Below are 60,948 nucleotides of genomic sequence, written 5' to 3' on the forward strand. Positions count from 1 at the left end.
AGAGGCTGTTTCATTTTGTTTTAAAAAGGGTTGCTCAGAAGCATCAGATTTAAATAGGAAGGGGAAGTAATTACTCGAAATACTTTCTATTTACTTATTTATTTATTATTAAAAAAGGTAAGACAAAAAATGTATTAATTTTTAGTGTCATCTTTTTTTACATATATAACTCAATAAATGATTCAACTAAAAAGTTTGATTCATAAGACTTTTGGGGAATCAAACTAGAAATTTAGTTGTCCTCTAATAATCAGTTGAATTTCATAAATAATAGCTTTAACTAAGTAGAGTATTTTAAGAAAGGATTGCACCAAAGCAATTCTGAATACACTGAAAATCATGTATTGGGTATATTTGATCTGTTGATAAGAATGAAATTTAAATTATACTTAAACAATTTATTTCCTCTTTTCCCTGGTAGGAGGACTGTGCATTCTGTTGGAATTTGATACAATTTCCTATTTTCTATTTTTTTTCTAGGAGAAAATACTTTTTTTCTTATCTATCTGACTGTGCTATTCAAATCTGTTTTATTCCACATAAATAAAAATGTTGTGTCTTCTCTACCCAATAAGCTCTGGGCAGCAGGGTCCACTATGAATCTCTTCCAAATAAATCATCAGTTCCCTTTCTTAACACATCTCATAAATTTGCTAGATATTGTATCATAGTGTGAGACATTGGTTTAAGCAACTTTGGTTCACTTCATTTTTATTTTTGTCTGACTTTTCTGTTTCTCGTGAACTAAAACAGAATGTCTTACTAGACACAGAAACACTGATGATTTAGTAAACAAGCAAAGGAGAAAACCCAAATAAGTCTCCCCAGGATCCAAAAAAGTAATTAGGCTCTAACTCAGTAGGGTTTTGAATTCATCAGTAAGTTTTCTTAGTATCTTTAAGAACATGTTCCCTTAAGAAACCCCATAAATATTGCATCAAATTCATCCTTAAGTACTCTTTAGCAACTCTGGCTTCCCTTTCCTGTTGTTTTTCCTGGTTTTGTTAATGTAAAGTTTTCTTATGGTTTTAAAGGAATAAATTAGGAAATCCATAGAAATGTTTGAGCTTCACAGAAGATGGAGACTCTTTTAAGATGAAAGAAATTTTTTACTTATTTAGGGGAACTAAAGTCCTTCAGACAGTGATCCATCAAATCGCGCAGGGTGGTTCTCTTAAAAATCGTTCATAATGAAGATTTCTTTACCAGTATGTACCACATACCACAAGGGTGCTAATAAAATGTCCCCTGCCTAATGAACAGCTGTGATTATTGGTTAAGCTGATTGAAATGGAGAATTATGGCCAGCTGCAAAATACATTCAAGAGACACTGGCAGCTGCTATTCCACTTGCTATAAATATTTTTAATTAAGATTTGCCTCCTGGTTTTCAATTTGTGTAATAGCGGGGATTTTTAGTTGGTGACTTTAGGGGTAAAGGGATATCTTTCTCTTCATAAAGAGCTTTTTAACATTTCTATTAACAATGGCCATTAGCACTAATGACGGCATCTTCCTGCCTAATAGGAAAATGAGCTGCAGATGAAGCTCTCATTCTTTTATAGAACCAGATGAACCCAAGAATTTGTACAAAAAGTTTGAATTTTTAGATAAAAGGTAGGTCCCAGGAATTCTTTTAAACAGGAAAGATAGTGAATACAGTTGTCTTACAAGTATCTAAATGGGACTCCGGTGTTAGAAATAAAACATACACACAGACTCCTCCATATATTTTCTTACTGAAATTCTGAATTTGGGCTTATGGTATCTTCTCCCTCACTTGACAATTCCCTTTCATCTTATACCAGTTGCTTTCCAACATCCATACTTTCTGAGTTTAGCTCCTGGGTCACTTCTCTGCAGGCTCTCCTCATATATACTCAGGTCTTTTGTGGCTTCAACCATGATCTTTATATTAATGATGCAAAAATCTCATTCTTAAACCTTGCCTTCTCACCTGGGCACCAGACTCCTTGACCTTGACTTCCTTAGGCATTTAAAACTCATTAGTTTCCCCACATCTGCTTTTTCTCCTAACACAGTTAATGGCGCCTCTATTCGCCTCATCACTAAAGCCAAAAGCCTTGGAGTCAGTCAACTGAGACTTCTCTTTTCCCCTCACATACTGGACTAAATCTTACCAGTCTCCAAGCCCCAATGATTTTACTTCCTAAATGTTTCTTAGATCTGTTACCTCCACCTTCATCTCTATTGCCACAACGCTTTATCTGGGCTACAAACATTCTTGCCTAGCATTTTATAATAATCTCCTCACTGATACCTCTGTTTCTAGATTCATCCCTTCAAATTTCTTATCTACATACAATGAAATCTGACAATTCCACTCCCTGGCTTAAAATTTTTCAATGGCTTCCTACCATCTCCAGGATAAAGTTTGAAGTATTCAGCATGGATACAAGGCCCTCCTTGGACAGGCCCCAACTTGTTTCTCCACATAGTTTAGTACTGAATTTGGGCGGTTTCTCACATATTGTCCTGTGAAAACACAGGTGTGTTTTTGTTTTTGTTTTTGTACAATTTTTTTCTTAAATTTTCTATTGATGCATTATCATTGTACATAACAGTGGGATTTGCTACATGTTTGTATATGCACATAATATAATAATATAATTTGGCCAATATCATTCCTTATTATTTCCCCTTTCCTTTTCCTCTTCCCTCCTCCTGGACTCTTTACTGATCTCCCTTCAATTTTTAAAAGAAATTTTTTAATTTGTTATACATGACAGTAGAATGTATTTTGACACATCATACATTACTCTACATCATATACAACCAGACAAAAGCATAGCTTTAACATGAGAATCTGGAGAAGACTCCCACAGATGCACTTGCATACTTTCCAGGTATAGGATAAGGTTTTTCCTTCTCTAAGATTCCGTGACTCCTAATTATGTAAATCCAGTAAAACATTTGTCAAAATATATTCATTTTTACATGTTTTTATCTCTGATTTGGACCATTCTTTGATTAAGAAACATATTTATTCTTGTTTCCCACAGTGACTAGCACAGGGACATTTAAATGTTTCATGACATAAAAGGAAAGGATTTCAAATGATAAAATTAGTTCAGTGTCTTTGGAAGTCTTAACAACATTAAGTGGATAATTGTGGAAATTAGAATTTTAAAAAGCATCCATTAGTTTTATTTTAATAAGATGAATCTTTGTGAGTGAAAGCAGGAGGAGATCTTGTGTGTCTTTTATTTACAGATGCTATTCAGCCAAAGCCATTTATTCTCCTGCAAAAATAATGACATGCTAGAAGCATTCCTTTTCGGTTTAATTAATTTCCCTCCAGTGTCCTAAGGCATGCACTTCAAATATCTTCATAAGATGAAAAGCTGTTATGATGTGACATTAATACACCTATTGTTACAATATAAATAACCTTTCAAATACATTTATTTATAAAGAAACTTTGAGCCTTTTACAGGTGAGAAACCAGGACTTAGAGATAAATCTAAGGATATGGATAAGACATTTATATAAGTACATTAATAAGTTTTATAACATGGTTGCTTATAAATGTTGCCTGAGCACTATAGGAAAAAAAAAACTTCGCAGAAAATAACCTCCATGTGGTTTAACTTGCTCTGTATTCAAGATGCAGCCCAAACTACTAATTCTGCCAATAATGTAGATCCATCTAGCATAGAACCTCTCTTGCCACATATAGGCAGAGTAACTAGGTTTATAAAATTTACCAGTCTACATTTTCACTTCTAATGTTGCTTTGTTTTGTGGACAGTGCATGCCAGTCAATTACGAGTTAAAACTTCAGAGGAAGACCCTCTGTTGACCATCTCATTTTTTGGAAGGCAAAAGTATTAATCTGTTGATAACGAAGTGCTTAGTTCCATTCTTGGGGTCAGCAGAAGTACAAAATAGTCATCTTGAGACTTGATGAAATCTATTTCTTGTTTTGGCTGTGATCTTCCCTGCTTGAAATTTTAATTTTAATAAATAATTCAAGGGCTTAAGTTGAATTCCCATACCAAGGATACCCCACTTGAACACAATAAACAAAACTAACAAGTAAACAAAAGAAAACTCAGGTAATTAGTGATCTGTTTGTAATACAAATAATATTGTACTACAAATATAAACTAAAAATTTCAAAAAGACCTGGGAGTTCAGAAGTGAGTATTCAGAGACAGTGGGGACTTAAGCTCTAAAAAATAGTTCTTATATTTGGCCCCTCAGATATGTAATGTGATAAAGAGACACAGAGATAAAGGGAATTCCTTTTGCCTCTTTCCATAGCATGTACTCAGTCAATTTAAGAAGTGTTTATCAAGTACCTACTATGTACCAAACACACTGTGCTTGGCACTGGGCAAAAATGTTCCTTGACTTCATGGAGCTCCAAGGAATCCAAGGAGTCTGGTAGGATTATGTACAATCTATCAAAAGTATTACTGATGACCTCTTCCCCATCACTGTGGTTCAAATATGGCTTGTCGCTTCTGAAACTCATATTGACACTTGATTGCTACTGTGGTGGTATTGGAAGTGCAGCCTTTGAGAAGTTAAGAGGGATTAATGCTTTTCCCCCAGATTCTCACTCTCTCTGGACAGGATTAGTTACTGTTAGAGCAGGTTTATTATAAAAAACAAAGCTGAGCTTTATGGGTTGTTTCTTCTACATGCCCCCGCTTGTTCTTGTTCTTCCACTTATCTGCCATGTTAAGATGTGCATGTGGCCCTCATCAGATGCCAAAAGATGCCAGAAGCACGCTTTGGAACTTCACGGCCTCCCAAACCTGTGAGCCAAATAAACTTTTTATCAATTTCCCATCCTTGAGTATTTTGTTATAGAAACAGAAAATGAACTAAGATACCTGATATAACTTAAACATGAAGAAAGAAACTTTATATCAACTAAAAATGAAACAAACAAACTTTCAGGGAAAGCTTCTTCCTTGGTAATTATAACAGTTAACAGTTACTGGAAAATTTAATTGTATACAATCTAGTCTTCTGCAATAATTGGCATTATTACTCTTTTTTTACAAATGAAGCACTATGGTTTGAATATGGTTTGTTACCCTTGTGCAGGCATTTAATCCCAAATATGCTAATGGAATTGAGAGAATGAAAACTGAACCCAACTATGGTGTTCAGAGTAGGGGCTTTGGAGGATGTGATTAGGTTTCAATGAGGTCATTAGATGGAGACCCCATGATTGAATCCTGTGGCTTTATAAGAAGAGGGGGCAGAGTTCAGATGTACCCTCGCTGTGTCTTGTGCCACCTTTGAACTCTGACAGTCAAAAAAAAAAAAAAAAACATCATCAGAATTGAACCCAAGCAAGTACTATGCCCTTGAATCTCTAAAACTGTGAGTTAAATTAAGCTCTTTTGCTTATAAAGTTAGCCTGCCTCAGGTATTTCACTATAGTCATGAAACACAAACTAACACTTGAGTAAACTGAACATTCTTGAAGTTCAGTAAATTGTCCAATATTGCACAGCCAATAAGAATTAAAGCCAGTTAGTCTGACTTTAGAGGCTTGAGGGGTGACATTTTCAAAACACTTGGTTTAATAAGGCACGAAGAACCTCATATATTCTGAAAATGTTTAAGTATGAGAAATGTCTACTTTAGATTAGGAAAATCCCTCATGACACACAGCTTGAGGCAGGTTTACATTTTTAAAAATATGTATTTTCAGTCTGCCTCTGTCTCTCTGAATGAATCACAGCACCTCATCATTGAATTCAGAGTGATCATAACTCTGGATTTTTCAAAATTAAGTGTATATTCATCTTGGTTAATACAGTTGGTCCTGGAAGCTTTATACCTAGAAGATAAAATTCTATGAAATATTTCAGATGATTTTATACCACTGGAACCAAGGAATAACATGTTCTGATCAATTTTGGGGTTGCTGCTAAGTTCACCAAGGCCATCTTGAGGTTTCTGTATATGACCTTTCTATATATAATCAGTATTATTATTATTATTGTTAGGGTTATATTCATCTCTGACAACCAAAGATCCAGTAAATATTTAAAATAAGGCTGAGGCAGCTTCTCTAAAATGTCATCAAAGAACTAAGTTCATTCCCTTTCTGCTCTGTCAACCTCAGTGATGCCTTTCTTTCCTCTTGGTTTCATGATGGCTGCTGTATTTCCAGCCATCAAGGGCTTGTTCCAAGCAGGAAGAATAAGAAATGCAGAGCACCAAGAAGTTCTCTTACTGCCCCAGGAATTCGAACTACACCTCACTGGCAAGAATTGCATTGTATAGTTACCCTTACCTAGAAAAGAGCCTGAGAATTGAGTATTTTCATTTTCTAATCTCAATAGGGGAGGAAAACAGAAATAGGTCTTGAAAAAGCCAGATTGCAGCACTGACTGGAGGTCACTTGTGTTTTTACCACTTGTGGAAACTATGGAAACTGTAGGGATATTTGCACATATCTGTATTTTACTCATTCCCTTATTTTGGTAATGAAAGGTTTAAGGAGAATAATTTGGGGTTCTTGCTAATGTACTTGGTTACATCAGGGAGAAAATGAGAGGGTATCACTCTCTGAGCTGGCACCTTTGAAGCATGTGACAGTTCACTATGAATCAGAAGAACATACCATCCAGCCTGGTGCGCGCGCGCGCGCACGCACACACACACACACACACACACACACACAAATCTTCAAACTGCTCTTGCAGAAAAAGACCTGGAACATGATATTGGAGGTTTGACTACGATTGCAGCATCTTATTGCTGGAAGGGACTTTAGAGTTTATCTCTTCTAAGCCCTCTCAACTTTATATGAGAAAACTAGTGCATGGGAAAGTAAGTCATTTATACCCAGGACACCCAGAGGAGAATCACTTTGGTGGCCTTTTCTTTACCATCTGGAAGAAGTTAGGAACTCTCCTCTAGTGTGTTCCCATAGCTCTATGCGCTTGCCATAACACCCAACTGCAAATATTGAACACCTGCCTTTCAGTTTTGTTTAGTATCTGCCTTCTCCTCTACACGGCAAGCTCAAATGCAGGTAGGAACCATGTCTCATTAAGTGCACTATTTCTGGAGCCTAGTATAATTTGGGAAATAAGCTAACCACTTGTTATGTTTTTATGGAATGAATAAATGAATGGCTAGATGGTTCAAAAGACGCTAAACAACACCTAATAGACACTATTGTTCCCCAAATCACAGTGTCCCAAAGCCACTGTTATTCAAGTCATAAACAGAAATTAGGTCAAGAGTCAATACTGTATTAGATTAGGGAAGATTCTCTCACCTGTGCCACTCCTGACCCCTTCATCACCCCTTCTCCCAGAACTTAGAAGCATTTAATCCCATCTTGTCTGTGAATCAATTAGTGAAAGGAAATAGAGACATTTCCAGTTAAGTGTTCCACGATTTGAGAAGACATTGTTTTCTAAGCAGCGATGCAAACCCAGACCTTTTGGGTGGGAACTGAATCAGGCTTGTGTCTTTAAGTGGAGGATAGAAGAGATTATAGTGGTGTCTGTCCTGGTAAATCCTAAGGAATCTTCATGGAGCTTCCTGGGGTGATATGGAAAGTATAACTGGTTTCCACATTCTCCCTCTCCATGCCTGTTTCCACCTGGGGTTCGGTGAGAAAAACACTTTACTCTTGGAGTCTGCTGTTATCTTCTTGGGGGTGGGGGATCTTCATGCCGAGGTTCCAGATCCACTTTTCCAATTTCATTGCAGAGATGCTGTTTGGAATTGGAGGCTGGAGAACACCCTCAGAGAGCTCAGTGGGCCCTTCAGAAAGGCTTGTGAGGAAGGGCACATCTCTCAGGCATTTGCTACCCAAGGTAAGAAAGCATTAGAGAAAGAGGAATCACATGCTGTCACTATTTCTAAGTCTGTTTATAAATCCTGCATTCACTGCAGGATGAGATACCACGAAGTAGGACTGTTGGTGATTTTGAACCACTCTACAGCTATTTCAGGGCCTCTTTATAGCAGGTAAGTTTCTGCACAGCGGTTAAAGAAGAAAACGTTTGAATCCTCCTAAAGGCTAGAGTTTCCACCACCTACAGAGATTATCTTATAAATTGGATATTATCAGTTTGTTTCCTGTTAAATCACAGTCTAAATAAATGGCTCCTGGTGTTAAGCTGCTTGTCCTGACCATATCATGACATTACCATTCATTTCAAAACACTGACAAGTCTCAATCACTACATGTCCTCATTTTGCCAAAGCTTATGCTGTGAAAGTTACAATAATCTCATTGGTTTTTTTTTTTTTTCAAATTCTATACCAATAATACTTTGATTCAGTCCACATATATGTGATAAATATAAAAAAATGACAAAACGACTAATTTGTGTGATTTTTTTCCCTCTCTACCCTACATTAATTTTCATTGAATTTTTCAAAATTTTTATTGGGTTTGCTTTAGCCCAAGATGTATCAATTATTTTTTTAATATCATAGGATTTTTCAATGAGTTTTCCAGAACCGATATTACAAGATTAGTTCTTTTGACATTATGTCTTTAGGTTTTAAAATAAATTAAATCTTCTCTTCCTTTCCTTTATCTACCTCTTTCTCCTAATTAATTTCAACCATCCGATTATTTTTAAACTAATATCATTAAGTATATTAAATGGTCACTCTTAATAAATTATAATTAATTATTAGCTGTTGTCCATTAATGCTGGACGAATATGAAATTTGTTTAAGAAGAAAACAGAACTTGAAAAATTAACATTTAAGTGAAAATACATTAAAATTGAATCCTAGCAGGAGAAATCTTCACTTTTCCCAGATTTTGCCTGGAAGCAAATAACCTCTATATGGGAAGAACTACATTTAGTTAATTTCAGTTACCTCCAGGCACTGTTGCGTGTGTGTGTGTGTGTGTGTGTGTGTATACATTTTATTAAGCATGTACTATGGGCAGCATAATATTTGAGAAAATGAAGAAAGTGAGGCAAAATTTACCAGATCATTGCTCATTGCTCTATACAACTTCTTGGTGTTTATCCTAAAGAATGAAAGTCAGCATACTATAGCTATACATGCATACCCACATTTGTAGCAGTGCAATTTATAATAGCCAAGATATGGAACCAGGCTAGGTGTCCCCTAACAAATAAAGGATAAAGAAAATGTGGCATATACACAATAGAGTTGTTTATTTATCCATAAAGAAGAACAAAATTTGTGGGAAAGTGATGAAACTTGAGAGTATTACGTTATGTGAAATATGCCAAGCTCAGAAAGTCATATGTTTCTTCTCGTATGTGAAAACTAAAAGGAAAACAAAAGGAGAAAGGATATTTTTTATAAAAAATTTTTTGTTTCTTGACATTTGGTAGTCTTATTAAGGAAGCTGACCCCTGTGCTGATATGTTGGAGTGTGGGTCCTATGTTTTCTCCTAGTAGTTGCAGAATTTCTGGTCTAATTACTAGGTCCTTGATCCTCTTTGAGTTAATTTTTATGCACAGTGAGAGATAGGGCTCTAGTTTCATTCTCCTGCATATCTAGTTTTCTCAGGAACATTTGTTAAAAAGGCTGTCTTTTCTCCAATGTATGTTTTTGTCAAGAATCAGATAACTGTATCTATTTAGGTTTGTTTCTGTGTCTTCTATTCTATTCCTTGGTCTTCGTGTCTTTTTTTTTGCAAATACCATATTGTTTGTGTTCCTATAGCTGATTGTAATTTGACACTGGGTATCATGATGCTTCTGGCATTTCTCAGACTTGGTTATTCTGGGTTTTTTATTCTTTCAAATAAATTTTAGGACTATTTTTCCTAGTTCTGTGAAGAATTTCATTGGTATTTTGGTAGGTAGCCATTTTTTTTATAAAATCATTTGTTAATTTGTTTTAAGAAAGCAATACTAGCCAGGTGCATGCCTGTAATCCCATTGACTTGGGAGGCTGAGGCAGGAGGATTGCAAGTTCAAGGCCAGCCTCAGCAACTAAACAAGGCCCTAAAAACTTACAGAAACCCTGTCTCAAAATAAAATAAAGTAAAATAAGAATGGCAGGCTTTGTAGCTCAGTGGTAAAGCACCCTGGGTTCAATCTCCAGTAGAAAGGAAGAAAGAAAGGAAGGAAGGAAGGAAGGAAGGAAGAGAAAGAAATTAATTCAATACAATTTTTTATAAAAGTCTTTCTTAATTTGTCCTAAAAAATCAATACAACTATGCCTATCCTCTTTCTTTCTGTGAAAAGATGATTAAAATTAGACTTTAACATGAAAGAAACAAACTTGAAGAATAGTATCTTCAGGCTTCAAGATTAGTCTTGTTTCATGGTCATTATTGAAACTTATTACTTTAAATGTCTCCTCATTGGCTACTCATAGCATCACTTGGATAGTTCAGCATAATTTTGAAGAGAAAGTAAAGAATAGTACAAAAGGGCTGGGTTATGGCTCAATGGTGCAGCGCTTGCCTACCATGTGTGAGGTACTGGGTTCAATTCTCAGCACCACTTACAAATAAATAAAGTCTACTGACAACTAAAAAAATATTTTAAAAAATAATAGTACAAAAGTTTATCAAGTTTTATAATCTTAGTTTGCTTATCTTATTCAAGTTAAAGATATGATGATATGATGGTTATATATGATTAGAATTGAATCTTACAAGGAATGGAGTCATAATTGCTCTCAGCAGCATTTTTGGAGGAAGGGATTAAAAGGAGCACTCATCAATAAAGGTCTGTATAATTGAAAAAAATGTAAAAAGGGCATAGATGTTGGGAAAAAAAGAAATTATTGCTAATTTAAAAGAACATGGAAGATCTTCCATAGATTTGTAAGATCTACCAGAATCATGCTATGCATGAAAGAAGAATGACTTCTGTTTGTTTTTGTTTTTTTAGGAGACAAGGTCTTGCTACATTGCCTAGGTTGGCTCCAAATTTCAGGGCTCAAACCAAGCTCCTGCTTCAGCCTCCAGTTTGTACCATTGGGCCCCCAAGAAGAGTGTTTTTTTTTTCCACTTGAAATTGTCTTGTGAAAAAATACCCTTTCTTGAGAATAAGATGAGCAACTGAAGTCTTCCAGATATTTAGGAGTATATAATATCCAGTTCCTTGTTTCTCTTTCCTAACTCAAACTCGTTTTCTGTGGGCACAGCAATGGCTGTCTCAGGATTTGTGTTCCTAGATGGCACTGGCCAGCTCAGTGCCCATTCCTCCAGTATTAGCATCTTTGCTTCTCCTAAAGCTGATAGGGTAAGGAGGAAAGCCTATCTTGTCAGATCAGCTACATTATTAGCAAAGCTAGACCATAAAGTACAAAAAGGAAAAGTCCAGACGGCACTGTGACTTGTGAATATGTACTTATACCCAGAAACTGCTAATTAGGTTGCAGAAAATTAAACTGTATTACAAGCTCAAGAGGAACATTTTCTTTCTTTTTTTTCCCCTTGTCTACCCATTTGCTGCTGATGAGTCAGGGAAGGACCCCTAGAAAGACTATAATTACCACTAGCAGAATAATCTTTTTGTCATTATATTTGTCTTTCCCAGTCTACCCCGTTTGGCACAATATACTCCATGCCTAGAACTGTGCCAGATGATTCAGAGTAGGAAATCAATTTATTCAACATATATTTACTAAGCATGAATGAGAGAGTGAAAAAGGGAGGAAAGTGCTCTATTTCAACATGACTCTTATGAATCTAAAATACACATTCTCCAAAATGGAATTGTCTCCTTCTGTTGTACCAAGTTGTTATCTTTTTTTTCTCATTTTCCTTCTCTGAAAGAGTGCTCTATTTCATTTAGCCAAGAAAGGGGGAAATCAAGAGAAGCATGACCCTATTTTAAATATTGACAGTTTTCTCAAATATCTGTCATCATGTAACAAACATCCCAGAACACAATGGCTTAACAATAACAAATACTTATTAATAGCCTGTTCTCACAATCTGGGCTGGGCAGTTCTTTTACTCCATGTGGTATGTACAGCAGTTAAAATGTCTAAAACTTAAGATTTCTTCTTCACTTAGGTCAGAACCTCAGCTATGATGCTTCTATCTCTTCTTTCACATGATTTGCTTGGGCTTCCTCAAAGTGAGGTAGTCTTGAGGTCATTGAACTGCTCACACTGCAGCTATCTTCCAAGAGAGCAGAAGGAGAAGCTGCTAGACCTCCTAAAGGTTTGACCTGGAATTATCAGAGTTGTATCTACTCCATTCTCTTGGTCTAAACAAGTCACAAGGACCAGCCAGATTCAAGGGCATGGAAGAGTAGAAAGAAAAATGTTTGAGGGAAGACATCAATGATGGCTCTCGTTAGAGATTATGTACCACAATCATGTGGTATGTAATCAATCATAGACCACAATGAGGTGCCCACCTGTATTCACTGGGAATGCTGTGACTATGTTCCAGTATGTACCAGGCAGGGGAGAAGAAAGCAGCATGTGACATAGGCTGATATTGCACCTTCTCTACTTTTGATGCTTCTGACATATTGATATTACCTCATCACTTTGGTGTGGCTCCTGCTCCCGAAAAGCTACTACTGCCAAACCCCACCCATCTGTTCTATATGGCTGATTCTCATTATAACAATTCTTCAAGTTCATTCAACACCTGTCTTCAGCAAAACCAAATGAGATTCATGGAGACTTCTTCATTAATCATCCCAGGATCACTGTTAAGAGCTGGGAGAAGGCAGAGGTGTATTCCCATTTTAGAAACAAATAAGGTGCAATAAAGTAAAGTTCTAGGAAAGCTGACCGTGATCACACGGCTGGTCAGGTAGGATGAAGGGAAGATGTGTATATGTGTGCACACACGCACGCAAGCAAGAAGAAGAGAGACCACATGTGTATGAGAGGGATAAAAGGAAAAAAGGAAAGAATATCATCAAAGGTTATTTTTTCATTTATCTACCTATGCTATATGCCAATCATTTCTAATATACTAAAATATTTCCAGAAGCAAAAACAAACATCTGGTATAATCAAAGACTATGATTTGTCCACTAAAATAATCATTATAATGAAATTTTGCTTCTTTTTAGTTATAAGTTCTTGGACAAACCACTGACCCTCTGTTCTCATGGCCATAAGTTCCAAAGATTTGCTCTATAGATTAAATGAAAAGACATGCGGCACCCAAGAAATAGGAACGATTGTTGCCTTCTTAAGTTTTGTGGTCTTAGGAATGTTAATATGTTAATTGAAATAAAGGCTAAAAAGATGTAAAGAAATCTTTTTCATTCTATATCTCAGAAATTTCAAAAACAACAAAATTGATTGATAGCTGATGGGTACGTTACTAAATGATGCTGAGTTTGCACACATGGACCTAGCAGATGTGAGTTAATGTCTCTGGGCATTTGCATCCTCATGTGTAAATTAACAGAACTGCATCAGATGATATCACTGAGGTTTTTTGCCTCTGACTTCTGCAGTGCCACAGATATAGAAAAGGCCTTTCAATTCTTTACTCAAGCCATCATTTGTGACTACTTGCCCTCTAGTGGCAAGAACCAGAGACGACACTTCTAATGAGAAAGTTTCATATCCACACCCCATCCAAATCTAATAAATGAAAAGATGAATGCTTAGACACACTTCAATATTGTGTTAGTTGTATCTAACACACATTACCCTTCACATTAGTAGTTTAAAATGACAAATATTTATAGTTTCTGAGGGTGAGGTATTTGTAAGCAGATTAGCTGGGTACTTGTGGCTCAGAGTGTCTCAGGAGGCTACAATCAAGGAGCATCAGGGCTGTAGTCATCCAAAAGCTTGAATACTTTGGGGGTTCTGCTACAGAGCTTGCTCACCCGGCTAATGGCAGGACACCCCATGCTTATAACAAGGTGGCTTGTTTCCCCAGCGTGAGTGGTGAAAAAGACACAGTCACAGACAGACACAAGCAAGTGACTGAAATATGTCTTTATGATATAGTGACACTCCTAGATCAAGTGCCCAGGATTATAAGACAATAATTCTCTTGTTTAATTAAGTTACTTTGAGTTTTTATGACTTGCAAAGGAGTCTTGAAATATAGCTATATGAAAATCATAAATTATGCTGAGATTCTACTGTAGAAGGTCTGTGCTTATTAAAGTTAAAAAGTCCCTCCATCACCTATCCCTCTGTTGAAAGCCCTAAGCACAGAGGACTTAGTGCTCATAAGATCAAATCCAGGCTCACGAGATACTCTACCCATGTCGTTTTGAGGTAAGGACACTTAACCTGATAGCCTGATTTGTGGCAGGAGGGGTGGGGGTGTTCTATAGAAGTATTCTTATGTGTACTCAAATATATGTGCTAACCTTGAGAAAGGTCTAGAGATTTTATCATACTAATAAAGAGACTGGTAGACCAAAAAGGTTGAAATCACTACTGAGTAATAAAATGTAATGTTAAAGCTTGAATTTTCATGCCTTCCAGTTTATCAGGTGGCTAGACATTTTAATTAGAGGATTTGAAACAACAAACAGCAAGGTTAACATCTTATTAACATCATAAAGTAACTTTTTTTAAGTAGGAATCTATTAAATGCTTTTCTAAAAAAATTATTTTATTGCCAGCCATCTGCAGTTACTTCTCTCTGAAAGATGAAGAGACACATAGATTTAATAAATGACTAAAGATCAGCTTTCCAGAAAAGTCCAACTCTTCCTCCAGTGTGGTTTGTACAAATAAAAGACTGTAGTTTGCTTGTTCTATTTGCATAAAATAATAATTCTCAGCAGCATCGATACATTTCATATGCCACTGATTAAATCTCGAATATTCATGCACGCATTAAAAAGCCTTCTGTTGCTATGGTAGAACCTAATATTATGAAATGTGTTCCAGATTTCCTTTAGGGGAAAGAATATTATAACTGAAAATTAAATCAAAGCTGCTTATCAATGAGAACACTCATGAAGAGAATGGGAAGATTGCTCTGTAAAGAGTTAGGAGAAGCTAGATTCGGTTCCCAGTGAAATATGAATGTTTTATTGTCCTGGAGACTGGAGAGACTAATACTAAAGCAGGAACAAGTGTCTTTAGATACCAGGCATCCTCTGTAAGTACAAGTCTCATTGTCTGTTTGGGTAATGAGACAACAGATTCCATAATGGTAGAGTTAAAGTTGAGGGGAATGGATCAGGATTGTCTACCACATAATCCAGAAGAATAATGAATAGCCATCTGGAAACTCTGGCTTTTGATACCAAAGTTCTTCCCATGACTTTGCTTTCATGGCCTGCTTGGATATGACTAAGGTATTCACTGGCCTCTGAAATAGAATCACAGAAATTCAGAACACCTACAGACCAGTTTCTTAATCATGGTATGACCAACATTTTGGATTAGATAATTCTTTGTTGTTTTGGGGGTACAGAATCTCAGGTCCTACCCTAGGCTTAAGGAACTATGATATGAAACTGGAAGGGGGCCACTCTTCCAAGTGACTCAGATTTGTTGAAGTTTGAGAAATGATAATCTAACACAATTCCCTCATTTTATAGTTAAAAAAACAGAGGTTGGTTAAGGGCTATGTTAGTCATCTTTTTATTGCTGTGACCAAAATACCTAACTAGAACAACTTAGAAGAGGAAAAGTTTATTTTGGCTCTACAATTGTAGAGGTGCAGTCTGTGATGGGCCAACTCCTTTTCTCTGGACCCCAGATGAGGCAGAACATTATGGCAGAAGGGCATGGTGGAAGACTGCTGCTCTGTTTATGGCAGCCTGGAAACACGGTGGGGGGATTGAGAGGAAAGGGTCACAGAGAAAATGAGCTCTTCCAATGTCAGCCCTCAGAGACCTCCTCCAGCCATGCTCCACCTGCCTACAATTACCAGACAGTTCATTCTAACTCAGAGGGACTGATTAGGTTACAACTCTCATAATCTAGTCATTTCACCTCTGAATATTCCTGAATTAACACAGGAACTTTGGGGGTTCTTATCATATCTAACCCATAACAAGTCCTACCCAAGAGCAGCTGGTTAGCAGCCAAATTAGTATACCATATCCTATTATCCAGAGGGTTTGCTAAGTGTGGCTTCAGCAGAAGAGGTAAGGGGCCTGTAAGATATTTCATCCAAAAGCCAACCACAGTATTGACAAGTGAAACATAGCTTTCCCCACGTTTTTTATTGGTGCATTATATTTCTACATAATGTTGGTATCTGTTGTTACGTATTCATGGATGCACACAATAACATGTGAAACATCTTGCTGCACAGAAAAGAAACTTCCAAGACTGGCTAGCTATCTTTCTCAAATTTGATCTCCTAGTCTCTCAGGTTTCCTTGAATTTCATGCAGAACATTTTTATTGACACTTTATGGTTAGTGATATAATGAATTTACATCTAATTGCCTTATCGTGTTTTTCTTCTTGACTGTTATCATCATATACCTATTTTATTACACAGTCACTTGGAGTTAGAAGAGTCCTTATTTTTATAATCTCACGTATTATTACTGTTGTTATTGGAAGACATGTTGTTTTATAATTTTAAACGTTTCTATGAGTTGAACTGGAATGGAAATCAGTTTATGTATGTTAGAAGATAAAAAATGTGCTGACCATATATATTTGAGAAACCCTATATTAATTGCTTATTTTTAAAAAAAGAAAAGATAGAAAAAAATAGATTACTTGACAAAAATCATTTTTATTGATGATAAGTGAATATAGAAATATCTAAAAGACATTTAATTGCCCAGTTTTTCTGCTCTTTTTAATAACGGAAAATATATCCCCAGAGACATTCTTAGCTCTATCTTGACTCTTGCCCACTATACTCTGCTCACTGTGGGGATTCAGGTTGTTAATCCTAAAAGAGAGTTAGGATGACAATTTGTGCTTTATATGGGGAAATGAAAGAGCAGGTTTGTAAGGGGTGGTGGTGGCTGCATGTAGGTTTAGATTGCTTAAGAGGCCCATAAGAAAAACAAATCACAACCAAAATGGGCCCACCTACTGTTGCTGCAGCCTAGAGAGGACTCTTTCCCAATTCTGATTTGTGCCAATAAACACTTTACAGATGTCAATTTTTCTTTTTCCTGTTATTCATGCAATTTATGAAAATAATTTTGCAGATCTGAGTACATACAGATTTCCAAGAATGTTAAAATGCTATAAACAGCAATTGATTTACAACTGTACTGTTATTTAGTTGACATCCTTTGAAATGTTTCCATACTGAGAGTTAACATTTTGATAACCATCTTTTATAGACTTTCCGATGCAGATATGTGCATGGGCACACACACACACACACACACACACACACACACAGTTTTATATAAATAGAATCATATTATACAGTTTATGAAGTTTTATCATGAGCATTTTTTTTAGTCTTCTTGCCTGTTTTTATCTTCATTTCCAATCACCTCCAGCTCTAAGTTAATCAGTCTTGAAAACTAAATGTATATTCTTCCGTATCCTTTTTCATTGCAAAATTACATACATCCATATGTGTTAATATCTTATTATCTTCAGCACATAAAACAGAACCAAGTGTGCTCTCAGAATGGTGTCATAAACATTATAGGTGCTCCATAAGTATTTGTTGAATGAATTAATAGTTTGCTGTGTGTGTGTGTGTGTGTGTGTGTGTGTGTGTTATGCACTTTCTTGTATCTGGAGTTATCAATACTTCTATGTAATTGCTCCATATAGATTTAATCAATATTATGGATGGCTGCAAAATAACCCATGGCTCTAAGGTATCATTAATTTACTTAGCTACAATACTAATTAATAGTCAAGATGGATTTACTCTTTTCTACTATTAATAACAACTAACACCTATTGAGTATTTACCACATATCAAGTATGTTTTATAGCACTTTATGTATATTAAGTTACTGAGGTAACCTTCTTCTCCCATTTTAGGGAACTAGGGAACTGAGCAGGAGAAGGTAAGAAACTTACTCTAGGCTATACTGGCAGTAGGTGGCAAACTAGTCAGTATGAGTTCCAAGTATATTTCCCCAAATTACTCTGGTAAAAGGTAGTAAATGACACAATCACGCCGTGTATTAGAATGATGCTTTGTTTTTATTTGATAGCTTCTCTGGGGAGGAATTATTGCAAATATGGGTATATTTTATATTGCTAGATTGCTTTGCAAAATGGCAGTAATTATTCATATTTCCACCAACAGTTTATGAGAGTTCTTTCTTCTAGCAGTATTATTTTTGAAATGTATTTTTCTCTTCTTTCTTTTTTTTTCCCAACCTGGTGGGTGAGAAGGGAATTTTCATTAAGTCTATATGCTTTTCCAACAGTAGTAAGGTTGAGCAACACAACTAACTTAGCAGCCATTTTGACTTGCTTTATTATAAATTCCTGCATTAGTCAGCGTTCTTCAGAGAAATAGAACCAATAAGAGTGGGTGGCGGGTGGTGTGTGTGAGAGAAACAGAATAAGGGATTGGTTGACATGTTTATGGAGGCTGCAAAATACAAAAATTTTCAGGATAGGCCAGCAGGCTAGAGACCCAGAGATAAAGTAATGATGTATTCAAGCCTAAAGGATATTTGCTGCAGAATTCCTTCTTGCTTGAGAGGTGGTCAGATTTTTTATCTGATTCTGTCTTCAACTGATTGGATGAGGCCTGCCCCACATAGAAGACATATTGCTTTACTCAGAGTTCACTAATTTACCTGTAAGTCTCATCCAAAAGTACCCTCACAGAAACATCCAGAATAATGTTTGACCAATACCTGGGGCACCATGACTCAGTTAAGTTGACACATAAAATTAGCCATCATAATTGCCTATTAATAATTTTTCATTATTTTTCTACTGAATTGTCTTTTTTATCACCTTGAACATTACTGATATTGATTCAATAAATGTGGTGTAAATATTTTCCCATTCTCTTATACACTTTATTTCTTATACTGTTTCTCATAAGTATTTTACATTTTAAATTATTAATTTAATACTTTATCATCAGTGAACCATAGAGTCATTGAAATTTAGATGAAAATTATAGAGTACAAGTAGATTCCATTATTCTTGTAATCACTTTTGAGTTACTAATCTTCTAAATTGATTTTAGGAGACTTTTAATTTTTTTTAAAAAAAATCAACTCAGTCTTTCAACTCTACAAAGTTTTTTGAAAAATATGAAATAAATCTTCTTCTTCTTTTTTTTTTTTTGTCCAAAAAAAAGGAACCTAGATTGTGACCTGGGAATGTGGGACTATATTTCAACAATTCTAATATTTATTTTTTAATTATATTTTCACATCTCTGAAATCTGGAGGAATGTGAGATTTAGTGGCAGATCCTAACTTCACTGGTAACAGTCTATGGAATTTAGCAGAGCAGCTTTCAATCAATAACATGTCGTATCTGCACCTCTGGACAGCTTACAGCTATACATTGTGTGCCATGCAGATTGGACCTTGGTTAGACAGCAGGAGGCTGTGTGAGATCCAGTTCACATTGCACTTGATAAACCATGTGTCTGCAGCTTGGGTCCAACTACAGGGGGTGGGGGTTCTTCCCCCTAATTTATACAAAAGTGCCTCATTGTTCCCAGAGTCCTCCCATCTACAATCCAGTCCAACTCCTCTAAAGATGCATTTGCAATTATTCTACTCCAACACCGCCAGGGGCAGCAGCATTCCTGTGAGTTTGTTCTTTGTTCCTGTCCTCTGCCACAGCAGAAGCTCCATCTTTGTGTTCCACCTCCCAAGTAGCAGATTGAAGTCATTGAAGGAGTGCTTGTTGATGGCGTCCAGTTTGGCCACCAGGGCAAACGCAAACTCCACTCTGGGGCCCATGTGCAGGTACTAAGAAGGCAAACATGTGCAGATACAGGTCAGAACTCAACAAAACAGAAATTACTCCTACATAAGCGCAAACTCCAATCTGAAGGCAACACTGACAAGTTAGAAGTCTTGAGGAAGACTGTGTCTGAATCCTTGGTTGTGGGCAACAAGAGACATATACCTCTAGAACACATTAACTCCAGTGTCTCAGGCACCATCAGGCAAAAGCAGCATGGTGGGTTAAGGTGTGCTTACAAATTGGGCCCACTCAGAACAAAGGCCACAGTTCCCAGAGACAGCTGTTCTCTCCACAGCAGGCAACTGTGGCTCTGGGAATGCCCTTCCTCTTTCACCCTTTAATGCCTGGAGGGGGAGAGTGTTGTGAGTTGAATATGTCCTCCACCCGAAACTCTCATGTTGAAGTCCTAACCCAGTACCCCAGAATGGGATTACCATATACATGGAAATAAATTATTAAAGAGGTAATTAAATGAGGTCGTTGGGGTAGGCCCTTATCCAATATGGCTGGTGTTCTTGTAAGAAGAGATTAGGACACAGGCAAACATAGAGGGACAACCTGTGAGGACACAAGAAGTAGTCGCCATCTACAGGTCAAGGAGAGAGGCCTCGGGAGGAACCAACCCTGCCACACCTGGATTTTGGATTTCCAGCTTCCAGGCTGAGACGGTAAACTGTGATTGCTTAAGCCACCCAGCCCTGAGATACTTTATCACACCTTGTCTGTGATCCTTGGTTGGGCAGCCCTTGCAAACTAACATAGGAGGTGACAATTTCCTGCCTTTACTAATCTCTCACTGTTTCATCATTCCATGGGTATGAAAGAATTACAGGGCTGAAGGAGAGGAGAAACCAAGTTTCCAAGGAAGATAGTGGGAAATTCTATTTATATTTATTATTAACTTATATTTATTATTTCTGCTACTGATTTATAACACCAATCATATTTATATTTATTTAGTTGGGGGGAGAAACCTAGAGTGAATAGTTCCTGTTTTAGTCAGTTTTTTTGTTTGTTTGTTTGTCTGTTTTTTTTTTTTGTTTGTTTGTTTGTTTGTTTTTTTGCCACTGTGACCAAAGGACTTGACAAGAACAATTTTAAAGGTGAAAAGTTTACATGGGGCTCACAGTTTCAGAGTTCTCAGTCCATAGACACTGACTCCATTGCTTCAGGACCAAGATAAGGCAGAACATCAAGGCAGAAAGGCCTGATGAGGGAAAAGAAGTCAGGACGGGACAATCAGGAAGCAGAGAGACAATTCTTCTCACCAAGGACAAAATAGATATCCCAAAGGCACGCTCCTAGGGGCCCACCTCTTCCAGCCACACCCTACCTGCCTACGGTTTCCAGTTAATCAATTCAAGTGGGTTAATGCACTGAATTAGGTCAAGGCTCTCATTTCACTTCTAAACTTACTTGCATTGTTTCACACGTGAGCTCCTATCTGAACTAAGCAGTTTCCGTACATGGAAACTATTATTTAGAGGTTTTTAAAATTCACCATCTTGAATAGTTGTAATACTGGTTACAATGTTTCATTCTTAGAAAAACCAAGGAAATGAATTTCAGCATTTATCCCATGTTGTTACAGTGAATCAGTTTGTTTTAAAACATTTCCGCATAAAGCTTATGTGTGACATAGTGCAAGGTTTAGAGGTGAAATGAGGGGGTTGTGAGAGCCATAATGCAATCAGTGAATTAATCCCCTGACAAGAATTAATTGATAACTGTAGGTAGGTAGGGTGTGGCTATTTGGGGTTTATTTGGGTTGTGCCTTTGGGGTTTATATTTTGTCCCTGAGTGGATTCCCCCCTCCCCCCCTTCTTGGTGGCCATGTCCTGACCTACTTTCTTCTGCCACACTCTTCTGCCATGATGTTCTAGCAAAAGACCTGACAAGAATACATAGTCTAAGCAAATTGTTCAAACATTGTTCTCACTCGGCTTACTTTTCAATTTTGATTTTACTATCCTTATGAGTACTATTCTTTTAAAGCCATAATATGAAATTTAAGTAAATTAAATAAAAGTCTTTAAGCATCAGAATCCATTTTAAATCTGAAAAAGATGTATGTGTCTTGAGGGAAAGCACCAACCTCTCATATTTTGTATAATGTATATTTTTTCCATTCATTTAATTTTTTGATAATTATTATCCTAACTACTATTAACAAAATTATTGATTTGGTATCTTGCTACATTTTATCTCATATTTTCATCAAGAACAATGTGCTATATATCTTAAACTGTATCTAACCTTTGGTATATAACTAACAATAATTTGTTATAATTAATATTAACTTTGAAATTGATTTATAAGGTTTTTGGTGATGGGTTTATTTTTTAATACATTTTTAAAATTTTTAGCTATAGATGGACACAATATCTTTATTTTGTTTACTTATTTTTATGTGGTGCTGAGGACCGAACCCAGCGTCTCACATTTGCAAAGCAAGTGCTCTACCACTAAGCCACAACTCTAGCCTGATGGGTTTATTTTTTAATAAAGTCTTCTATTTCCCATATTAAAAAATTACTCCCTACTCCTGTGATATCAGCTCATGTAGGATTACTGGCTGCTGGAAGGCAAAGGATGTTTTGTTTGTTTACATTCACTTAACTTCCAGTCATATTGATCCAGTTTTTATATGGTATTTGGTTGGTTGTTTGGTTGGATGACAACATGAGCATTTTTGTTAGACAAGGGAAAAATTATTTAATTCTGGAATCATATATTATTGGGGCCTGACAGATCTTTTCCTTCGGAAATCTGACAAGATGTTTTTGTGTGATGTCATATGTAACAGGGGTTCCTACAGGGCGTTAGGGATCTTAGCACCTAGTTGTTATTTATCCATGTTTTTGTTTCTCTTTCAGTAATGATTTCAAAAGATGTGGTATCTTTGAAGAAAAAACAAGTTGAAAGAATAAGTTGATCTTAAATAAATATTGAAAAGTGTCCTAACATCAACTTAAAAACTAGAAACTCAAAAGTGATTATAGAATGATGATGTCCGCATGCATCTAATTTCATCTAATTGTCAGTGACTCTGTGACTCTCTGAGTATATTAAAATTGATAATTCAAAACTTAAAATGTTTATATAATGAGAAACAGTATGAGAACAAAGATATGTTTGTGAACAAATTCTAAATTCAGTATAATAATTTAAAAGGTAGGTTTTTCAAATGGATTCAATGTTGACAACAAAGGGTGGGTGGGTTTTGGTACTTCCCTTCTCATGTTCATTATCAGGCCTCCTCAAATAATAATGGTAATGTCAACAATAAAATGGTTAAAATTAAAGACACATGATGGGTTAGAAGGCTCTGCGGACTCTGGCGTCCTCACACCAGGGTCTTCTCATCCTGGAAACACAGCACGTCCTGTAGCCCTATAGAGGGCAGCAGCCTGTCAAGACTGGTCTTTGGTTCTTCCAACCATGCACTGAGCACAGGCTCTGTGTGTTCCTGGCCAGAGGCCATCATGGTAAGGACTAAGGACTCTCCATTTGATGTGGACACCACTCTAAGGGAGATGTAAAACTTCTTAGCTATCAAGTGGATAAACTGTTTGTTTTTACTTTAAATAGGAAATTGTTTTCTAAGACTAAAATACTTGAATTGTCAAACATAATCTCAGTTTGTATTAGTTTAGAATAATCCTGTTGAGGGAGTGCTGATCCATGAAATGTGAATAAATGGGAAGTAAACAAAAAAATATTAAAGACACATATGCAAGTGAAAACAAAAGCTTCTTTAGAAAATTTTGATATTAAAAAAAGTGCTAGTTTGCAAAGAATACTTGAAGACTAGGTGCCTCTTTCTCCATCCAGTGCTTACCCTGCCAGTCCTCCTTGTAACACATATACAGCTACTAATGTACAATAGTCTTTTTGGAGCAGTCTTGAAGCCTGACCTGCCACTTATTAATGATTGTCACCTAAAATAAGGCTAATAAGACCCTGCCTCATAGAGTTTCTGAAGGAAGTGTTCCTTAGCTTATAACTTTTGTCTGTTAGTATTCATGTTTTTCATCTGTTATCTAAGGGTTGATATTTTTGAGAAAATTTTAAAGATTAAATCCCTGTCGTTTATAAAATACACAGGATGAAAGTAGAATTCTTAATGTAATCATGTGTCTTAGGATCATCCACAAGATGATCTGTTTTATACACAAAGCCTAAATTTTTATAGAAGATACACCAAGGTGGATTTCAGACAAGAATTCTCCATTTCATTAACAGAAAAGAATTCAAATGAACAAAGGCTTCTCTTATTTGTGCTGCAGAAAATTTTAGAAAGGATAAGCAATAAGATCAATTAACAAAAGAAGTCTTTAGAGTGTCCAAGAACTTTTAAATTTGTAGAGTAACATTGTAGTGATTTGTGCTACTGATGTACCTCCTCACACATCTTGAAATTAGCTATATTTAGTTCTGTAGTAGGCAGGAGTGTTATTTTAGGGATTTACTAGGTTAGATGAAACATAGTAATCCCCACTTATCTTCAGTTTCTCTTTGTAAGGTTTTGGTTACTCCTCCTAACTTATGGATAGAAGTTTATAGCTTAATGCTATATTACAATGCTTATGTCATTTACTTTCATTTCATTCCATAAGCATTACCATCTAGACAATATGTGAATATAGTACAAGATTTTTTGAAAGGGACCATGTTCACATAAATTTTATTACAGTGTATTGTTATAATCATTCTATTTTATTAGTTATTGTTAATCTTTTCTGTGCCTAATTTACAAATTAAACTTTATCATAGGTATGTAGGAAAATATATTTGTGTATGTGTGTGTGTGGGGGGGCGGTTTCAGTAATATCCTGTTTCATGCATCCACTGGGATCTTGAACGTCTCCCTCACCTATAAGTCAGGGTACTGTCTTCAGAAGTGTTACTTAAATACTATCCCTCTGACTTCGAGAAATACCAACACCCTAGAAAATTACCATCTGAACTAAGGACTAGGAAAGTCTACCTGCCACAGATTGTATTACAGAGTTCTGTTTGTCTTAACTTTGTTTTTGTTTTAATTAGAAATAATGCAAATAAAGTGCTCAATATAAAATACAGTAGTCTCACAATAAACAACAGTACCATCACTTTGTCATGGAATACCTCATATTCTCTTATTTGTACGTCCCACCAACACCTAGCTTATATTTGGCGATCACATAAATATTTATCGAATGTATGGATGACATTTACGATAGTCCCATTGCACTCTGTGGTCAAATTCTGCAATACCCAGTTCCGTCCGGGTTAGACTATGAAGTCCTAGAAAACCAGGGATAAGACTGGTTACAAGTTGCTCACGCTCAAACTACAATTCCCAGCATTCACCGAAACGCCGCGGTCGCAGTGCGCTCTGGAAGAAGTGTATTTTGTGCGGAGACTGCGCAAATCTCTACATCCGAGTCCTGCGGAACTCATTTTGTGTGCAGTTATTTTAGCCGGTAGGATTTAAGAACAGCTTCATTTCCGGTACCACCGGAAGCAATTGGAAAATGGCGTCTTCTTTGCCGATCGGTCCCGTTCCAGTAGCTGGGAAAAGTGAATTTCGCAACCAGAAGTCAAAGCCGGAGAGCAAAGGTGAGGTTGTATGAAAAGTGAAGTCTTGGTTTTGTGGATAATTGAATTGCGATTTTTTTCTTTCCCTGTGTCTGGACGTGTAAAACCATCTGTAGCCTGTTTATGCAGTTAAGTGTCTGTACATATTATTGCTAATGGTGCCGGAGTTGACTGCGCCTGCAGGAATAACTGACAGGTATTCTGGCCCCGTGTTTCCAGCTCATTCTTTTTGCCAAGTCTCCCCCCACCACAGCACCAATCCCAGTGAAACTATTGTGGAACCCGTTTCCTCTAAAAGAATAAGGATTTAAAAATTGCAGAGGGCGCTGTGGAAATTTACAGCGCGCCGGTGGCTGCAAGTCATTGACAGAGGACTAAGATCTGGTGGGATAGGTAATCTTTATATACGGAACGCTAAAATTGAAAGAGTGCAAGAGATAGTAATTAATATGGGGAAGGAGCTATATGGCATGCCCTTAACTCCATTTTTTTTTTTTCAGCAAATAAATTTTGGAACATTTATCATTATTCCTTTTTGTCAGATGGCCAAACTATTAGACGATATAACTCTTAGACTTTAGACTGCCTTGTTTTTAAATTGCAATCTTGCATTGTAGTCTCGTTTATCATATCTACCTTCATTATGAATGAAAGAGACTATAGAAATAGCTGGGGAGCTGCTCAACCAATGTTGTAAGAAGTGGTATAAAGCTTGAACTCTCATTCAAAATGCACTGGGAAGATATTAAAGAGTTCTCAGGTGTTGCTGTATTTTTATATAAGTATGTAACGTACATAGCAGAGACTGTATATGAAGAGCAAAGTCAGCACTTAGGGGACTAGCGCTGAGACTATGAGTAAATAAGGTTACCATATCCCAGAAGCTCTCTACATGCATGTGTCAAATCATATTGTCCTTTCTGGGAACCTGCAATAACCATTCTGAATGGTGTTAAGCATTCCGTTACCTTTCTTTATACTCTTTATTGCCTGTTCAGCAAAATAGTTTAATTTTGCCTCTTTTTTAGTTTTACATGAATGAAAATGACTTGTATGTATTCTTCTGTTTTACTCCGGCTTGGCTTTATTTTGATTATTCAACCAGAGTGACACATTTACTCTTTGTGGATGTTTTCTGTTAACATGCTTAAGGGTTTCTCTATGCACTTAGGGTTGGAATCCTTAAAGTGCATGGTATGTGTAAGTAATGCTAACACTTCCTCAAGGATTGTGCCAATTGTGATTCCCAATAGCAGTGGAAGAGAGTTCTCATCACTCTAAATCCATACTGAACTTTGATATCTGAATTTTGAATTTGTTATTTTGATAGGGATGACATGATAACAGGTTGTTGTTTTACTTTGAACATCTCTGATTACAGATGAGTTTGCACATTACTTTATATGTTTCTGAGCTATTTATATTTCCTTTATTATGAATCCCCTTTTTTTAATTTCTTTTGCTTTTTTTTTTTGTTTCAGGATTGGAGTGGATGGCTTTTCTTATCAATTCATAGCTATAGAAATTGGATAGGGACTTTAAAGATGCATTTTAAGTAGAATTTGAAACAAAATTTCAGGATATTGGGGGACGAATGATATATGAGGATTACCTAATTCTCTTTAATTTGAACCAGAAGTAGCAAAGTGAATGTGACTAAAAGAAGAAGAAAGCAAGTTTACTTGACCTGGATCTATAACATGGGCTAAAGACCTGCTTTTCAAACTTTAGGGTGCTAAAGAATCTCCTGATGAAATTGTTAAAACACAGATTCCTGGGCCTCTCAAAAGAGATTCTGATTCAGTAGATCTGGTGTAGGGTTCAAGAATTTCATGTCTAAAAAACTTCCAGTTTTTGATGATGTTACAAGTCTGTGGTGGATCATGCCTTTGAGTAGAATGATATTAGAGAATAGCTATTGGATTTAAGGGGCTCCTAAAATCCAGGATTAGGAGCTCCAATAAGTGATTCAGGAGATAATGTTTTGGCCCTTAAAACATATTTTCTTTTAGTGAAAGAAGATCTAGACTGAGCCAGCTTTATTTTCCTTTAAGCAAGACTGAGTGTCTTTTTCTATAAAATGGGAATAATAATACCGATCTTTCATGTCTGGCATATTTGCTATGAAAGCCATATAGAAATGGGGCACTGAAAGCTCTTTGGAAAAACCTAAAATCCTATTCAGGTAGTTTTTAACTGACATTATACCCCAGAATGAGCTTTTAGCTTTAAGATGTTGTGTGCGTGCATACACGCGCACACATACACACACACACACTCTCTCTCTTACTCTCTCTCTCTCAAGTTCCACTCCAAGAAAGAAAGGTTAATATTTAAAATAGTGATATAAACAAAATTATATTTAAATCTTCAGCACTGTCGTAGTGTAATACAATAAGGTCTCTAGAGTACCCGCTATCTGCTCGGCATGTGCTGTTGAGTATGGAACAAGGAGGAGACTCCCTTCCTTTAAAGAACTGTCTTATGAGGTAACTGCAATGTATGGTGATAATTTTACACAGTGTTTGATAATGAGGAGGCATGTTCTTTGTGGAATAATATATAAAAAGCAGGGAAGAAGTAATACAAAGAGAGTATTGGGAACCTTGTTAGTGTGTATATATAATGTTAACAGAGTGCCCTAAAGAGCTTTAAAATGTGACCTGTAAATTTTTTCTTGCTTGTAGATGAATCGGAGCTCCTCACTGTTCCTGATGGTTGGAAGGAGCCAGCTTTTTCTAAAGAGGACAATCCCAGGGGACTCTTGGAAGAGAGCAGTTTTGCAACTTTGTTTCCCAAATATAGAGAGGCTTACTTGAAAGAGTGTTGGCCTTTGGTGCAGAAAGCCTTGAATGAACATGTAAGCATATTTTATACATTTCTTTGAGATTTTGCTCTCACATATGCCGAATTAAGTGAATGTGTGCTCATGGATTTCTTTTTAAAGGTGCCACGTAGCTAGTTATTTTGGTTTCTTTGGTAGTTTAAACAGTCTAGGTAAATTTTATTCGTCTAGTTTATTTTTACTTTAGTGATTAATAAAATTACTTTGAAAAAGTCACATACCATTAATATTTTAGAGGTTTTATGAACTGTCAAAAACTTATAAAGTCCAAATTTCAGAATGCCTATTCTAGGCTATGATAGTTACCATATCCCTGTTCGTTCTGAACTGAGTCATGTTCCTAATTGTTTAATTTTCATTTTCAATAAAAGCTGTAGATGTGGCCAACTATCTACTATTCTATTTCTGTGGCCCTGTCGCTAGAGAAGTGTATTTGTTTTTTTGTTTTTTAAATTGAAGATTGAAACACATAAATTGAGAGGTCAAAGTGACTATAATGAGCCTTAAAAAAAGAATGTATCACATATGATAAGTATTGTTTTATGAAGCTTATGGTTCAGTTTTACATGTGTGTGTTTATATGGGTACTAGATTGTGATATAAAATGTATTTCTCACTGTGGGACTGCGCTGGAGTTGGTTGTACCCCATTGTGAAGGTAGCCAGTCCAGCTCCAGGCTGTTTTACAGCTATCTATATCTGAAATTAAACTTGGTCTTCTTCTTTTTTTTTTTTTTTTCCTTGTAAATTCATAGATACCCAACCTTATGTTGAATCGTTCACCACTTACTCCATTGAATTAGTCTTCAGATTATGCTCCACAAGTCAGATAATTGCATTTTATTTGTGTGGTCGAAGTCTAGTTCTTGCCATTGAGAGTTAATGCTGAGTGTTCCTAATTATTGCTTCTCTCTGAACCCAGGATAATTTGTTTTTACTTTGATTTTAATCCTCAAAACATCTCGAAAATATTTTGGAAGGAAAATAGATTGGAGCTGGGTCCAGGATAGTGAAGCTATACACTGTTACATTTTTATTCTAGGTGAAGTATTCTAAAGCCAAGTATAAATGGTTCAATAGCTTTGATTTGTTATATTTTGTGAAATATGAAATTAATCAAGTATTCATTACTTATATTTAACTACCCAGCTTCTTCAGGGAGGGAGTTGATAGAATTTGAGAGATGGCTTAATGGCATAGAAGTTAATAGCTTGGTTAGTACAGGCTATTTAATTATTTAAACTTGAATTCATTTTTAGACAACTGCTTGTTTGGTCTTTTCTTTTTGAAGCATGTTAAAGCAACCCTGGACCTGATCGAGGGCAGTATGACTGTTTGTACTACAAAGAAGACTTTTGACCCATATATCATCATTAGGGCCAGAGACCTAATAAAACTGTTGGCAAGGAGTGTTTCATTTGAACAGGTGAATTTAGAATTAGATTTACTTATATCAACGTTAGACAACCTATAATGTATCTTTCCTGCCTCCCTTCTTCCCTCCCCCTTTTCCTGCATCCTTTCACAATTGTGTTTTCATGTTTGTTTAGATTACAATTATTAGGCTAATGAGTAATTGTAAAAATAAGTAATTGTGAAGCATATTGATGTATTTTTATTTTTCCAAAAGGCAGTACGAATTCTTCAGGATGATATCGCGTGTGATATCATTAAAATAGGTTCCTTAGTAAGAAATAAGGAAAGATTTGTAAAAAGAAGACAACGGCTTATTGGTCCAAAAGGATCTACATTAAAGGTACTTTTTATCAGTGGAAAACTTGAGTTTCTTCCTCTATAATTAATTTTTCATTGTATTGAATTTAACTTAACTGTTCTTTCAATATAGGCATTGGAACTCCTAACAAACTGTTACATTATGGTTCAGGGAAATACAGTTTCAGCCATTGGACCTTTTAGTGGCTTAAAAGAGGTAAGAACTATTATCTTCAAGTAATCATTTGAGAACAAATGAAATGATTTGATTATAATTTATTGGACTATGGAGACATCTATTTCTGAAATAGGCCTGTGCACCATCATTCTTCTTACTATAAAATTTGAATGGGTATTTAAGATCTTAGTCTATAACATGTGAGAAGTGTAGTATATTTACATATGTTCAAGTGATTGGAGAATTGAGCAAACATCTCATTACTTGCAATAATGTGTACAGCCAGTAAAGATCAGATTCTGGAAATATTTTTCTTCCAAGAATACATTTTTGCCGTGTGCAGGGCACACATCTGTAATCCCAGTGACTTGGGAGGCTGAAGTAGTAGGAATGCAAGTTCAAAGCCAGCCTGAGCAAAAGCAAGGCTGCTAAACCACTCAGTGAGACCCTGTCTCTAAACAAAATACAAAAAAAAAAAAATTAGGGCTGGGTATGTGGCTCAGTGGTCAAGTGCCCCTGAGTTCAATCCCCAGTACCAAAAAAAAAAAAAAAAAAATCTTTTTTTGTTCGAATTTTAGTAAGTATATTAAATATTTTCCTGAAACTTTAATTTGCCAAATGTTGTGAGAAAACCTACAGCAAATGCTGTTTCTGTTAGCTCATTTTGTTACTGTCACAAAGCTGGAACAGGAAAGTCAAGTTACTTTCTTAAATAAAGTAGCAGTTTCAGTACTTGAACACTCATTTTCAGACTCTTATTTCCAATTCTTTTCTCCTTAAATCACACAGCTCCAGGAGGTTGTTGTATTGGTTCCAAGTACCATATTTCAGCACTAATAGAGAAACATTTTAACCAAGGGAGGTTGACTGCTATTATTTAGAAGCCATTCAGAACAGTTGAAGGAATTATCTTCAATTTGGTGATCATTCCTTGATTTATAGGCTGCCGTGCAATATGTTAACTCCTCTTTTATCTGTTTTATTAAAATATTCTAAGAGTCTAATTTATTTTTCTTTGCAAATTTCAGGTTCGAAAAGTAGTTCTAGATACTATGAAGAATATTCATCCCATTTATAACATTAAAGTGAGTGTTAATTGCATATGACTCTACTAGTGATTGTAAACTACTCTTAACTACAGAAACTTTTCTTGAAATTAAATTTTTTATGAGAGTCTAATATACAAATCTGATAATACAGCTAATTTGAGTGAATTAGAGGTAGAATTCAGCCCATTCAATTCCCCTAGTCCTCCTTTGGGGCTTGGATCTCCAGTGTAAAAATTATTGAAGAGAATACTATAATTTATGTTATAGCTCTGATATAATGAAAATAAGTTTCATGGAATTTATCGTAGATCATAATCAATTCAGTTTTCTTGAATTATGATCACATGTATTATATTTAAAGATGTGATCTTTCAAAATTTTGCCTATTTCTATTGAAACTGGAATATCTTAGATTACATTAAAACCTTTGGATTTCAACAAATTGTAGTCCCTCAGAAAGATCTGTTACATCCCTATGTGCAAAAAGTTTGTGATTATACTTGGAAATATAATAGTATGATGAGCTCTGTTATTATGGGTATTTATTGAGCAATTCACTTAAATTTGATAAAGTTAAAAAAGTCACTTAGATTAGGTTAAAGTTATTTTGAGTTACATTGGAATATTACAGATAGAAAGCTAGTTGTGCATCTGATGCTTGGTTGACTTTCTCTTAATATTCCAATGTGTATAAAATTCAAATGGAGTGGGGGTGAATGTTAGAATAGTATTGACTTTTGTCTAATCATCAAGACATTTTTTTTTCCTTTCCCTCTTAATGACTATTAAAAAGTTTTTTTAATAGTTTTTTTATTAAAAACTATTAAAGTTTCCTGCTTACAGGGAACATCAGCTAATTAAGAATCCTATCTGCTATAATTAAGTTGAATTATAAAGGTTTTATTGGAATACTCACTGAAAAACCAAGTATCATTTTTATCTCTTAACAATTCCCTGTTTCTTAATGTAAATTTCTAATGATTTTCTGATGCTTAACTGATTGTACATATTTATGATGACATATCTTTTTATTAGTGCAATTGGTTAATTCTACTAAAGAGAGTAGGAACTGTTCCTTTTAAAATTGTATTTGTAGAAGCAATATTTATTATAGTTTAAATAAATGTATCAATTTTGAAATTAAATTTTATTTTATGTGTATGACTGAAGACCTTAATGATTAAACGGGAATTGGCAAAAGATTCTGAATTACGATCACAAAGTTGGGAAAGATTCTTGCCACACTTCAAACACAAAAATGTGAATAAGCGCAAGGAACCAAAGAAGAAAACTGTTAAGAAAGCATACACGCCATTTCCACCACCACAGCCAGAAAGTCAGGTTAGTATTAAATGTTGAACTTTAGTATATAAAGAAAGAACTAATCTTATTTTGTTGGAAATTTTATTTAGGGTAGTTTAGGCGCAGGGAGGGAGAGAGAGTCTCTGCATGTTGTCTGGAGAGGTGGAAGAAGCTAAAGTGTAAAAAGGCACATTTTGAGCTAAATGCATGGAGTTGGGGAGTGGGGCCTTTACATTGTGAGTGAACTGCATCAAGATGTTTTTTGTCAGTTGTGTCTCTGTAGCCAATGAAAATGTTCTATAGATTTTTTTAAAAATTCAGAGATTTAGCCCATAGTATCTCTACTTTGCTTCAGCAATATTCTTTTTTGACCCTGTTCTGTATGATTTTAGAAATCACAAATTCCAATTTTCATTCTTTTTCTGAGTTATTTTCTTTTCTCTTTGTTTTCTTTCATGCCACTTTTCTGTTTTTTCTTTTTTTTTTTTTAAATATTTTTAGTTGTTGATGAACCTTTATTTTATTTATTTGTATGTGGTGCTGAGAATCGAACCCACTGCCTCTCGCATGCTAGGCAAGCGCTCTACCACTGAGCCTCAACCCCAGCCCCTCATGCCACTTTTCCCTTCTGTCATACCTTCTAAGACTTGGATTAAGTCCCCAAACTTTCCCATAATGCACTACCATATGAAGCTGGAGAAAATCCTGTCTGTGAATTAAATCTACTAGAGATTCATATTTCCATCCTTACATCCTCAGTATTATCTGGCAGCTCTTGTCTTAATTCTGTCAACACCTTCTCACTTCCTTGACTTTTCTGAAATATTTGAGGTCATCAGGAAAAACTCTTTCAACTTAACTCTTCTCTCTGTAATTCTTTTCCTCATCTGCATTAATTATTTCCATCTGTGTGAATTTCATCTATATCTCTGGTATTGCTTAAGTATTCTCTCCTTTGCATATGTCTTAAAAATAATTCATCTCTACTAGTTGTTTTCTGCTCAGGATATAAACTCTTCCTTTTCTATCATCTTTTCTCCTCCTTGTTTGAGTTTTTCAGGGAAAATGTGATAAGAGGCCAAAGGGAAAAAGGAGTAGTGATCATGGTGAAAAAACAATGGAAATGTTAGCTCACGGAGAACAAGATTAGAAGGAAAATGATAGCTGAGAAGAGCATAGTGGAGCCAATCGCTAAAACCTTGCTTCCATAGCACCTGCCATACTTCTTATGACCTGTTTTGTACTAATTGGCTGTTCTTTCTTCCTTTCTCTTTTTACCTTTTTTTAATTAACATGTATTAACTATACATATTAACAGGGTTCAGTGTAATATTTATGTAAATATATGTACACAGAGCCCAGATAAGACCTATCCTTCCTTTTTCTACCTCTACCCCCAGTCTAGTTCATGTTGCTACCTTTATGAAGAGAGAGAGTATTGACTCCACTGTTACCCTAAAGATGTTGTGACTTTCTTAGGAAATTACTTTTCAACTACATTATTTCTTTTTTTTTATGTATTTATTTTTTTATTTGTTTTAATTAGTTACACATGACAGTGCAATGATCTTGACATATTTGAATCAGATGGAGTATAATTTCTCATTTTTCTGAGTGTCCAGGTTGCAGAATTACATTGTTCATGTAGTCACGTATATACAGACAGCAATAATAAAGTCTATTTTATTCTGCTGTCCTCATCTACATTATTTCCAACATAATTATCAATATTGTTTTCAATAGATTGATAAAGAATTGGCTAGTGGTGAATACTTTTTGAAAGCGAATCAAAAGAAGCGACAAAAAATGGAAGCAATCAAGGTAAGACTATGTCTTGCTGACAATGTTAGTAACAACATTCATAAATTCTGAATTCTTAAAACTAACCTTGATTTTACAAATGTACTTTTAATAACATAGGCTAAACAAGCAGAAGCTCTCAGTAAGAGACAAGAGGAAAGAAACAAAGCATTTATTCCACCTAAAGAAAAAACAGTTGTGAAACCTAAGGAAGGTAATGCTCATTTTTCACTTTTTGATGTAAAAAATCCATTGTCTATGAAAAGTAAATCCATAGTGAATTTTTCTAAATCTGTCGTGTTAATAAGTAAAGAAATAATCATATCTTTTATCAGTTGTCTTAGCATTTCCTTAATTATCAAGTCTAAGGACAAGAAGCGAATGAATAGAAGTAATGAAAATTTTGCTATCATGATTCAAAGAGGGCTTTCAGAGAAACTTTTTTCTCATTATTTATATGATCTGTGGCTTAAGATTTGTTTCTATGTTGTTAACGTTGAGTACTTATTACTAAACAAAGTAATAACAGGAGATTTTCTAGCCTCATTCTAAAGTAGCCCTCCAAAACTGTCAGTGCACATTGTTTAAACTGTCATGCCATTTCCTAGCAACACGTACATAACCTGTTAATTTGTTTTCAGTTTGTGCAATCTGTCAATTAAGTACTCTGGATACCTAGTAGCTAGTTAACCTCAGCCTGTGTTAACTAAGAATGTAGCTGCTTTGTAGTGGAGTATGTAATGGAGGCTTTAAATCTCTGTGCATCTCAAGTGACTAGGCTGTACATATGGTGACATTTTATCTTGGGATTCTTTCATGTTCTTAAATACTGTGTGTAAATGTAAACAGATGCATTTTTTTCATTGTTGCCTTTATTTTGTTCATGTTTTTGGCATTGATTAGATGCTTTTGTGTTGTTAGGAAGACCTCCAAATACTCTGGAGCTATTGTCTTTTTTTACAGAAAGCTTGTTAATACTAGTCATTAATAATAATATTGGAAAGCCTGAAGGTTTTTTTTGGGGGGGTAGGAGGTGTGCTGGGGATTGAACACAGGGCCTTGTGCAGGTGAGGCAGGCACTCTACTAACTGAGCTATATCCCCAGGTCAAGCTTGAAGTTTTTGTTATGGTCTTAGATGAAGTAGATTTTGACCTGTAGCTTCATGATTTGCTTATTAAAATTATTGAAGCTGGAAAAGCTACGTGTAATATTTTTTATAAAATGTAACTTTAAATTATTTCAGTGTGTAAGATGGAAAATTGATATATTAATGAGTAACGTTCCAAAATAAGGAAAAGAATGTAAATAATCTCAAGATTTAGGGAAAAAAGATTAATTAAATTCAGTAATTGGTACAAATTGTTTAAACTGTCATGCCATTTTCCTATGAACTCTCACAAGTGCATATTTAGAGACTATGATTTGAAGAAATTTCTAACTTTAGCAACATGTTGTATATTTTATAACCTAACCTTTTGGTTATTAAAATAGTGATCTGAAATTATTATCTAAAACACATTGTTTTAATTTGTATAGAATTGCATACATTTTCTTTTTAATTTTTGTAGCATCTACTGAAACTAAAATTGATGTGGCTGCCATCAAGGAGAAGGTTAAGAAAGCAAAGAACAAGAAACTGGGAGCTCTTACAGCTGAAGAAGTTAAGCTTAAGGTGGAAGCAGATGAAAAGAAAAAGAAGAAAAAAAAGTAACATTAAAAAAATAACCAAAACTCCCTGAACTAGAATTTATAAAACTATCTCCTTTTGTAAAGGATTTTGAGATATTAGGGCATTAGTTGTCCTATGTGTGAGAAATAATATTTCTGAGTTTCATATAATAATATTCTTTATAAATATATTCTTGTGTATTTTGAAAAATTTTGTGCTAGAAAGTGCTATGTGTACATTGTACCTAATCAGGCAGGTTTTGCCTAAGCATGAGTTTAGGAGTAACTTTTAAGTTTTTTTATATATACATTTTTGGAACGTGACTATTGTAATTTTTCATTAAATCCAAAGTCTGATGTCATTGGTTAGTTTTTAAACATAATCATGTCCCAGCATTTGGTTTTGAGGAAAATAAATGCCAGTTTTTCAGTGCATTCTCTCTCCCTGATTATCCCTTCTTACAATTTTGTTTTAAGAGTAAACAGCTCATAAGCAGAAAATCAAGGCCTCTGAAATCAAATACTTCAGTTATCAAGTCTGAGGAAGTGTTAAACCAGAAAGATACCAAATTGCAAGAGAACAGGGAAACCAGGTACATTGAGCTAAAGCAGCATGTAAGAAGCACCAATCACTGGAGTTAACTTAGAATCACATAAGTCTAGCTCATTCATTTTATAGATTTGGAAGCTAAACTAAAGCACAGGAACTAGATTACATATGGAAAGCCCAGTGGTGGCAACCTGAAAACAATGCTTATTCATAAAAAAGTGCAAAGTAAAGATGAGTTTATTCTATAATTAGGAAGTTGAGCCATTTTTATTTTGAGCAAGTCTTTACTGCAGCAGTGTATTTTTTAAAAATAATGTTTTAAAGTGGAAATTAGAAATACACCCAATTGTTACTTTTTTTAAAAAGCCATATGAATAAATCTCTCCCTCCCCCCCAGACTGCATTAGTCTAAAAGACTTAAATTAGGGTATTTTTTCTTTATCCAAATGGTAATTATAACGGACATTATTAGAATTATTGAATTAGCAATAAGAAAGAGAGATGTGTATCTGTTTCGTAAAAATATGGGCCAGGCTGGATCCACAAGAGAGTAGTAACCTGTGAAATAAACATAGAAAGTCCTCTAAGACATTGTTTCTCATAATGGAATGACATAAATTACATAGTGCTTAATGAAACAATTTAGGATGTGTATACATACGTGTGACCTTGTCTCTCTTTGGATTAACTGTGAAGTCAGGGAGAATTTAAAAAAAAAAAAAGTTAGGTACAGGTAAGATTTTTATTTAAAAAAAAAAAGAAGTGTAATTATTGACTTCATTGCAGTGATTTTCAAAGGTAATTTAAGAATTGTTTTATTTATATATGACAGCAGAATGCATTACAATTCTTATTACACATATAGAGCACAATTTTTCATATCTCTGGTTGTATACAAAGTATATTCACACCAATCCATGTCTTCATACCTGTACTTTGGATAATAATGATTATCACATTCCACCATCATTAATAACCCCATGTGCCCTCCCTTCCCCTCCAACCCCTCTGCCCTAATAGAGTTTATCTATTCTTCCCATGTTCCCTCTTCCTATCCCACTATGAATCAGCCTCTTTATGTCAAAGAAAGCATTTGGTTTTTTGGGATTGGCTCACTTCACTTAGCTTTATCTTCTTGAACTTCACCCATTTACCTGCAAATGCCATGATTTTATTCTCTTGTATTGCTGAGTAATATTCCATTGTGTATATATGCCACATTTTTTTTTTTAACCATCTATTGAAGGGCATCTAGGTTGGTTCCACAGTTTAGCTATTGTGAATTGTGCTGCTGTAAACATTGATGTCACTGTGTCCCTGTAGTATACTGTTTTTAAGTCCTTTGGGTATAGACCGAGGAGAGGGTTAGCTGGGTCAAATGGTGGTTCCATTCCCAATTTTCCAAGAAATCTCCATATTGCTTTCCATAGTGGCTGCACCAATTTGCAGTCTCATCAGCAGTGTATGAAAGTACCTTTTCCCCACATCCTCGCCAAAAGAATTTTTTTGTCCTAACTGTACTAACATTGTATTTTTAAGTCTGCTTTTTATATGAACTTTTTATACAGAGTAAACTATCTATTATAAATAGAAAATTATCTTACATAACTATATCCTTCAGATAATAAATACAATCAAGAGTAAAAAAAATTTAAAAATTTAAATCATATTAGAAATAATCAACATGAGCAGTTTATCAAAATATTTTTCTTGAGAATGGGTCCTTCCCTGAGAACAACGATATTGTGAATGCTGAATCAATACTAAAGGGACAGTAGCTTCTTTCATCCATTCCAGTTTATCACTAAGTCATCATTAGGACTTTTGGCTTATTAAAAGCAGTAACTATGCACCTTTTTTTACTGAGCTTTATTTAGATTTTTTATTTCAGAGTACTGGGAGGAAATAAGTCCCACAACTGCCTTTAGCCTTCTTGATTTTTTGTTTTATTAAATGACCTTTTCCACACCAGTTGTACATCAGTTGCTCTTGGGTTCCTGTAATGGAAGCCATCAAGTACCTAGCCCTCTGGGCACTTGTGAGCATCTTTGAACATCATCATACCTGGGAGTGAGCTTTGTGCTGAGTTACCATGAAGCTGCTACCCTAACTTTTTGCAGTTATATCCATGAATTCAAGGGTGTGATATTCTAATTATTTTTTTCTTGTATATATTTTTAAATATTCAACAAATATACATCTTCTAGCTAAAATTACCTTTGTATCATGGGTGTGCTTGACATATGTTGCAAAACAGTTTGGTATGGCCTCTTGGTATTTATTGAACTACAGATAGTATCTAGAAGACTATGAACAATTTTTTTTTCTGGTGTTTGCCATAATTTGTGAGTTGAAATCTGTTAAATAAAAGGTTTTATCTAACTTTACCCTACTCAGACTTCAGGATAAAAGGTGGGATGGGGATGATTATCCTTTCATTTTTTAAATTATAAATCCTGTCATTCCCCGCTAGTGCAGAAAAATGGAATGCTTTCAAGGAAGCCAACATTTTACAGAAAAATTGAGTTTTCTGAAAATTAGTGGCAGAATTAATCTGGAGGATGCTATGGTAAATGGGTGATATGTTTTACAATATCTTGTAAATATGCAAGTATATGCTTGCATAAAATATGCTTTTACCCTTAGGAGCTCAGGGATTTTCATTCTTGGACTAGAGCTTTAATCTGAGTTTTATCTCCCAAGATTAGAGACCATCTCAAGTTTAGAGCTCCAAAGATCAAAAACAAACTGTCAGCAATATTATTGTGATGGCATTACTAATTATGTAGAAACTTTAAAGGGAAAACGTGATTTTACCCTAAGTTATTTCACCAAACCCATGAGGTGATACTATCAAGCACATTTTATAGTTATGGAAATAGGTTCAGAAAGTTGCCTGAGGTCACAGTGGTAGAACTGGACACTGAACTGGAAACTGGCATATGGTTCTAAAATCTATGGTTTTAACTCGTATATTATACTGCCTAATGTGGAAGAAACTTACACACGGATACATACTTGTGTATAAATGTATGCTTTGTTGTAACACCCTAAAAGAATTTGGTTAACATGTTGTATTCTCAGAAGAGATTAGTTGCATTTTGGATACATGTTACTGGGTTTTCCTAACAAACTTGATGTGAGTGGAATTTAAAAAAAAAAAAAAAAAATGGTTGGACTGAGGGAAAAATAACTGGCTTAGAGAGTTGATCCAGAAAGTGCCCCTATGCCTGGAGTAAGGTTTACAGTTTAATATTTACAAATAGGAAGGAAACAGCAATTTAATAGAATCCTAATTTTGTGTGTGAAAGAAATCTTAGGAAATGTAAGCAATGCAACATTTTTTTTCCAAATGAAAATTTATGCAGTAAAACTTGGCTCACTGTCCTATCCTAAGCATCCCACCCCAGCCCTGCTGTTCTGAGCAGTTGAGTTTGTTACAGATAAACAAAGTATTATGCGATTTGCACAATAGCTTACTCGAGGTTTTCCTTCACACCATGAGAAAATGAAGGATATTTTAAAAGATCTTCTTAAAGAATATCTCAAATTTTTCTTAAACATATTTATTTCTAGAACGGTAAGCCATTGGGTTGGTTACTCCTCGATGCCAATTTCCTCGAAAATAGCTATTAGGATAAAATAATTACACTCTTAACCGTAGAGAAAGGCATAATAGTTTCTATTCCATTATTTCATTTGTGGGTTGTTCCTTTTACTCACCACAGAGATTTTGTAAACATTTGTCATCTGGAGGACAAGCACTGCAGGTGTATCCCTTCTGGTATGGCCAAGTTGGGTAATTTCCTCTGTAAAGCAGAAGAAGCCTGTCTATTAGTAGAGTTTTTGTTTCCAATTACAATTTACTGTGAATCCTTGACCAGATCCAGAATGATAATAAGGTGGAAGTGAAAATTATTGAGAGCTTGTAAGCAACAAGTAGTTAATAAAATGTGAAGAAAAGGAAATAAATGGAAAGCTACTAGTATGTGTAGGGTTCATTCAATGGCCCTCTTAATTTACATTATTTCACTTCTGACAATTCTGGGAGGACGTTATTTTTATTTCTGAGGATCTAAGAGATTATTGACTTGCCCCAAATCACAATTTACACATACCTGAGTCAGGAGGAAAACTAGATTTGTCTGACACCAGAGCTGTGCTTCATCTACTGTTCTCTGGCCTGTGTAATTGCTGTCATCCAAAAATCTGCCCATCTCATGAAAGCTATCATGACCTGTATTTACTCTCATTATTCAACCTAGCCACCATAGTTTTTATTGGATAGGAAATGCCTTTCAAAATACACACACACACACAGGAAATTCTGAATTACAGGTTGTTTTCACATAAAAGATGATCTGTGAATAATAGCTAAATATTGGTCATTCACTATGTGTTAGGCACTGTTTTAAGCATCCTTGAATGAGATAATCTTCACAACATTTCTATGAGGATGTTACTGTTTCTTATTTATCCCTATTAGATAGCTAATGGCTTAGGCACAGTACAAATAACTGACCAAGGTCACTGATAGAAAGTGAAATTATATATATATATTTTAGAGAATTTTTTAATATTTATTTTTTAGTTTTCAGCGGACACAACATCTTTGTTTGTATGTGGTGCTGAGGATCGAACCCGGGCCGCATGCATGCCAGGCGAGCGCGCTACCGCTTGAGCCACATCCCCAGCCCCCGAAAGTGAAATTATATATAAACATTTTATATTCCCATGAGCACCTAAAGAGTAGCAATGCTCACAGGCTTGGTACATTATATCAGCAAATCTACCATTGCACTAATTTTTTAAACTCTGCTTTTGGAATGCAGTTCTTCTTTGCCTTTTGATAGCTTGGTAAATCCTATGGACTCTTTCTTAAAATAGGATGATTTTTAATTGCATAAAATACATAGGAATGTGGGAAACTGATTAAACAGAAATGAGCATCAAAATGTTGAAAAAAGAATCATGATATAGAAATGTGTGCTTTTCTATTAAGTATTAAACCAGATCTAGCAGGTTCTAATATTGTAAGTAGTTTCAAATCAATGTTAATCATAAATATTTTTAGGTATCTGCAGCAACTAGAGTTAATGTGAAAATAACTACTATTTTCAAAGACACAGATATTGTTAATACAGAGTCACAGTGCTAAAAAGCCTAGTCTGTTGTCTTCATTCACAGTGGAAGGAATTGTAATTTTTTTCTGAACCATGTTCATGAACTCCCGTCCCAGTAAAACTATACATTTAACTCTAGTGTTAAGAAGCCCCCAGTTAGAGGCTTTATATTAACACCTCATTTATTTTTCAATCCAAGATATATGTTCTAATCTCATTTGGCTTCACATTATTGGTTGCTTCAGAAGTGAAATTTATCCTTGTACTGTATAATCAAAGCAATATAGTAGAAATTCTGATAGCAGTCACAAAAGATCCAAATTAGACGTTAGTCTTGGAATATCTTTCATTGTTAAAAAGCATAATACTCATTAAATTGTTTAAATTCTAGATGGTTTTAACAAAATCATTTATGCTACCTTATGCTTCAACTATGCATTCCAAACTGTAAAGGAGAAGGAAAACATTGCTACTTAAAAATAAGCTAAAAACAATATAGTTGTGAGTTGTAGGTAAAGTGAAGAATGCATTTGGGAAAAGCATGCTACTAGAAAGACCTGGGTTTGTCTAAGTGAGAGTGATTATGACAAAGAGATCTGAAGTATTCTATCCAGTGAAGAAGCAGAAAGCTTTAGTATTTCTTTCTAGTACCTTGAGAGAGAAGATTAGGACATTGGGGAAGAGAAGTTAAATATGATTAAGGGTTCCCAAGGCAGAGATGGCCAAACCATACTAGCTACTGTTCTTGTAATTAAGGTTATTTCCTCCTCTGTGTTACAGTCCTGTTCTCCACTAACCACTCTGGGTAGAGATCTGTTACCATGGCTTTGATGAATGATGCCCAGGGGAATGAAGAAGAGAGAGGTACAGGTGACTGGAGAATTAAGCATCCTATTCCCCTTCTGAGGCATTCTCAGAAACACTGGGGAAATACTGGATTATGTGGTGTGAGGGCGTACGGTTTTGAAGATATAAGAAAAGGCCTCAGAAGGCAGAAGGAAATGAAGACCTTCCTAACTGGCCCCTCTGTCTTCTGCCGCTCCAGTTCCTTTTCCACACTTCACAGACTGATCTCCAGATTTAAAGCAGATCTCATCATGAGTCCCCTATTTAAGATACTTTGATGGGTTCCTCTACTGACTTGACTAAGGTTAACCCTCGCCATGATCTACAAGGCCCTGTGAGATCTCTGCTGCCATCTTCCCCTTGGTTTCATTTCACTCAATGCTCTAATACCCTGGTCTCTGTCCATGCTTCAAACTTGCCAAAGTCCTCTCCATGTAAGTTTTGCAGTTGTTCTCCCCTCTGCACAACTCTTCCTGCAGTTCTCACATCTGATTCCTTCTCATTTTTCACACCTAAGCTAAAATTATCACAGAATGTCCTTCCCTGATCATTTTATTTTAAACAGGGCCTTTTCCAGTGGTAGTTCCTATTAGAGTATTATTTATATTCTCTTAGTTTCCCCATTATAATGCAGTCATATATATTTATTGATCTGCCTCATAAATATAAATAAGGGCAGAGTGCATCTGGCTTGCTCTTCTTTGAAGTTTAGTAAAGAAATATTTGCTGAATAAATGAATGTATGAAGCTAACTCAGTTTTTTATAGAAACATAAGTTTCACAACAATGTTTATGACCAAAAGTAAGTAAAGTGATTCTGTACTAGAATTCACACATGCAATTAATAATGAAATTAATGCAATTAATAATGTTCATAAATACTTATGAACAATCACCAGTGCCAGGCATTATACATACTTGGTGTTTTTACATAGCTTTCTATGACTCTTATAGCTACACTAAATATAGATGCTATTATTATTTTGACTTTTGACAACAAAACAGATTCAGAGAATTAACTAATTTGTCTCTGGTCACATGGTAAATTAACTGTACCTTAATCATTAAACTGTCATGAAAAACTATCACTGGTTGAATTAAGGTTTTGTCTACCTTTTCTTTGGTTTTCCTTATTTTCCAACTATGGAATCTTAAGTCAAAGTTGTTCTTTTCTGAAGGATACTTGATTTTAGTTCCCTTCCCTCCAAACAAAACTCAAGGGCAACAAATTAAAGAAAACAATGTTACATATGTGGCGAATGGTTAAAAAGCCTTAAAATATAAACAGCTAATATCAATCATTAAGAAAACCACTCTAAAAGAAAAATGGGAAGATCATATGATTTACCAAGAAGGAATATAAATAGACAATCAGGTGAAGAGATTTTATCATCATTAGTAATCAGAGATGCAAAAGAAAACAAATATAATTTCTTTCAAGTTAGAAAATACTTATAATGTGCCAGGGTGTGATGTTGCATGACTATAATTCCAGCTACTCAGGAGGCTGAGGCAGGAGGGTCACAAATTCTAGGCCAGTTTCAGTAACTTGGTGAGACCCTAAGCAACTTAATGAGACTGTGACTCAAAATGAAAAATAAAAAAGAGCTGGGTATGTTCCTCAGTGGTTAAGCAGCCCCTTGGGTTCAATCCCCAGTATAAATTGAAAATAAATGATGAAAAGTAATTTGGTAAAAGGTATTAAAAAGTTAAAAAGGGTCAAGTTACTAGTATTACTCCTAGGAATTGTAGGAACATAAAAGTGACTGAATATTTCTGACTATAGTTGTTCACAAAATACAGAACAATCTAAATTCTTCACTGAGATTAACTGTTTTATTAACTATCAAGAGCACAATCTGAGATAGACAGCCAGATCAGAGGCCAGCCAAGACATTTACTAACTGTAGGACAGGGCAGGTTATTTCCTTTGCCCATGCCTTAGTTTCCTCATCTGCAAAACAAGATAAAGGTGTAACTTTTTTTTACATTTCCTAAACTTTTAATGAAGATTAAATACATGTAAATTATTACTCAGAACAGTGCTTGGCATGTTGTAAGCATTATATAAAACATCAATGATTTTATAATTATTGAAATTGAGTTTCAGGTTTAAATTAAGTAACAAAGACATGGTATAATTTTAAGTAAAAAAAAATACAAAACTTGTATTTACAGCATGGTAACAGTTTTTTACATATGTTTACAATACACAAATGTACATACCTATACATGTATCTGGGTATGTTATGTGTGTGTTTATGTGTTTATTTTAAGGATATGGGTAAGGTCACTTCCCACTTTTTCCAAAGGGTGAAAACATTTTTCATTTAAAAACAGAACTACCAAAAGTATGAAGTTATATAAATTGAAGAACTTTAGTTCTTTTGTTTAGAAGATTCTATAAAATTTGCCAAATTTTTAACAAACTAATAAAAAATTGACCCATCTTGTGTTATTACCATATCAGACTAGTTTGTGTCCCTGATAAACACTTGAGTCTTTCTGCTTTTAAAAATATGTGTATTTAAAAAGAGTATAGAAACACACAAAAAAAAGTACCAGAATGTTAATGGAGTAGATCTCTGGGCAGAGTAATTAAGAGTTATATTAATTTTCTTCTCTATACTTTATTAACTAGATTTTCTAAAATGAAGATGAATACTTTTAAAATATAACATTAACTTTTAGAAAGAGGTTAATTCAGGCACTTACGCTGGTCCATAGTTGCATATAAAATGTGCTCCATTGGAAAGACTTTCAAAGCCAGAAACTCTAGGGCAAAACTGTACTGCACAGCCAACCTTGTAACTGTCTGCCCAGACAACCTGAAAATAAATGAGGATATTAACACAGAGGAAAACAGTGAAATGAACATTTGGGTATGATTAGGCCTTAAGCAACTTAATAAGACCCTGCCTCGAAATGAAAAATAAAAAGAGCTGGGGATGTGGCTCAGTGGTTAAACATGGTAAGCTATATTTGCTCTATTTAGTTAAAGTACTTACTACCAAGGAAGTTTCAGGTGCTCAAAATTCAGCTGGAAACAAGATCTATAATTACTGTCATTGGTGTTGATGGTGGTAGTCTGTGTGTATGTGTTCGAGAGAGAGAAATAAACATATAAACAAGATAATTTTGAGTTACTACAATGAAGAAATAAAACAGGGTTAACAATGAAGAGTGATCAGTGGGGAGAAAGGGGGCTGATTTAACAGGGGTGTTCAGAGAAGCCATTTCTGAATGGGAGGCATTTGAACTGGGACATGAACAATGAGGGTACAACATAGAGGCTAATGGTTTAGGAGACCTCAACAATGAAGAAAGAGCATTCTGTAGAGCCCTGTCAGGAACAAAGGCCCTGAGGCAGCCTTTCCTTAATATATTAGACTGGCAGAATAAAGGCAAATAGAGCCTGATCTACTGAGTGGGGGAGAGTCATAGACAATTAGCTCAAAGGCAGGGGAACCAACCGTGGAGATTCTTGTAGGTGAGTGACTGGTTTTTTTTTTTTTTTTTTTTTTAATCATATCTTAGCAAGAACCCAGTAGCAGTTACGAAGTAAAGACACTGAAAAGAGCATGGTAGTAAGTGCTTTAACTAACAAAGAGGTAACTTTGGAGGCTATTTCAGTGTTACAAGAATGAAACATGGTAACTCACACTTGGGTGATGGCATTCCTGAAGACTGATCAAGTTCATGGCTCAGCTTAGAAGCGTAGGTAGAAGGATTTGCTTTTATTATGGATGTGGGAAGCATTTTGGTTTGATCTAAGCAACATTTATTGAGATGTTTCAAACTAGGGAAGAAGCAAGGTGGGTAGAGCATGGGTAACAGTTCTATTCAGGACATTTGCTGGACTTAACCATTTTCAGTTCAGTGAACAGCGTAAGGTTAGAGGTATAAAGACATGAGGCTAGATTACATCACATAGGCAAAGTAATAGATTATGAAAAATTAAAGCAGAGCTTGGGACCAAGAAAAAGTCAAGAGCAGCATATCAGATGCAAAAGTAGTCAGTGATGTGGAGGGAAATCAAGAGTGGAGACAGCTTCAGGGAGAGCAGCCTGTGCTGGGAAATTGGATCCATGCTCAAAAGAGCTCCGTATTTGGTTAATCAAAACTGTTGCATAATCTAACACCAGCAGTGGGACTTTTCCCTTGCTTTTTGAATGAAGGAGTATACATTTTCAGTTTGCACCAGGCCCCACAAATTATGTAGCTTTACCTGACAAAGAGTGTTTGGTGTCATAGACGACTAAACAAAGCATTTAAAGAGTCAGTAGCTGAAGACAAGCCAACAATTAAATGCATTCCTTTTTACAGTGGTACTGATTTACATTTTAAATCATTTTTTACCATAGTTTGTTGAGTAATTTTGTGATAAGAATTGTGCTAAATATGGGGGTGTAATAGTGGATGAGCAAGAGCCAGCAGGTGCCTTTGCAAAAATATAGAGGAAATCAGTCCTGCAACCATTACATAAGAGTGTTGACCATCGTGAAGGGTTCTAAGGGCATATGTAGCATGGAGCCCTTTTCCAAGGAAGCAAGTTGGAGCTGGAGAGGGCAATACTCATGTGAACCCAAAGAGGAAAAGATTCGTTCACAGAATTAAACCATGGCCAGGGTGACTGCAGAAAAAATTTATTCCCTGGGAAAACAGTGAAGAGTGAGGGGAGAGGGGGGCTGCGGATGCAATATGAGTTCCCCCAGGGTTTACATGTGGCATCGGAGGTGAAGGAGTATTTAGGGACGTGATCATAGTACCAGTGAGGACAGCTGCTTTTTCAGACTGTCTTTTTTCTCTTGGTTTGACCACTGCAGAGGATCCGGAAAGGCATTTCCAACATCCCAGAGAAGAGGAGCAGGACCCTCTTTTAGAAAGGGATGGTCCCTTCTCTGTGGTCTAAATGGAGTATTTCCTGAGGAACATTTCTCTGCATATCACATTCCAAGGAATCCTCTACAGGGAACCCCGGCCTACATAGGCATAGAAGTGGCTTAGGCTTCCATCTTACTGAGAGAATCTAGCTTTTGGAGTGGCTATTGTTCCCCAGGTTTGATTCTTAAACTTTTGCTTTTCAATTATTTTTGTTTTACTTTGAAATTTTCTGAATTTTTATTTATTTCATTTCAAGCTGATTTTGCATGGGATGATTTGCAGAATTTGGGGTTCATCTCAGAACTCTGGCATCAAAGTCACTGGAATTGTCCTTAAAATCTATTTTAACAAGTTCTTCCGGTGATTCTTCCACATGCTACCTGGGTTCAATGTGGTCTCTGTTCCTGGCTTTCACCTTAGCTTGATATGTTTTATCTTTTGGTCTTTGAGTACTTCCTTCCATAGAGTCATTACATCTCAAGTATTTTTAATGTTTGTAATACTGTATCTTTAATGCTATTTTTGTCCAAAAGTATACAAATTTTAGTTAGCATTTATTATATGTTTTACTTGGTATGTTAGTCAACTTTCTGTCCCTGTGACAAAAATACCTGAGAGAATAAGGAGGAAAGGCTTACGGTGGCTCATGGTTTCAAAGGTTTCAGTTCATGGACAGTTGACTGTTGCCTTTGGGCCTGTGACAACATACTAAGTACATCATGAGAGGAGCATATAATAGCCAGAATGCAAAGAGAAAGAAAGGAAGCAGCCGAATCCCAATATTCTCTTCAAGGGCATACCTCTCAATGAGCTAACTTCCTTCCACTAGTCCTCAATACTAAACATTTTACCAGTCTCCTAATACCGCCACAGGCGGTATTAACCTTTAACACATGAGAGACATTCAGGATCTGAATTCTAGCATTCTGCCCCTGGTCCCCAAAGACTCATGTCTGTCTCCTATTGCAAATACATTTAGTCCATCCCAAGAGTCACCGGAGTCCCAAATATTTTAATATTGTTCAAAAGTCCAAAGTTTCCTCTGAGAGTCAAGGCAAACAGCTATGAGTCCCTAAAATAACACTAATAAAAAATGGCACAGGATATACAGTTCCATTCAAAAAGAGAGGACTAGGTGAAAAAAAAAAAAGGAATTAAACCAACACAAGATTTAAAACTAGCAGATAACATCAAATCCTATCATTCCCTGTCTAACATCTGGTGGACAGGGTGGTGTGATGTGAGCTCCGAACAATTTGGGCAGCCCCACCTCTGCCATCTTGGGGTTGTAATATGGCCCACATGACCACCCTCACAGGTTGGCTTTATTTGCTGCCTCAGCTTCCCTCAGCAGGCATTCCTCGTTCCTGGCATCTCTAACTTCATGGGGTCTCCATTTTGGTTTGGCTCACTCTCCCTGCTTCATGTATCATTCTGTAAGAGACTGCTTTCAGGGGCTTGCACACTATCACACACCGTCTGGCCTACCGGGCTCTACTTTGAAATCTTGGTGGAAGCCTCCGTGACACCCTAACTCTTGCATTCCTCATGTCTATACACTCACCATCACACTGACCACTCCAAGAACTGCTGCCAGCCTGGGTTGTACCAGACACACTTAAACCATGGCTCCAGTGTCCTCTGAGTGCCTTGATGACTGAACAAGGTAAAAAAAATTGGGAAAACAATTCCCTGAGTGGCCCTGTGTCAGCAGGGTGCCATGGGGCTTTCTTCTCAAAGGAAAGTCTTTGAAATTATTTTATACTTTTTAATACCTGACATCCTGTGATGGGTAGGATCTGCCTTTTCCAGAGATGCCCTCAGGTCATCTTTCCAAATGGCCCTGTGCAAAGCACTTGGCTTCTTTTTAATGGTGTTTTGACACTATTTTCTGTAGATGGGAGATTGGGAGCTAATTTTGCCTGATCACAAAGTACAGTAAGGACAGTATATGCCCTGAGCAAGATGCTTTCAGAGTGTTTTTCCATATGAAATCCATCCAGAACCTAGGGATTCTATACTTTCTAACAAGTTTTGCATCAGGGGAACCCATATGGGAGAGCCATATCTCTTTTTTTTTCCTCTAACAATTTCTTCCCACCATCTTTACCCTTTCAATTCTCAGCATGGAGCCATCTGAATCATTATCAGAAGCATGATAATATCATAACAGCATAAGACCTGCCAGAGAAATTGTGAAATTTTCATTGTTGCATGAGAGTGTAAGAGTGTAAGAAAAATTTCAGGAGGGTGATTGTGTGGGGAAATCGAGATTAAAAACAAAAATAAGACGAATAGTGCCATCTAGTGGGAAGCTCTGGCACTATCAGACCCAAGTAATCTACACTGCCAAACTGTTCTCAAATTTTTCCAAAATGGACTGGCAGCAACAAAACATATGATTTGATTGATCTTCTATATTACCACACTAAAATTATTCCTTAATAATAGGCTGTATCCAGTGAATATAAAGCTAAAGTGTTAAATTAACATGTCAAGAAATATTAAACCTTTTGTGGGGAGATAATTTATCTGAATTTATTCTTTTTATTCTGTATAACCAGCCAACATGGACCAAAATTTATAAATAGCTCAATTTTCAACAGAAGATGAGGATAAGTCAGGAGTTACTATATCCACTCGAGGTAACTTTCTAGCATGAATTTAAAATGGCAATTGAGTGATCTTGAATCTATCAGCAAGATTTCTCATAAAAATAAAAATGGACTCCTAATCAAGCTATCAGATCCTTTTCCAATATTACTTCTGGTAAACTAGCCCATGGATGGATCTAACCTTTGTTCACTGCCTTCAAAGTACAAATCTCACTCCGGAGTCCTAGAAAACAGAGCCTAAGTCAACAATATGCTAACACATTTTTAGGGCATAATCTCAAGAAAAGTGGGAGGGAAAACATGTAGGGAATGAGACAGGGAAGGAGGGATACAGTCTGGATTGGTCCCTAGTCCTCAGAAGTTGGTCATATTTTGGAAGAGACATTATGTGTAAATGGATGTGTTACAGTGCTTGGCTAGTGTTGTTCACAGTTACTGACAAGGTACCAATGAGCAAAGAGGACAGAACAACTCTCCAGCCAAGGGTGGGGTGTGTGTGCAAGACTTCATGTAGCAAGAAAAACAGAAGTTGGTTCATGAAGATTGAGTCAACTGAAAAGGAAAACAATTCCAGGCAAAATTAACAAGGTGTAGAAGGTATATAATGTGTATGAATGAGCCTGGTACTTCAGATGATTGACAAGTAGCTCAGCATGCAAAATATATAGAGGTTAGAATACAGTTAAATTGAGAACAGACTCCTAACCTCTGCATGCATATTCAAGTAAGGCATAATATCTATCATTACAGGGAGTCAAAATAAGAGAAGGAAACTTAAATTTATGCCACAGAGGCCTCAGATTTGAGAGATGGATCTTCCCAAATTAACTGAACTTATTTGTAAATTGTTGCTTTATATCTAGGTGGAAAAGAGAGGGCTAATATTTTAGACACAAAATAGCTATTAGAACCCCTGCTAAATGATCTTAACCTCTTCTCATTAAGAGACCACCCTATTCTGCCCCTACTTGAAAAGAGGACTCTACTCATGGGGAGAGGCCCAGAGATCCCTAGGGTCTGGGAAGACAAAGCTATAGCAACCACTTTCACAGTGACTGTAGGGTTTAGTTCTCTACATTGAAGACCTAATTCAGTTCTCACCACAGACCCATAAAGGGATGATATCCAAACCAACAGGACCAGAGAGGTTAAGAAGTTACCTCTTCAATATCATTTAGCTAGTAAAAGTTCAGATTCAGATATCAGATGTTATAAGGTTTTAAATAATATAATGTTTGCAAGTTATCTCATACAGTACTAGTATTTAGTATTTTTCCAGATTGATGGTCCTCACATATCACTTTTGTCCATTTAACTAAACTTTTCAAGAATTATTTCCTCTGGTATTGGAGTCTATTCCATTTATTATTATCTTTGAACTAGGACTGTTATGTCTACTTACACATATTTACAGGGGCACTGGCCTTCTTTATGTTTCCTAATATCAGATTTCAGTTTTCTCCTCCTACTTGAAAAGATGGTTTCAAAAACACAAGGGGGCAGTGCTGGGGATGTGACTCAGTGGCAGAATACTTGCCTAGCATGCCCTAGGCCCTGGGTTCAATCCTCAGCTCCACAAGCAAAACAAAACAAAGCAAAAAACCATCAGGCAATACTTACCTGAGTGTAATGACCACAGACTTTTGTGCATCTTCGGGTGTTGAAGTCATAGTCTTTAATTTCATTATACCAGTTTGAGATGGCTGAAGACTCCGAAAATAAGAATAGAGACCCAGTCCAGATATTTTCTCCCAGTGAAGTGAAGTTTGGGTGCATCTTGTTTGATTTCAGCTGTGGGTTATGTCTAAACTGACAAGTTTTTGCCCACGCTTTTGCAATTTTGGCTAGTGCTGGGTCCCAAGTCTGCAAAAGGAATTATTAAACAATATGGGAATCAAGAATGGAATCTTCCACAACAATGTAAGTGGTGTGATCTAGCAGGGATTTAAAAGGCACATGAGATGTGATGCTATGTAAATCTTCCCTAAACACAGTCTTCAAGCAATAATTAGGGCTGAGGAAATAACGATAATCTGGTTTGATGGAATTTAGCATCTAAGCCAGGAAGACAGACCAACGTTTCACTGAAGCCTAATTATGTGCAAGATAGTATATACTGTTTCACTGTCTATGCAATTTATTAGCCACAACACCCCTCATCTGAAGAAGCTCAGAAAAGCTACAAACCAGCTCAAAGTCACAGATCAGGGATTCAAACCCAGAATCAAAAATCCCATCCTTACCCTAGAATCCACATTGTCTTCCTGAGAAGGCAACAGAAAAAGTGAGCTTAGAGTCAAGAAAAGAAAAAACAGAAACCGAAAGAATCCTATTAACAGGGAAGAAAATAACCAAAAAAATAAAGAAGTCTCCCCAAGATGAGGAAGGAAAGGGCCCCAAAAGAGAACGACACTGCTCTTGTGGTGTTTGCTTTTGATGTGGTGAGTAAAGGGCTAAACTGCATTTTAATCACGGATTGTGAATTTACAGCACACACTAATCATAAGCAAAAAATCATCCAAGATTACCAAGAATATGTCCCCAAAGTTAATACCTGAGCTGTTTTTGATTGACTTATGCCACAAATACTGTTTTTTTTTTCCTTACCATGTATCGCATGTCCCTGGCTGTTGGAGTCACCTCTGATCGAAACTTGTTATGTATTCGAACACACTCTTTGATGAAATCTTCATTTTCAATATCTGGCAAGTTATTTACCTTATATGAATAACTATAGACAAAAGAAATCAGCCAGGTCATAGTAGCAAGTGTGACCCGCATGCTCAGTCTGGTGGGCACAAAGCCACAGGGAGCTAAATCCAGAGCCTGGGTTTCTGAGAGAATTCTCCTCTCTGTCTTCAGCTGCCAGCTTCACAAAGCATAGCTGACTTCAGCTTTGAGCAAACGGAAAACAGAACATGAGTTCATCACAAGTTTTAAGAAATGGGTTTTTCCATATATGGTTTGTAGCTGGTTTTGCAATCTTAACCCTTCATGTCAGTGGTTCTCGGTGACACAGCACCTATTCCAACAAGTATTCTTGCATAATTTTTTTGAGACTGAATCAGACTGTTCAGATTTTGTTCTGAGTTGGGAGGTATTTCCAAAGGAAATCCAAGAGTCTCCAGAAATAACAGTCTCCAATTTTTTATGGGGGTTGTGGTAATTAAATAAAAACATATCTCTGGTTTCTGTGAATGACTTGCAATATATTTTAAAAAACCTTTAAGACTCATCTCAGCACAAAGTGGTGAGAATAGAATATCTCTCTCTTATCTGAGTTTCCTTTATCATGATGCCTGAAACAGCAGACAATACCAAACCCTATATATACTATGTTTTCTCCTATGCAGAAGTAACCATGGTAAAGTTTAATTTATAAATTAGGTACAGTAAGAGATTAACAATAATAACTAATAACAAAATAGAAAAACCATAACAATATAATGTAAAAATTTGTCAGCATCACTACTCTTGTGCTTTGGGACCACTATTAGTAAAATAACACAAGCATTGTGACACAACGAGTTGATCTGGTAACAGAGATACCTGAGTGACTAATGGGCTAATAATATAGACAGCGCATATATACTAGAGAGAGGGATGGTTTATTTCCTGAGGCAGGATGGGAGCAAGATGGTGCAAGATTTCATCATGCTACACAGAAAGTGCACAGTTAAAAACTTAAGATTTTTTTTTTTTTTGCTTCTGGAATTTTCTATTTAATATTTTTTGACCATGGTAAGTGGGTAACTGAAAGTATAGAAAGTAAAAACATGAACAAGAGAGGACTTCTCTACTTGGTTAATATCATAACTTGACCTAGAATTTCATTCACAAAAGTAGAAGTGTGTGTGTGTGTGTGTGTGTGTGTGTGTGTGTGTGTGTGTAGGAAAGGGAGGGTGAGAGAGAATTATAGAGAAAGTACTGGTCTCAATTTCAGATTTTAGCTGAAGTTTTGCTCCTAAATAGCTGTGAGACCTTGAGCAAGTTAACATACTCTCTAAGCTCCAGCCACCTACTAAATGAGGCTAACAGGAAGTTTTCTATCTCCTTAATCATAGAGGTTTGGGAGGATGAAATGAACTAGCTAGTGCATTGATTCGACACATATTACATTCCTGCTCTGAGTATTTGGCTTAGTAAAATAGAGCTAAAAACATAGTCACTGTTTTTATGCAACTTACAGCGGTAGGAACAGTGAGACTATAGTGACAAGGGCGTCTACAATAGAAGCTGTTCAAGATCTGGACAGAATAATGCACAGAGAGGTATGGACTCAATAGGAAAGGAGGCTCATCCCATCTAGGAAAGGATAGACGTGTCTTCCTATGTGCAGCAGGTGAGGTCTAGTTGGAGACTAGAATCATATAGGTAATGATCTGGTGAAAAGGGGCTGGAGAGATCAACAGAATAGAGAGGAGCTGTACATCTAGTTGCGAAGTTGGAAACATGGTGTCAGGGGAAGGATACAGAAAAAAACATTACATGCAGTTTCCCTCTATATACATGGTTTTCAAGTGTTGATTTTGGCTTGTGGGAAACATGATACTGGTTCTCATGCCAGCTGGAGAGAGAGAGGTAAGAATCAGATCAAGGACGACTTGTTGTTTCTGCCAATGATTTGGATTTTTAATCACCAAGATTAAATGATGGGAAGTCATTGGAGGATTTTAGCTGTGGGTGGGATGTGATCTAGTTTTAGAAAATATCTGTAATTTAGAAAAATCAAGAAATGTGGAAAATGGAATGGAGTTGCAGAATTATTTCTAACTGGGGAACTTGTAGAATTAAAAAAATTACAAAAAGTTAAGGGGAACATTACTGTTGCTACACATACAACCTAATAAAACACTTCTATAATTTCAAATTTTTCCTAGGGTGCTCAATTTCTACTAGCATTCTTCCCGTTACATTGACTTAGGTAAGCCTCTTGTCTGAGGCTCAAAGACAACTTTTTGATCACTGTAGTGATAATCAAAAGTGAGACCTTCCACCACTTTGAAGTTGCAGTCTGATCCAGGGCCTACTTCCCAATTTCTTCTGGGTTTCTGTGAGCTAGACAAAAGAATAGGAAAAATGAGACCTCATAAGCAGCAAATTCAGTGACATTTGTGGTTTCTTGAGCGGTTCCTGTTGTACACATATAATTCCCAAGGACTAGCATTATCATTTTGGTATTAAAATGAATTAATCTTTAATTTCCTAAAAATACTGAACAAAAGGGAAGTCTGCTATCAGAGAGACCATTTTCTGTTCTTATACAGAGCAATTTAAATCCTTAGAGCCACACTGTTAAGATTTCAAAAGTCCATAGAATTGGTTTGTCACAGAACGACAAGAAATTTACAAGATGCAAATGAATCCTCCAGTTCTTAGGAGACTTTCAACTTTGTTCTGAGTTCTTCTGTCCTTACCTGCGTTTTTATCATAGACTCCTTTATAAATGTGCATATGTGTTAAGAAAGAGAGATTTGCTTTTAGTGATTATTACCGAATGGTGGCATTTTAGGATATATTTTTACCATCCTTTTTATTCTTTAATTTTATTATTTTTATACTGAGAATATACTATTTTTATAAGAAGATAAGACATTTTGGAGAGTCATGGGATCTTCAAAGTCAAGCACAAATTAACAATATACACAAAATTTTAATTTTTTAAATATCTTTATTTTTATTTATTTACTCTTATGTGGTGCTGAGGATCGAACCCAGGGCCTCACACATTCGAGGCAAGCCTTCTACCACTGAGCTACAGCCCCAGCCCCTATTTAATATTTTTTGACCATGGTAACTGGGTAAAAAATATAGAAAGTAAAAAACATACACAAGAGAGGACTGCTGTATTTGGTTAACATCATAAGTTAACATGACACATATACACATTCTGATGAACTTATGTACAGATTAAAGTATTTCCATGTATTAATTGTGCTTATTATTGAATGGTAAGATGTATCTCTCTATCCCAATAATAATTCCTTTTTAATAAGCAATAGTTTGTTGGTTAATTATGTATTGTATTAGTCAGTTTTCATCATTGTGACAAAATACCTGAGAAAAACAAAGAGATTTGTTTTGGTTTGTGGTTTCAGGAGTTTCAGTCCTCCCTCAGCTGACTCCATTGCTTTGGGCCTGAGGCAAGGCAATGACTGAAGGGTGTAACCCAGGAAAGTTGCTTAGCTGGTGTCATCAAGGAAGCTGAGAGAAAAAGAAGGGGGCCATGGACAAGATATAACACCTCAGGTCCTTGGCCCATTTGTTGATTGGGTTGTTTGTTTTCTTATTGTCTAATTTTTTGAGTTCTTTGTATACTCTGGATATTAGGGCTCTATCTGAAGTGTGAGGAGTAAAGATTTGATATAAGGAGAGTAACTAAGAACAGTGTAGGGACGAAGAACAGGAGAAGAAGATTAACATTTAACAGGGATGAGAGGTGGGAGGGAAAGGGAGAGAGAAGGGAAATTGCATGGTAATGGAAGGAGACCCTCAGGGTTATACAGTGGAGGAGGTAGAGAGAGAGGAGGGGAGGGGAGGGGAGAGGTGGGGAGGGGGGAGGGGGTAGGATGGGAAAGGCAGTGGAGCACAACAGACACTAGTATGGCAATTTGTAAATCAATGGATGTGTAACTGATGTGATTCTGCAATCTGTGTATGGGGTGAAGGTGGGAGTTCATAACCCACTTGAATCAAAGTGTGGAATATGATATGTCAAGAAATTTGTAATGTTTTGAACAACCCACAATAAAAAATTTAAAAAAAAAAAAAAGATATAACACCTCAGAGGACCCACTCCCTCTAACTAAGTTCAACCTCCTACAATTTCCACCACCTCCCAATTATCCATTCAGCTATGAATCCCTCAATGGACTAATCTACTGATGAGGTCCCAGAGACCCAAGGATCCAATCACTTTTCTCAAACCCCACCTCTAGATATGGCTGCACTGAGGACTAAGCCTTCAACACATGAATCTTTGGGGGACATTCCAGATCTAAACCATACATGTATGGAAAATATCCCACCCTGTCTTACCATCCTATACACATCTATTTAGATACATGGTGACCTTTTTATTTGGGGGGTAGAAATGAGGTAGAATTTCTTATAATTCTACCCTTGCTAATTAGATTCTACAAACATCTGGGTTCCAAAAAAACTGTACTTTTTCTATTGTGGGCATGGGTAGATAAGGGAACAGAAGGTTCAGAAAGGAATAGGAATATTTATCAGCAAAATGTTTGATGTTTATCAGCAAAACAGGTCATTCATATTGTCTGTATGATTTTACTTGTTGTAAGTCAGTTTGAGCCATGCCAGTGTGTATAAGTCAACTGTAATGCACATTCTAGGAACAATTATGGCTATAGGACATTGCACATTTTACTTGTCTGTCCCTTGATTTCCTTAGCTATAAAATGAGAATGACAAGCAGCATTATTATTAATAGGTGTCTTTGGATTGATGAGATTTTGATTGAGAAATTATTTGTAAAAAGATCTTAGAGAGGGCCTATCAGAGGGCTAGAGAGTTAATCCCAAAGTATTTCAGGAATCTACCCTTCAAAGGTGGTCTTAGCACTTCAGATATGGTTGTAGAAATTGACATCAAATATTGTGATAATTATAATATGACATATTAGGGAATAATTTTCATTGGCAAAATGAGTGATATTCAAGATGGATGGTTTATGGGAAAATTGAACACATCCTCCTGCAATTGCATGAGTGAGGTAAAGAAGTAGCCACACTGTTAGATCTTTAATTGGGTAGTGTTCCAGGGAATTGCCACTTCACAAGAGGTCTCTGTCCACTGCTCTGACTCAAAGGCTAGCTGGTCCTGACTTTAGAATATCTGTTGAGTTTTTGACTGGAGTGTTTAAGAGCAGAGAGTAGGACTGTTCTCATAACTATTTGCTAATGAATGTCAAGACATTTAGCAGAATTTGTCTAAGATCTGCTTTCACAGTAGAATATTATCAGGTATTAAGGTTGTGGGGCAGAGTAAAATGGCTTTTACTAACTTACTTCCTGCTGCATGAGGCTCCTCACCTTTATCAAAAGAAACTGATGTTGAAAACCATGCTTGCTGAGATCGACAGCAGTGAGGAGAAGCAGGGAGCTGGGCTTTTTCATACTCATTATGTCACTGTGATGCCATAATAATCTCCCCCCATTTCTGTGTGCATATATATTATTTCCATTTACACATGAAAATATTGAGGAGAAAGAGGTTCAATTTATTAGACCACGGCCATCTAGTAAGATCTTTACATAGGGTATGATTGCAAATCTTCTTTTTGGTTGTTAAGAGAGAGTTCTTTAGGCTGGGTTCAAATTAAGTAGTGGCTATATGACCTTGCACATTTTACTTGTCTGTCCCCTGATTTCCTTAGCTATAAAATGAGGATGACAAGTAGTGTTATTATTAATAGGTGTCTTTGGATGGATGAGATTTTTATTGAGAAATTATTTGTAAAAAGATCTTAGAGAGGACTTATCACATAATACATTAACTAATGTTATTGCTACTTCCCTTTATGACCCTAGGAATTCATGTTTACAATTGAGACTATATTTAGCATAGAATATTTTCACTTTTATAGCATTACATTTAGAAAAGAGAAGGAAACTAAGTTGGTTGTTAGAAAAACCATATCTTGACACTCTAAATACTGTTATGGATTCACAATGGATTGTGACACAAGTTATTCAGAATGATGTTGGTTTTTAATAGATTATCCTGTAATTTTTTCACAAACTGCATCTGGCATTCATTTGGATAGTCCAAATAAGTAATTTATTTTACTGATAGTAGAAATGAATACATTGAATGACCTGTAATGATATTTATGCTTAGTTTTTCAACATTTCTAGAGATTTAGGTGAAAAATGGTAGGTAAATGCCACTTCCTATTCAAAGGTATTTGCACACAAAGACCCTGGGACAGAGAAATGCTCTAATAAATGCACTTGTTTCTTCTAAAGTAATGCATGAAATAGAAATATTGGCTTTTTTAGTTATTAGACACAACCACTTTTATGTTTCTATGCTTTGATGTTTTCAACTTTGTTCTGTATTTCATTTCTCTATTCAACAATTAAAGATGCACTTTCAGAAATAATTGCTAATATGTGGATCCTAACACACAAAAAGGGGAGAGGAAGAATAGAAGTTCACTGGATTAGACAAACAAAGCGGGAATGAAGAGAAGGGAAAGGGATGGGAATAAGAAAGACAGTAGAATGAATCAGACATTATTTTCCTATTTAATATATGAATACATGACCAGTATAACTCCACATCATGTACAACCACAAGAATGGGAAGTTATGCTCTGTGTGTGTATGATATTTCAAAATACATTCACTGTCATAACTAAAAAGAACAAATAAAAAGATTTAAAAAAATAATCGCTTTTTAAAAATATATAATTTTCAGAGTTGATTTTTACTCTAATGTCTTTTGCCTAGCTTAAATGATTATGGGTTATATGTAGTTCTCAGGATGTGTTAATCATATTAGTATATTCAAGCCTTACTATAGCTACACGGAGTCCTCTCTGGTTACTAAGATCTGGCTATGTTGTATTTTCTTTCATTTTCTTCTTCTTAATGGAAGAAATTCATTCTTAAGTGCTCTTTCTACATTCCTTTCCTCAGTCCATCTTATGAGTGATAATAGATATTAGAACCAGAGCCTTCTTCTCCAAGCAGAGCTAACCACATCAAGTTAGAGTAGTTCCTTCAGAGTAACACATACAACACTGACATTTCACCCACAACTACTTAACTCTCCTTACAAAAGGTTTTCCAAAGGTTTGTTTCACATTAGCTAATGAAGTCCATTTCCACTGACCAATTATGCAGCTTCCCAGATGTTGGACTTTTTTCTGATGTGGCCAGGGTTCCCTGGGTTTCTATCAGGGCTGCTTCAAGGAGCCAGAACCTCAGGATGGGTCCTAAAGCAGGGCTCCACTTTCCCTACTCTCCCATATGGGCTTAAATCAGGAGATAAATCCAAATGATAGTATCCAAGCTGTCCAGAATTCTCCCTGTTGGCCCACATCTAAAGAATTTTCTACTGGGTTAAGCTTAGCATAAATACCCTCCTAGGAGACTCTTTATTCTTCATGAAGATAAGATTTTGACAAGCCAAGCCCAATGTGGCCAGAATTATACTCTGACTCAACAGAGTATAATTATACTCTGACTCAACCCTGCCCCCAGAGCTACTAGGCGTTAGCCATTGTGGGAATTATATTCCACATCATATATCCAGGCTTGTGCTCCCCTCCTGTACTCAGCTGCTACTTGTCATCTCTACCTGTGATCTTCCCCCATCTCAGTATCATATTATCATTCCATCATCCAAAGTCTCAGGCAACTCTTGGAATCATCTTTGACTTTTCTTTCTCTCAGTCTTCACAGGTAAGTCATTAGTAAATTCTATTTACTCTATCTTTGAAATATATCCAAAATTCAACCACCTTTTATTGCTTCTCCTTCTATCAACCTATCTTTACTGCCTGGATTATTAAGTTTCTTAAGTAATCTCCTCACATCCTTCCTTGCCACCAGACATTATATTCTCCTCCTTGCTGTTAGCGTTATCCTTTTATGGTATACATTACTCATGTCACTCCTCTGCTCAAAACCTTGCAAGACTTTGATTTCAAAATGAGCAAAATGAAGAAACAGCCTCTACACGAAGCTTCCATTTTTTTTTTTTTTTTTTTTTTTTTGGACAGAGCTTTTATGGGATAAAGGTTAAGAAGTGATAATTTTCTAGAAAGTCTGGCAGTCATCAGTATAGAAGTTTGGTTGGTAGCATTTACTACTCCTTAGCAGCAACTGTGATGGTTTTCTTAACAGTGAGATCGGGAAGCTTAGCCTAGAGACAGTTTTTCCAGCCCCATTAATCATCGCATCAGCTTCCTAATTCTTTTAATAAAGTTCTTTTCTAGTTCACTAGAGCAGTTTGTCGTTTGTTCCTTTGCAACTAGGAATCCTGACTTTTTGAAGA

At 35.9% G+C, this 60,948-nt stretch overlaps 2 protein-coding genes across 2 annotated transcripts; one reads left to right on the top strand and one right to left on the bottom strand.

Moving 5' to 3' along the window:
- The first annotated feature begins 25,250 nt into the window (after positions 1–25,250).
- Positions 25,251–36,337, top strand: Krr1 (KRR1 small subunit processome component homolog). The gene is made up of 10 exons (XM_027921926.3): positions 25,251–25,368; positions 28,035–28,207; positions 29,483–29,617; positions 29,822–29,947; positions 30,038–30,121; positions 31,111–31,167; positions 32,302–32,472; positions 34,177–34,254; positions 34,354–34,447; positions 35,803–36,337. The coding sequence occupies exons 1-10, from the start codon at positions 25,284–25,286 to the stop codon at positions 35,943–35,945; spliced, it is 1,146 nt and encodes a 381-aa protein (XP_027777727.1). The 5' UTR covers positions 25,251–25,283; the 3' UTR covers positions 35,946–36,337.
- Positions 36,338–36,700: 363 nt separating this feature from the next.
- Glipr1 (GLI pathogenesis related 1) lies at positions 36,701–52,830 on the bottom strand. Its single transcript, XM_027922034.2, has 6 exons — positions 52,528–52,830; positions 51,541–51,783; positions 45,137–45,249; positions 40,176–40,261; positions 37,114–37,140; positions 36,701–37,010 (listed from the first exon to the last, which is right to left on the bottom strand). The coding sequence occupies exons 1-6, from the start codon at positions 52,699–52,701 to the stop codon at positions 36,856–36,858; spliced, it is 798 nt and encodes a 265-aa protein (XP_027777835.1). The 5' UTR covers positions 52,702–52,830; the 3' UTR covers positions 36,701–36,855.
- Positions 52,831–60,948: the final 8,118 nt, after the last annotated feature.

The sequence above is a fragment of the Marmota flaviventris genome, chromosome 3 (genome assembly GCF_047511675.1).
Source record: "Marmota flaviventris isolate mMarFla1 chromosome 3, mMarFla1.hap1, whole genome shotgun sequence".
Taxonomy (NCBI): Eukaryota; Metazoa; Chordata; class Mammalia; order Rodentia; family Sciuridae; genus Marmota; species Marmota flaviventris.

Bases quoted from the DNA above. Each gene is read 5' to 3' on its own strand.
- Glipr1 (XM_027922034.2), bottom strand. From the start codon at position 52,701: ATGCGGGTCACACTTGCTACTATGACCTGGCTGATTTCTTTTGTCTAT. The intron at 40,262-45,136 runs GTAAGTGCCTGA...TCTGCTTTACAG, and splicing joins ATATGCAACTATGGACCAGC to AGGAAATTACCCAACTTGGC. The intron at 37,141-40,175 runs GTGAGTAAAAGG...CTGACTTCACAG, and splicing joins ATGTTTACAAAATCTCTGTG to TTAATCCAAAGAGAGACAAG.
- Krr1 (XM_027921926.3), top strand. From the start codon at position 25,284: ATGGCGTCTTCTTTGCCGATCGGTCCCGTTCCAGTAGCTGGGAAAAGT. The intron at 29,948-30,037 runs GTACTTTTTATC...CTTTCAATATAG, and splicing joins CAAAAGGATCTACATTAAAG to GCATTGGAACTCCTAACAAA. The intron at 30,122-31,110 runs GTAAGAACTATT...TGCAAATTTCAG, and splicing joins CTTTTAGTGGCTTAAAAGAG to GTTCGAAAAGTAGTTCTAGA.